The sequence below is a fragment of the Balaenoptera borealis genome (genome assembly GCF_965194805.1).
Source record: "Balaenoptera borealis genome assembly, contig: HAP1_SCAFFOLD_440, whole genome shotgun sequence".
Taxonomy (NCBI): Eukaryota; Metazoa; Chordata; class Mammalia; order Artiodactyla; family Balaenopteridae; genus Balaenoptera; species Balaenoptera borealis.
The window spans coordinates 511,137-583,072 of NW_028123757.1; the positions used below are offsets into that span (position 1 = coordinate 511,137).

General features: G+C 41.1%; 1 protein-coding gene, 1 long non-coding RNA gene and 2 pseudogenes across 5 annotated transcripts; 2 read left to right on the forward strand and 2 right to left on the reverse strand.

Annotated features, from left to right (window-relative positions):
• The first annotated feature begins 11,456 nt into the window (after positions 1 to 11,456).
• Positions 11,457 to 29,524, forward strand: LOC309621439 (cyclin-Y-like protein 1). Of its 2 annotated transcripts, XM_082408930.1 has the most exons (4): positions 11,457 to 11,985; positions 21,085 to 21,159; positions 23,046 to 23,080; positions 24,444 to 25,387. In XM_082408930.1, exons 1-4 carry the CDS (start codon positions 11,760 to 11,762, stop codon positions 24,489 to 24,491), a joined length of 384 nt encoding a protein of 127 aa, XP_082265056.1. In that variant the 5' UTR covers positions 11,457 to 11,759; the 3' UTR covers positions 24,492 to 25,387. The 2 variants fall into 2 exon arrangements, 1 of the variants encoding a protein (XP_082265056.1); XR_014240021.1 differs by lacking the exons at positions 11,457 to 11,985; positions 21,085 to 21,159; positions 24,444 to 25,387 and adding an exon at positions 29,130 to 29,524 and having other exon boundaries at positions 22,482 to 23,080.
• Positions 25,867 to 26,529, reverse strand: LOC309621440 (10 kDa heat shock protein, mitochondrial pseudogene; annotated as a pseudogene). The gene has a single exon. The product of its transcript is annotated as a 10 kDa heat shock protein, mitochondrial pseudogene (transcript).
• A 12,849-nt stretch (positions 29,525 to 42,373) lies between the features above and the next one.
• On the forward strand, positions 42,374 to 45,628 carry LOC309621441. Its single transcript, XR_014240022.1, has 2 exons — positions 42,374 to 43,589; positions 45,146 to 45,628. It is a non-coding gene; the product is annotated as an uncharacterized lncRNA (long non-coding RNA).
• Positions 45,629 to 57,565: 11,937 nt separating this feature from the next.
• On the reverse strand, positions 57,566 to 62,581 carry LOC309621438 (frizzled-5 pseudogene; annotated as a pseudogene). Its single transcript, XR_014249922.1, has 2 exons — positions 60,857 to 62,581; positions 57,566 to 60,574 (listed from the first exon to the last, which is right to left on the reverse strand). The product of XR_014249922.1 is annotated as a frizzled-5 pseudogene (transcript).
• Between the last annotated feature and the right edge of the window lie 9,355 nt (positions 62,582 to 71,936).

Genomic DNA, 71,936 nt, shown 5'->3' on the forward strand with positions numbered 1-71,936 from the left:
ACTATGACTATCCTATTTTCAGATGTGGAAACTGAAGCACAGAGAGGTGATATGACTTGCACAAGGTCACACAGCTAATAAGTGGCAGGGGCAGACTGTGGGACTTCAGAGCCAAAACACCTAACCATGGTTCAATATGATCTCTCTAGTCCTGGAATTGCCACTAGCTGCTTAACTTTGTTGGAGCCACAGTTTCCTAATGAGTTAAAGAGTTGATTAGAGATCTTTAAGAAAATTTCCAGCCCTAACACTTAAAATATCATGAAAACCATGACCTTACAGAATCTTCCTCTGCCAAATGCTTTATATTAAAGTTACATTTATCACACAACCAAACACCCATATCTGGACACTTACTTTCTAGCAACAACTGCAAGATAATCCAGAGGAAGAATTAACTTCAAAACCAATCATGGTATGTAAGTCACAGGAAAAATACATCTCCTTGGAGGAATAAGGTTGCAGTTTATCAGTCCTAAACTCACGAATTTCCCCAGACACTGATGTGAGACCTACCTAGAGGGCAGGTTACAGAACTGGGTTTCCTACAATATGGTTTCTGAACTAACTAAAGAGCTTCCAAAGCATGTACATTTCCTGACATTAGGCGGCGGAAAATTCTTCCCCCTTCAGAGCAAAAAGTCCCCCAGGACCTCCTAAAGGAGTTATAATTGATTTTAAAACATCTCACCAAACATAATTATAAGTACTTGTGTGCTCGCTTCGGCAGCACATACACTAAAATTGGAATGATACGGAGAAGATTAGCATGGTCCCTGTGCAAGGATGACATGCAAATTCGTGAAGCATTCCATATTTTTATGTATATGTATAGCGGATTCACGTTGCTATAAAGCAGAAACTAACATGCCATTATAAAGCAACTATACTCCAATAAAGATGTTAAAAAAAAAGTACTTGTAAGATTCCTCAAAATACCTCTTTGGAGTATCCATACAGAGACACAGAGTAGAGCTATACATTTGGAGAAGAATTCATATTAAATTTATTTCACCAAACACTGTGAACTACCCACTAGTGACCTACCATTCAGCTTACCTGAAGAGCAAAAATTTAAATTTAAACGATTGAAGTCTCAAATCTTATCTTAATAATACAAGCAGGATTGGACAGTATCTTCCTGCAGTGTGTGAAGTAGTTCATACTCGCTGTACTTTTTCACTGTGTGTAAAGAGGGACATCAAGTGGTTTAAGTTCTGGAAGATGGGCATTTTCTCAAAAATCTTTTAAGCTCTTATGGCCCCCTGGCAGGATAGATAGAAAAAAGGAGTGCAAAGGATAGAAAATTTCAAAACACTCATCTTTTTAAAAAATTACTTGAATAATTTCAGCCAATTTTTGTAAGGATCAATTTTCCTTAGTTAGAGACAGTTTTCTTTGGGATATTCAGTCATATCTCAATTATCCCTAGTAGGTAAGGGATATAATAATGTTTAGAATACATAAATAATTTATGTATCATAGTATGTGTGTATGTAGGTATTTTGTGATATAAGCTATTTTGCTTTCCTATTGCATTTTTTATGTTACATAATAAAGTTAATTTGTTATTCCTGAACAACAACAAGAAGACCTGAAAAAGCCCAAAGCATTGCAAATGCTAAGGTCAAGTTGTGAAAAATAAATTTGCTACAGTATGCAAGGACTAAACCATACAACTTTTTTTAAAAGATAGTTATAGCTTGTCTACATCTATGATTTGAAATGTATCCCAAATAAAAGTCCTGGGCACGTCTATTCCCATACATTTGTAATCCCTTTGTCCTGTTTATGGAACAGATAAGTGAAGAAGAGCTTTATAACAACTTTCAGCAAGAAAGAAAAGTTAGGCTGCTGGATAACTGCACAGAAAGCCACTACTGACAAGAACCACCTGCCTATTATTTAAATATTTCTCATACCAGAAAAGCATGAAGTTCTTTTGAGGTTGTTTCTCCCCTTAGTCCTTCAGGCCAGATTCTACAGATCAGGGGGGAAATGAGAGGCATTACTACTTGGTCTTGCCTGAGCTATTGAGTTTATAGTAAAATAAAATATAGTAAAATAAAAAGCTAATATGGACACTAAGCAACAATTTTATAGTAATTTTATTTCTCCTGCCAGTCAGTAAAATGATGTTTCTTGAATTACTAGCATCTCTAAACTTAACTTAAATGTTCCAAACTCTAGCATGTGGTCTTGATAAAAATAATAATGTGGAACCCTTGGAAGCATTATGAAGGAAAAAATATAATAATAGTTTCTTTGAGAACAAATTATCATGCCTGGTGAGCAGGGAATGTTAAAAACATGGTGTTTAATTTTTCAACACTATCCACGAAGAAATTGCAATATATGGGCTCAATGAAAACAGTCATGCAAATTCTAGAGTTTTAATAGTTGATGACGACTTGTGTGAAGGCATGTCTTTAAAAATATATCACAGAGCACATTATTTGTATTATCAGTATGTTGGAAAAACCTTAGAGGTAATGGTTATCACATTTTCCGATGACAAGATTCTAGAAGGGATGCAAACACAATAATTCAAATGATATCCAGAGATAGAAATGATGAGCTGAATCTATCCATACTGCATATAAAATAAATAAATATTTTTGATAAGGAGAATTTGAACTAACAGTGGGCCAAGTTTGAAATCTAATACAGCTAACACAGTAAAAATTAAACAAAACAAAATTTAATAATATAAAAGTAGTACAGGTACAGATAGAGAGGTTAACTTACTTTGACATTGAAAGGAATTAGAAAGTCCATTTCTTGTTATATTTTAATTTTGTTTATTCCACAACTACAAGAATCTATGAATTGGAGTACTTCATAAAGGAACATCAACTGAGAAACAACTAATAAAACCTATCTTGCTTTTCCTGAATATTTCATTAAATGTAATTTTTGTAGGTAATTTTATTTTATATTTCAGATGCAATAGAGAACTGATTGTGACAAGCCATCTCTCATTGTCATTCACAGCTCAAAATAAAAGTCTACACGACATTAAGATGAGAAAATTAAATGTTCCAGAGAAATAGTTGAGGATTTAATTTTAACATTATATAAAAATTTGTTTGTTTCTTACCACTCTATAAAAGAAAAATTCAGTTACAATTTATGGAAGATTTGTATCCTTCTTGAAATGATTGCACAACTATACCTTTTAAGCAGCAAGATCAAAGGGGAAGAGAGGAGTATGTGTTTTCTAGAATGGAAAATCCCAGCCTTCATATTTTTGTCAAAAATTGCAACACCTTTGACTTGAAAACTAAAGAATGATAGAAACCAGGATTTATCCATTTTTTTTGAAGACTATTCTACTATAATACCTCTGAATTATAGTTATAGTAAGAACTAATCTACTAGCCAAATGACATGCAAAACTGTACCTAAACCTTAAAAAAAAATACATGTTTCACTGAAATCAGAAATGTACATTTTAGCTGTTTCCATCACTGCTAGTTTTTGTGAAAAACATTTATGTACTGTCATTGTATTTTTCTTTCTTTTCATATTTCAATATCTAAACAGTTACTCTTTATTCTGTCAGACTCCTGCTACCATAAATTTTATGATCCCATACTAACCAAACAAAAAGAGAGTTATGAAGATAGTTTGTTTTGTATATTAATATATGGTAAAACTTTATAAATTATTTATATCTATTAATTTTAAATTATATTTTCTATGTAAAATATAATTTGAAATAATTTTATTTTACTGATTCTTTAGTGGAAAAACAGAAGTTTTAGAGTCTTTGCCCCTTACTTCATTTTTGAGCCTTCTAACTCAGTTATTTTGCACTTGATAAAATTGGAGTTCAGAGAGCTTTATATAATTTTTTTTCCCCCAGAATGTAGCATGGCAGCACTAAAAATGTGCTCACCTACAATTTAGGTAACTATGTAAAAATATTTCCTGAAGGTCCCATCAGAAGTATCAACCCCTATTCCCTGAGTCTGAGCATCCATATATGTGTTTTAGCAATATAAAGATCATATTAGTCAGGGTCCTCATGAGGAACAGAACAAATGTGATATACATTTAAATGGAGAAAGATTTATCTTATGGAATTGGCTTACATGATTGCATGGGCTGGCAGCTTCAAAATCCTCAGAACAAGCTGCTAGGCTGTAGACCCAAGGATAAGTTGATGGTGCAGTCTTGAGTCTGAAAAACAGCCTGGAGGCAGATTTCCTTCTTCCTCCAGGGACCTTAGTCTTTTCTCTTAAGGCCTTCAACTGATCTGATGAGACCCACCCACATTATGGAAGGAAATCTGCTATACTCAAAGTCTACCAATTTAAATGTTAATCATTTTTTTTTAATCAATTTTATACACATCAGTGTATACATATCAATCCCAATCGCCCAATTCAGCACACCACCATCCCCACCCCACCGCAGTTTTCCCCCCTTGGTGTCCATATGTCCATTCTCTACACCTGTGTCTCAAACTCTGCCCTGCAAAATGGCTCATCTGTACCATTTTTTAGGTCCCACATACATGCATTAATATACGATATTTGTTTTTCTCTTTCTGACTTACTTCACTCTGTATGACAGTCTCTAGATCCATCCACGTCTCAACAAATGACTCAATTTCGTTCCTTTTTATGGCTGAGTAATATTCCATTGTATATATGTACCACATCTTCTTTATCCATTCGTCTGTTGATGGGCATTTAGGTTGCTTCCATGACCTGGCTATTGTAAATAGTGCTGCAATGAACATTCGGGTGCATGTGTCTTTTTGAATTACGGTTTTCTCTGGGTATATGCCCAGTAGTGGGATTGCTGGGTCATATGGTAATTCTATTTTTAGTTTTTTAAGGAACCTCCATATTGTTCTCCATAGTGGCTGTATCAATTTACATTCCCACCAACAGTGCAAGAGGGTTCCCTTTTCTCCACACCCTCTCCAGCATTTGTTGTTTGTAGATTTTCTGATGATGCCCATTTGAACTGGTGTGAGGTGATACCTCATTGTAGTTTTGATTTGCATTTCTCTAATAATTAGTGATGTTGAGCATCTTTTCATGTGCTTCGTGGCTGTCTGTATGTCTTCTTTGGGGAAATGTCTATTTAGGTCTTCTGCCCATTTTTGGATTGGGGTGTTTGTTTCTTTAATATTGAGCTGAATGAGCTGTTTATATATTTTGGAGATTAATCCTTTGTCCGTTGATTCGTTTGCAAATGTTTTCTCCCATTCTGAGGGTTGTCTTTTCGTCTTGTTTATGGTTTCCTTTGCTGTGCAAAAGCTTTGAAGTTTCATTAGGTCCCACTTGTTTATTTTTATTTTTATTTCCGTTACTCTAGGAGGTGGATCAAAAAAGATCTTGCTGTGATTTATGTCAAAGAGAGTTCTTCCTATGTTTTCCTCTAAGAGTTTTATAGTGTCCAGTCTTATATTTAGGTCTCTAATCCATTTTGAGTTTATTTTTGTGTATGGTGTTAGGGAGTATTCTAATTTCATTCTTTTACATGTAGCTATCCAGTTTTCCCAGCACCACTTATTGAAGAGACTGTCTTTTCCCCATTGTATATCTTTGCCTCCTTTGTCATAGATTAGTTGACCATAGGTGCGTGGGTTAATCTCTGGGCTTTCTATCTTGTTCCATTGATCTATGTTTCTGTTTTTGTGCCAGTAGCATATTGTCTTGATTACTGTAGCTTTGTAGTATAGTCTGAAGTCAGGGAATCTGATTCCTCCAGCTCCATTTTTTTCCCTCAAGACTGCTTTGGCTATTCGGGGTCTTTTGTGTCTCCATACAAATTTTAAGATGATTTGTTCTAGCTCCGTAAAAAATGCCATTGGTAATTTGATAGGGATTGCATTGAATCTGTAGATTGCTTTGGGTAGTATACTCATTTTCACAATGTTGATTCTTCCAATCCAAGAACATGGTATATCTCTCCATCTGTTGGTATCATCTTTAATTTCTTTCATCAGTGTCTTATAGTTTTCTGCATACAGGTCTTTTGTCTCCCTAGGTAGGTTTATTCCTAGGTATTTTATTCTTTTTGTTGCAATGGTAAATGGGAGTGTTTCCTTAATTTCTCTTTCAGATTTTTCATCATTAGTGTATAGGAATGCAAGAGATTTCTGTGCATTCATTTTGTATCCTGCAACTTTACCAAATTCATTAATTAGCTCTAGTAGTTTTCTGGTGGCAGTTTTAGGATTCTCTATGTATAGTATCATGTCATCCGCAAACAGTGACAGTTTTACTTCTTCTTTTCCAATTTGTATTCCTTTTATTTCTTTTTCTTCTCTGATTGCCGTGGCTAGGACTTCCAGAACTATGCTGAATAATAGTGGTGAGAGTGGACATCCTTGTCTCGTTCCTGATCTTAGAGGAAATGCTTTCAGTTTTTCACCATTGAGGATGATGTTTGCTGTGGGTTTGTCATATATGGCCTTTATTATGTTGAGGTAGGTTCCCTCTATGCCCGCTTTCTGGAGAGTTTTTATCATAAATGGGTGTTGAATTTTGTCAAAAGCTTTTTCTGCATCTATTGAGATGATCATATGGTTTTTATTCTTCAATTTGTTAATATGGTGTATCACATTGATTGATTTGCATATATTGAAGAATCCTTGCATCCCTGGGATAAATCCCACTTGATCGTGGTGTATGATCCTTTTAATGTGTTGTTGGATTCTGTTTGCTAGTATTTTGTTGAGGATTGTTGCATCTATATTCATCGGTGATATTGGTCTGTAATTTTCTTTTTTTGTAGTGTCTTTGTCTGGTTTTGGTATCAGGGTGATGGTGGCCTCATAGAATGAGTTTGGGAGTGTTCCTTCCTCTGCAATTTTTTGGAAGAGTTTGAGAAGGATGGGTGTTAGCTCTTCTCTAAATGTTTGATAGAATTCACCTGTGAAGCCATCTGGTCCTGGACTTTTGTTTGTTGGAAGATTTTTAATCACAGTTTCAATTTCATTACTTGTGATTGGTCTGTTCATATTTTCTGTTTCTTCCTGGTTCAGTCTTGGAAGGTTATACCTTTCTAAGAATTTGTCCATTTCTTCCAGGTTGTCCATTTTATTGGCATAAAGTTGCTTGTAGTAGTCTCTTAGGATGCTTTGTATTTCTGCGGCATCTGTTGTAACTTCTCCTTTTTCATTTCTGATTTTATTGATTTGAGTCCTCTCCCTCTTTTTCTTGATGAGTCTGGCTAATGGCTTATCAATTTTGTTTATCTTCTCAAAGAACCAACTTCTAGTTTTATTGATCTTTGCTATCGTTTTCTTTGTTTCTATTTCATTTATTTCTGCTCTGATCTTTATGATTTCTTTCCTTCTGCTAACTTTGGGTTTTGTTTGTTCTTCTTTCTCTAGTTTCTTTAGGTGTAAGGTTAGATTGTTTACTTGAGATTTTTCTTGTTTCTTTAGGTAGGCTTGTATAGCTATAAACTTCCCTCTTAGAACTGCTTTTGCTGCATCCCATAGGTTTTGGGTCATCGTGTTTTTATTGTCATTTGTCTCTAGGTATGTTTTTTATTTCCTCTTTGATTTCTTCAGTGATCTCTTGGTTATTTAGTAACGTATTGTTTAGCCTCCTTGTGTTTGTGTTTATTACGTTTTTTCCCCTGTAATTCATTTCTAATCTCATAGCGTTGTGATCAGAAAAGATGCTTGATATGATTTCAATTTTCTTAAATTTACTGAGGCTTGATTTGTGACCCAAGATGTGATCTATCCTGGAGAATGTTCCGTGCGCACTTGAGAAGAACGTGTACTCTGCTGTTTTTGGATGGAATGTCCTATATGTATCAATTAAATCTATCTGGTCTATTGTGTCACTTAAAGCTTCTGTTTCCTTATTTATTTTCATTTTGGATGATCTGTCCATTGGTGTAAGTGAGGTGTTAAAGTCCCCCACTATGATTGTGTTACTGTCGATTTCCTCTTTTATAGCTGTTAGCAGTTGCCTTATGTATTGAGGTGCTCCTATGTTGGGTGCATATATATTTATAATTGTTATATCTTCTTCTTGGATTGATCCCTGGATCATTATGTAGTGTCCTTCCTTGTCTCTTGTAACATTCTTTATTTTAAAGTCTATTTTATCTGATATGAGTATAGCTACTCCAGCTTTCTTTTGATTTCCATTTGCATGGAATATCTTTTTCCATCCCCTCACTTTCAGTCTGTATGTGTCCCTAGGTCTAAAGTGGGTCTCTTGTAGACAGCATATATATGGGTCTTGTTTTTGTATCCATTCAGCCAGTCTATGTCTTTTGGTTGGGGCATTTAATCCATTCACGTTTAAGGTAATTATCGATATGGATGTTCCTCTGACCATTTTCTTAATTGTTTTGGGTTCATTTTTGTAGGTCCTTTTCTTCTCTTGTGTTTCCCACTTAGAGAAGTTCCTTTAGCATTTGTTGTAGAGCTGGTTTGGTGGTGCTGAATTCTCTTAGCTTTTGCTTGTCTCTAAAGCTTTTGATTTCTCCATCAAATCTAAATGAGATCCTTGCCGGGTAGAGTAATCTTGGTTGTAGGTTCTTCCCTTTCATCACTTTAAGTATATCATGCCACTCCCTTCTGGCTTGCAGAGTTTCTGCTGAGAAATCAGCTGTTAACCTTATGGGAGTTCCCTTGTATGTTATGTGTCGTTTTTCCCTTGCTGCTTTCAATAATTTTTCTTTGTCTTTAATTTTTGCCACTTTGATTACTATGTGTCTCGGCGTGTTTCTCCTTGGGTTTATCCTGTATGGGACTCTCTGCGCTTCCTGGACTTGGGTGGCTATTTCCTTTCCCATGTTAGGGAAGTTTTCGACTATAATCTCTTCAAATATTTTCTCTGGTCCTTTCTCTCTCTCTTCTCCTTCTGGGACCCCTATAATGCGAATGTTGTTGCGTTTAATGTTGTCCCAGAGGTCTCTTAGGCTGTCTTCATTTCTTTTCATTCTTTCTTCTTTAGTCTGTTCCGCAGCAGTGAATTCCACCATTCTGTCTTCCAGGTCACTTATCCATTCTTCTGCCTCAGTTATTCTGCTATTGATTCCTTCTAGTGTAGTTTTCATTTCAGTTATTGTGTTGGTCATCTCTGTTTGTTTGTTCTTTAATTCTTCTAGGTCTTTGTTAATCATTTCTTGCATCTTCTCAATCTTTGCCTCCATTCTTATTCCGAGGTCCTGGATCATCTTCACTCTCATTATTCTGAATTCTTTCTCTGGAAGGTTGCCTATCTCCACTTCATTTAGTTGTTTTTCTGGGGTTTTTTCTTGTTCCTTCATCTGGTACATAGCCCTCTGCCTTTTCATCTTCTCTATCTTTCTGTAACTGTGGTTTTTGGTCCACAGGCTGCAGGATTGTAGTTTTTCTTGCTTCTGCTGTCTGCCCTCTGGTGGTTGAGGCTATCTAAGAGGCTTGATGGGAGGCTCTGGTGGTGGGTAGAGCTCTCATTTACCAGTTTTATTTTACATAGGATGCCTCATTTACTAAAACCATAGATTCCAAGTTGCTCCATGAAAAATGTGATATTCTTAGCTGTCAACATTAGGGAATTTCCCCAATCCCATTTTTAAATTGATTTAATGTGTTATTTTTGAAAACATAAGTTGGGATATCACAAAATGGACTTAGCCTGCAGAGGCTTACTTTCAACCAGAGAGCTCCATTTCCATGTTCCGCTTAACAGAACCCAAAATGGTCTTCCTTCCCAAACCTCTTCCTTTTCCTGCACTATCTAAGAAAAAGTAACCACACTCTACATAGTTCCCTAAGCCAGAACCCTAGCAGCCATTTTTGCTTCTCTTTTCCACTTCCCGCTCCATATCTAGTCACTGAGCACTTCTAGTCTACCTCCCAAATGACCTCAGATCCTTTCCCTCCACTCCAATCTCTGCCACTGCCTTTAGTTTGAACCCTCACTCCTCGCTTAGATGAATCGAAAGTCTCTTAATGGGTTTTGTTGCTTCCATCAGTCCTACTTATTCTCAAGCGTGACCTCACTACAAACCACCTGATAGTGACTCCTTAACTTCACAACATTCAATGGCTCTCATGTTTCTGGGAAGAAAACCAAGCTCTTTACCCCAGCATCTACTTGGGGTTAATAGATCTAGGTTTGAATTTCAGGTTTAAGGACTTTGCAGCAGTGTGACCTCAGACTATTGGGCTCTCTAAGCCTTTGTTTTCTCACCGTGCCTGAGGTCACTGAGGGCAGGACTATTTTTCACACACGGGTGCCTGGCATGTAGGAGGGACTAATCAATGTTGAATGAAGGGAAAGTATTTTAAAATCCACATCAAAAAATTGTTCCTCCTTAAAAAAGGAAAATCCTGATACACTATGCCACTTCCAACCAAATTTGACTTCTACCTTTATTTTCTGATGATCACAATAAGGTGCCTTTGGGGATCCACACAATCAGGGATCAAATCCTGGCCACACCCCTGAGCAATCATGTGACCTTGGGAACGTTACTTAGCTTCTGTAAAATCTGTAAAATGAAGGTTTCTGAGGATTTTGTTCCCGAGGGTTAAATAAGTACCTCACTTGGAACGGGGGCGGGCGCATAGTGTTTGCCAAATGTTAACTATCGTTATCATCTTCATCAAATCAAGACCGTGGTACTTCACTTTGTGACTCTCAAGTTTGTATGAGAAAATCGTACTTTATGCGTTGTTGTTGGCTAAAGTAGGGAAACCTGGAAACTCCTGCCGTGGAAGAGAGAAACAGGCGAGAAAAGCGAGTTGCTGAATCCCAGCGCCTCAGAGGTGGGAGGGAGGAGTTCGGTAATTTACTGATGAGGAATTTACTGATGAGGAAGTGGAGGGGTGACGTGTCCTCGAGTCTCATTCAAGACACAGCCACAGCTCTTTATTGAGAGGAGGACCAGGGCCCCGGGGGTTGCTATGGTTAAACTGTAGGCGGAAACTAACACTCTTTGGAAGGCAAGACAGGAGGAGCATTCAGTTATAAAAAACGGTCAAAACTTGGGGTGAAACTAAGATCGTTGAGCAATACATCAAATGAGTCAACTGTCGACCCGGTGAAACCGAGTTGCTAACTGAACTGGCATTTTATGAACAGGGGCTTTCTACAGAGCCCACTGACTCAGGACGGCTTCCATTAACAAACTCCCGCGGCGCTTCCCGCAGGACCGGAAAGCTCGGAGCGCGAGAGATGAATGGAAACCAGAGTCTGGGGCGCGCCGCTCGGGGGGCGGGGCAGCCGCGGGCGGGGGCGGGGCATTGTGAGTTCCATGCCTGCGCTCTGAGGAGGGCGCGTGGAGGGAACTCTGGTCGTGATTGGTCCGTCGTAACCAGGTTACCGAAGGACACGTTCCGGTAGGCAAGGGCCGGCCGGGCTAGCTACTTTCAGTCAGGAGGCGGCGGCGGAAGGAGGAGGAGGTCCGGCTGCGCTCTCTCCCTGCAGTGGCTGCGCGTCTCAGCGCTTGTCTGGTTGTTCCCACCCCTTTTAACTAAGCCGGTCTGGTCACCGCCCTCACAGACTAGTTGGTTCCAGGGAGGCGGCGGCGGCGGCGGCGGGGGTGCGGCCGGGGCCGGGCCCCTGCCCGGGGCCCGGCGGCTGGGCGGACAGGAGAGCGGCGGGCGAAGTCGCGTCTGCATGTGCGGCACAGCCCCGGCATAGCCCGGGGCTGCCAGTGCCCGCCGCGCCATTGTTGGGGGAGGGGGCGGCTTCTGAGCTCGGCGGAGTCGGGGGACGAGCGGAGGCGGCGGCGGCGGCGGCGGCGGCGGCGGCGGCGAGGAGTGAAGGCGCCCCATGGGGAACTCGCTGTCTTGTTGCCTGTCCCGCAATGCCTGCCCCAAGTTGGGCCGGCGCAGGGGGTCAGCGGAGCCGGACTGCGAGTCTGAGGTCTACAAGGCGGCGGCCGGGAACGCGGTGGCAGTAGCTCCGGCGGCGGCTACCGTGGAACCCGCCGAGTTGGATTTCGCAGGTGGCGAAGGCCACCACCTGCAGCACAGCAGCGACCGGGAGATGCCCGAAGGTAAGAAGCGGCGGGCGCGCCTCGCCCCTCGCGGGGTCGGCGCCGTCTGCTCTCGGGCTTACCTCTGGCCTCCGCCGCCCCCAGGGTCCCCCGGGAGGGAGACGCCGCCTAGGGCTCCTTCTTGCCCGGAGTTGGCTCTCCCAGGGCTGGGCACCGGGGACGAAGGCTGGCTCTGCTTGGCGTCCCCACCCCTTATTCTTTACCAGTCGCGTCCGGCCAGTCTCCTTCCCTCTTCCCTACCCGAATGCCCAATTCTTTCCCCCGTTCCCATTTCCCAGCCCGGCCTGAGACCCTCCAATCCGCGGCCCTTCCTGTTCGTGGTTCTATTTAACATCTCGTGGGACTTAGCAGAGACTTTCTGGTGTATTCTCTCTTTTCTTAATGAAAACTTAAATACTCTAACTTCGGCGTATCCATCCCGTCTCCCTATCCAGATGGTACCTAAGCGAAGGAACTAGGTAAGGGCCTGATGATAGACTTCTATTCATTAAGGTAGTTGATACTCGAGACAATTAAGACAAACATTAGAGGATTTGTCATTTAAATTCAAAATAGAGATGGACAGAGTCAGTGTGGTGTTCTTAACTAAAATTCTTTGGATTTTAATGTTTTCAGTCGCCCTGATAGAAGCTACTTTATCCCTTCTAACTATAATTTGAACACGATAGGAAAGAAAATGGTGGGAGAGGGGCTTAAAATAACTGTGAACGGTGTGAAACGTTACTGCCACGGCTGCAGAGAATAGTTGTTGGGTTTTTTTTCTTTACCAAAGGAGACCCCATGGAGTTCTGATTACTTTTACATTCCCACTTTGACACAAGTATGTCTTCAGCTGCACGGCCTTAACCGACTTCTTTTGCACGTTGCCTGTTCTAAGGGAGGGGTGAGGTGGTTCCTGAGACTGCTGGACAGAAGTTTCAAAGGAGAAAAAACAAATTCAGATTGTAATTTGTAATATAAAGGTTTGGGAGTTAACATACCACATCCATCCTGCAGAAAAATGTCTCCATGGCTCCCTCCTCCGCCCCCCCCCCCCCAGTAGAATACTATTTAACTTTAAGAATGTTCAGGTAAAAGTTCTGAAGACTAAGTGGCTGGGGGTGGGTGTTGTCGGGGAGGAGAGGAGAGAGAGAAGAGAGGAAATGTTTGATTTTTGCCTCTAGAATTTTGGAAAGGGATGGCTCTAGGTTAAAAAAAAAAATTTCTGGGTAGCATAGTGGCACTTTAATAAAGACTGTTCTTTGAAGTATAAAACATTGTATCATAAAGATGTTAAAGCCCCACTGGCCCATTTGTTTCATTGAAATGCCAGAGATTATTTCATTATTTCATAGACGAAATGTCTTACAGCTCTTCTATTTAAATTTTAGTTGGGTTTATTTAATTTCTTTAAAAGTTAGAATAATTAAGCCTGTGGATTCACCCTTATGATGGACGTGGCTTTGTAAGTGGAAAGTACTCCCTTTTCAGAATAGTTAGATATTGTGAAAGAATGAACAAATTATGTGAATTAATTGTAGCTTTAAACACAAAGCATGTAAGTACTTGTGAAAACTGCTCTGCTTGTTGCTATAAGGTAAGCCTCTAAATGATTTTTCAAAACAGTTAGTAGTTGGCTAGTGTAGGATGAGAGACGAAAATTGGACCTTTATAGAATTCTTTTAAGATTTACAATGCATTTTCTTGTGTATTTCACTTGGCCCTTCCATCTACAAATAAGACCCGTATATGTTCTCCCTCTGTTGCCGATGAAGAAGCCAAGACTTAGAGATCTGAAATGACTGTGTAACACAGCTACTGAACAAAAGAGACAGACTTGGGAGGTGGTAGATATGCCAAATTCAGTTCTTGGGATGCTTAAGAAACTGTTTAGAGTGCACCTTATATTTGATAATTTATCCATAAGTTAGGCCTATCTCAGCATACTCCAGTTTTGATTATTGCCATTCCAGTTGATTGTACACAACTCAGAAGCAACATTTACCTCTCCATTCTCTGTCTGTACATACATTGCAATGGATATGAATAAAAGTAGAAGTCATGAAATAGCCTAAATTTATCAGTCAGGTAGACACGTTGATATAATTTAAAGAGTTTGTTCTGGTGAAATCCAATTGAAGCCGAGAATGCCCTGCACAGAGGGACACTGGGGGCAGCTGGTAAGCGGGCAGGTGAGGTACTAAGCATGTAGCACACGACTATGTATGCTAAGGAAGGAGTGCTCAATCAGGAACTGGAAAAATAGAGTTCATGAGTACAGGACTTACCTTTTTATGTTTAACAGGATTGTTAAAATTTCATTTCAATTTGTCTTTTTTGGGGGGGGCATTCAATAAAGTGATAAGAGAAACCTCAATTTCAGCATTTGCCTATTAATGAAGTTTCCATAGAAACAAGGTCAGAACACCAAATATAAAGCACAGGCACATTGGAAGTTTGCTCTTTATGTCTTTATTTCAGACAATTTTGTATCAGTTTCCCTGGAAACTGAGAAATACCTACTCAGATATAAAACATTTGGGCTTTTCTACAGTGAAGAATTATTTGGTTACTTAGAGAAAATCGTACATAAATGATGCTCTGTCTTGTTCTTCAGAAACATTGGAGAAGAACATGATTTCTTCAAGCCATCTCAAAAAAGTAACTCCTAAGAACGTAGTATAGATTTCAGATAGACTCAAAAGAATTTTTTACTACTTTGTCTTTAACAGTATATCTAATATAACTGATGGTAGTGTCATAATAGAAAATAAGATGCTACGGTCCTATTATCTGATTTTATTTTTATTCATCAACTTTTCATACAGCCTTTATGTTCTGACCTTAGGAGCTTTGCTAATTTTCTGGTGAAAGGTGCTCTCTCAAGTGACCCCTACCTCCCATCCCCCTGAAGAGTGGGTAGGGAAGGAATTGGCAATATGATGTGGAAAAACCTCTGAGCAACAGATCTTTCCTTTTTTTGGTGACAGTATTAATAAACATTTGATGTAAAAGATTTAGAAAACACAGAAAAGTCCTGCACTCACACTCAGAATATCCAGAATTTTTATGAATATTTTGGTGTTGATTCTTCCTGAACCTTTTGTATGCATATAAACATAACATTGTGTTTATTTTACAAAGATGGGACTGTTCTTTATGTGCCACTTTGTCACTTTTTGTTATAAAGAAAAGTAACGGCATGAAGCTCCTGGAACCGTGCTGGCACCTAGAGAGTGCTCCAGGGTGACGTATTTGCATGCAACTGCGCATGGCTCTACAGCCTGCCTTTTACCAGCTGTTTACTGTGCCATCGAATGGTTGGAGCATAATTCATTTACCCAGCCTTTATGGTTGAGCATCTTTTATAATCCCATTATAATGCTTTATTCAGGGGACACAGGTAAAAACTGATGCATTGTATTGATACTTCCCTATAGCATTCTGATTGTACACTCTGTCTTACGACTTCATTAAATTCATAGGGTGAGTCATTTTGTAGTAAAGGTATTTTAACATTAAATGTTCTTTTCCCAAATTAAAGTTACCATTGATTTTTCACTGAACATTAGATTTCCTCTTTTAGGTTTTCGTGGTTCTTGGTAACCTGTCTTGTGTCTTTGATTCTGAGTAACTAAACTACTACTCTAAGAGATCTGAAATTAACTCTGGTCTTAGGTGACAGACACATCAAAAGACAGCATTAGAAGAAATCTTAGATGATGTGGGAAAATTGGGAGAAACTTAACTGGTTTTGGGTACACTGAAACATGATTATTAGGCACCATTCCAGAGGCAGGACAAACAGTGGTTAGACAAGACAAAACCCGTAGCCTAACTCAGGTCCTTACTTTCTAGAGGTGCCTGGGGGCTGACGACACAAGAATAACATCAGGTAGTGAGAACACTAAGAAAGAAAATGAAGGTAATGGGCTGGGGAGGAGGACAGTTTTACAAGGGGTGGTTAAAGACAGCTTCTCTCCTTTAGCGACCCATGAGCAGTCCTAAGAGAGCCATGTGAGGCTGTGGGAGAAGAGGCTTCTGTGCAGTTCCTAAGAAGGGAATGTGCTTGATGCGTGCCAAGGACAGAAAGATGGGTGGCTGCAGCTGAGTGAATGAATGCCAGGAGGAATATGGGGGATTAAGACCTTGTATGCCTAGTGGGCCTTGACCAAAAAATATGAATTTTAGTCTAATTGTAATGGGAAACCATTGAAGGATTATATGCAGGGGAATGATGTTAATTCTTAGAAAAAGGGAAGGGGGGTAGAGAGGGTGGAGGGAGATCAGACCAGCTACTGTGTGAGAATAGACTGTAAGGGTGGAAGGAAGCAGAGAGGGAGACCAGTTAGGAGGCTGGTGCGGTAGCTCAGGTGAGAGCCAACAGTGGCTTGAACAAAAAAGCGATATTAATAAGGGTCTAAAATAGGCTGTAGTATATAGATTGCTCTTGCATTTCATTTGATTCTCACCATGTTCTGAGTTAGGTAGTGTAGGAATTCTTCTCTTAGGTATAAATTGAGCTGTCCAAGGTTTTAAAAATGAGTATTGATAGAGAGTAGGACTGTAAATTCCAAATGCATGGCATATAGGAACAGAATTTATTGTTGACATTATGTGAGCTTCTTTGGAATACTACCTTTTTTCTCACCCTTTTTTGTTGTTGTTGGTTTAGTGTATTAAAGTAATAAAACTTAAGAGTTAAAACAGTAACACTGCGTAATGTGAAATGAAATGAAGGCAACTTGCAACCCACAAAGGTTCTTAAAAGTCCAAGAAACTGAGTAAAGTACTCTTTAGAAATATATAAAGCCAGGTGTACTTACCTATGTGTCACCTCTCAGTCATGATCACTGTAACACTGATTGAGGATTAAAATAAGGCAAAACTGAGAACCAGGGTAGAGGCAGGTACAGAAGCAGTTGGAAACCAGAGCTGGGAAGTTGGGAAGCCAGGATGGTCAGAAGCTAGGGAAGCAGGGTCAAGGCGTGGGTGAGCCGTAGCCTGGCAGGTGCAGGAGCCTGCTGTGTCCCCGCTGGTGAGGCAGCCCAGCTCGGGGCCGGCTGGCGGGAACTCCCTGACTGCGGTGGCAAGTGTGGACTCAGAGAGATGAAGCCATCAGTTTCCGTGGTAATTGTAAGGACTGTAATGTTTGTCTTATGAGCCATAAAACTAATACACTGTGCAGTATAGGGGTGCTAGGGCAGTTCAGTAAATGCAGTGGTTACCGTTAAGTGAACTGGTGCTCAGCAGTTGGCCCAGAAACTGCTGACATCTCCTGTTTATTTGGAATATATTGAAATCAATATGTTGATATTAATCGCTTTCTGAAATATGCTGCTTCTGTCAGATGCTTTCTTGGTCACTTCCCTCTCCCTCTAATATTTTAACAAGGAAAAATCATTTATCGACAGTTTGATAGCATAGTTTTAACACTTTTAGCCTTCAGTAATGCATTTCATTTGTTCTAAGTTGCCTATGTTTTCACACTTTTAACAACTGCAGTCGAGATGGATCTTAACAACTGGTAGAATCTTAGATTGGAGGAAAAACAGTATTCAGTGTCGGTGGTGTTTTACAGGTTTCCTCTGAGGAATGTTTACATTAAGACCGAGTTGAATTTTTTTTTAATCATACTTTTTCTACATCGACCTATCGTGCTGTCAAATAAGTTGCAATTTAAATTGATAATACAAAAATGATGGGTCTTAAAATACAGTTTTAATCATAACCCCTAATCATGAGCTCAAGAATATTTCTCCTGGGTAAAACATTCTTAGAGGTTTCTAAAGAAATAACTTTCGGAAGAATCCATGTAATTTCCTGAATGCACAGTAATTTCCTGAAGTCTCTAAATTACTGTGTGTGCATGTGGTGGGGAGAGGGATGAGAGGGATGGTGGGTGGTAAAGCTTTGCTTAATAGTTGGCAGTCTTACCTTTGTGATAGTGAAGAGTGTGGTAGGTTTTATCATAGTCTCCTTAGGCTCTTGGGAAGATAGTTAATGGGAAGTGCAGAAATATTGTGTGTATGTATGAGTTTACTGTCTAATGGCTCACATGTCCATTCTATAAGATAGTGATGTGGTATTTTTCATTAGCAAAAAGTGCAAGTTATATAGAAAATTGTTAGTTATATAGACTATAAACAAAAGATTAATATTTTCTGAAAACCTCATGCAAACTGACAGCAGTAGGGCCCTGGTGTTTACAGTACATTCAAATGATAGGCCAACTCACCAAAGTGGAAATAACACTGATAACTGTGGGAAAATGGTCAAACTGTGTAATCAAAAGAAATACAAATTAGATCTACAGTGAGGTTCCTCATTCATATCAGTAGGAATTTTTTTTTTTTTTTCAAGTATCCAAAGCAAGGGTAGGAACTCAAAATGTCATGATTGGTAGCATTATACCCTAATGTGCCCCCCACCTTCTTTAGGAAGCAATTTAGCATTGTACATGGAGCCGTGAAAGTGATCTAACCTTTTGGCTTAGTCATTCCACTTCCGAAGATCTTTGCTAAGGAGATAAGACCATTATTTTAAAAACCTATGTACATGAAGATTTTCCTCATAATATTTTAAGAATAGAACTTTGTAAGCACCAATCCCCAGCAATAGGGGATTGGCTAAGTCCAGGATAGGAATAACACTTGATGGGCCAGTGTGTATTCATTAGACAATAAATATGCAACAGTGGGGTGGAGAGCGCTTGTTAGTAACAAGAAGACATAAATTGTACACTAATTAGAGCTTTTTTTAACGTATAAGAAAAGCAACTAAAAGTAACGGTTGTGAATCATTGTGTGTTAATGATTGTGAATGGTTGTGTGTAATTTTTAAACAGAGCATCGTTTTGTCTCATGCAGATTTTTGTTCATGATATTTGTTAAAGGAATGAGCAAGTGACTTTTACCTTTCCCCACCTTTAGTGTGATCATCAGTACTGCCGATTAACCAGGTCTCCTTCAGTTGCAAGTTAAAAGAACATCACAGCGTTAAGCACTACTTGACCCAGGAGTTAAATGATCTCCTCAGTTCTGCTCTCCTCTGTTGATGTCTCCTGAAAAGCCTTTCCCCTCATGATAGCAAGGGGAGTGTCCAGCAGCTCAAGACTAGCTAAGGATCCTAGAGTACAGTTCTGCCTTTCTCTTTTCTTGGGAAGTCCCAGGACAGCTGTGATTGATTGGCCGGTCCTGGGTCCTGTGCCTACCTTTGAACCCCCTAGGATAGAGTAGGGAGAGTGCCAGCTTTTTTCTGGTCACTTGGGCTAAGTTTACTTTTTTTTTTTTGCATGTTGTCATTTCTTTTATCCCGGCCTTCTTGATTTTTGTATTTAGATCTGTAGTAGCACATCTTGGTTTGGCGGGTGTGTGTGTGTGTGTGTGTGTGTGTGTTAAAGCTTGCTTCTCTTTGATTCTGGCACTTAATTTTCCTGGACTTCCATTGAAAATTGTTAAGTTTTACCATGCCATAGACACTGATAAATAATACAGCTACTTTGCAAACATTTCTGCTTATTTTTTAGATTCAAATGTAGTCTATTTACTTTCTTTTTGGTATAGGTAAGTAGTCATGAATTCTTTCGGAAGCTATAGGTTAGAGGCAGCTGTGAAAGTCTCTGCCTGCCATTTTGTGTACAGCTGAAATAATTTATTTTCCCATTGTCTTAGTTTTTCAAATATGTAGGAGAAAAAAACTTTAAAATAATTATATGGGTCTTTTACATAAAAATGTTGAATAGAATATTTTCTCCAAAAGCAGCTTGATAAACTTCAAATTCAGTGAAGGAATTTTCATGAAGAACAAAGCAGTTGGTTTAGCTCTGTAAATTACTAGTGCTGGCAATGACATTAAAATGGATGGCTCAGATTCCTGTTAAAACGGGAAGTCCAAAATTACTGTTCGTGCAAAATTCTTTCTGGGTGGGAAAAGGGGATTCTAGGTAGCTACATTTGTGGAATGCTGGGTTAGACAGAATTCACTACTAGACTAATTCGTTTTTAATATATCAATGTGTGTATTCTTTGGATTCTCTAAGAGGCAGGGATATATTTGTATTTCACTTTGACCATCAAAGCCATCTTTCAAAAACAGATCAGTTATTATGTGGTTTGGGAAATAATTGCCTTAACCATTACTCTTTATCTGAATCTTGGTCCAGTTTCTTAAAAGATTGGTTAAATGGTTTGAGATGGACTTTGCTGAGGAAGTGTCATAGGGCTTTTATGTTTGTTTGTTTGTTTTAAACAACAACCTTACTATCCTGTGTGGTAGCTTGTGCTTGTTTTGTATTTCTGCCTAAATAGAAGACGCTATCCCACCTTGGTGCAAGGTGGGCTACAGGCAGACCCACCTTTTCGTGTAGGTATGGCCAAAATTTTTTTCTAGTAGCCCTATGATCTGCTCCAGAAAGTACTCTTATTGAAGCCCCCAATTAATCATGCAGCATGGAATGAAGAAGAAGTGAGTTTAGCTTTGGAAATAGAGGGCAAAGTTAAAAATCACTATCATGGAAGTGTTCCTCTAGATTAGAACATTGAACTTTTATGTAGTCCTCTTAAATCTGCCATGATGAATAGCCCCCAGATAAACCACAGCCAATTAAATGAGTTCATTTGTTGAATGGAGTTAGAATTAGCCATTTGATTGTCTGAAGAACATTTGCCAAAAGCAACTCACTTCGTTTTGGCATATTTGATATATTGAGCTGGTATCTGACAGTAGTTGGCCACAGCATAACTTGCTTCTTGAGACTGTTCCTGGAATGTGCTAGTAATATCAGCTTTAAAAGAGGGTGACTGAATTTTTAATTGATAAATAGGAGGGGAGTCACATATATGATTCATCTAAAAATGGCATAGATTATTTAGGTGCAAGTTAAAGAAGTCTAAGACATAGCCATGGTTTTATTCCACATGTATGGAGAGTTTCTACAATTTTGCTGTTTCCCAATAGAATTTTTATATTGTGCCTTTACTAAAATTGCCTTTTTGTCATTACTAAAAGCTCTTCTCAAGACTATTAAAAGTGGTTTCAATCAATGTGTAGCTATCTTTAAAATCATGTATTTTTCTACTCAACTAAATCACCACACCTTTTTCTCTTCTTCCTATACAGACTTAGCTTTGGAACCAAACCCTTCTGACCACCCAAGGGCAAGCACAGTTTTTCTGAGCAAACCTCAAACAGATGGTAAGGCAATGCTTTTTTTTCCCTGAGAAAAAGAGTGAAAACTGTTTTTGTTTTGTGTATTATAGGAGGTATTTAGAAAAACTCTTACAGTGGTTTAAATGTTTCACTTTTTTTATGTATTCACTTGTCTTATTTTAATATGTTGATGATACAGTTTCCTTTAGTTGTCAGTGTTTTAGGGAGGAGAACACTTAGACTATCTGTTTATACATTTTGCCACCTCTTTATCAACATAGTCAACTGGCCACATGATTTAGATGTGGTCTATTTCTCCATGCTACTTTGTCCTTTTCCCCTTGCTCCGAAGAGCACATATGTTAAAGACAAATGATAGGGTTTAGGTCACAGTTAGGTTTTCATTTGATCAAATCAGAAAAATCAGTTGTTATATATGGGAATTGAGCCTTGTGATTTTGGCCCTGTTTTACACAGTGTTCAACCAGACGAGCCTATCTCACATCCAGATTTATGCTACTCAGAACTTTTAAGCTATTCAAAACTTTCTCATCCTAATGTAGTGCTGTGCCAGGGTAATAAGAGCAACATGCCATATGGGGTTTTCCAGAAGATTATCCTCAGCATGTGAAACTCATATAAATTTCCTGTGTCCTCCTTGTTTTAAGATGAGAATCAGAACCGTAGAATTTTTTGCACTCCTGCTTGCCTGCTTGTCTTCCTTAATGTTATGTTAAATCCTAGTTTATTTGCTAAAAAGCCATACGTGACCAAGTTTTTCAGTTGATTACGAGGGCAGGAATACAAGAAGTGAACATTCCATAATATTTAAAGTGAAGCAGCACAATAAAAAACGGAGGTTTGGTTTTTTGTTGTTGTTGTTTTGCTTTTTGTTTTTTTCCGTTAGATCACTGGTTTTTATAAAAGGATATAACTCAGGAACAGCCAGATGGAAGAGATGCATAGGGCCAGGCATGGGGACAGGGCACAGAGCTTTGATGCCCTCTGCAAGGGTACTACGTGTTCACCAACCTGGAAGCTCCTGGGGTTTCTAACTTGCATTTTTCTAGTGTGTGTACTTGAGCCACTCATTTCTGGTTAGGATTGCTCTATTTCTCAGTTTCTTCCAGAGCCATGAGCTGCTCACATGTAGAGGGGCTCTGGAGACAGTAAAAGAAAAGCTGTCCCATGCCTGTCTCTCTCTTCAGCCTTAAGGAATCCGTGCCTGTGATGCCTGTCTGGAGTTAAAGGAGGCAATGTGAGCAAGAGTGTGGCCTAAGACCCTCTTCAGGCTTTTATTCTTCTGGCCTTTGTTGGAGCAAAACAGTTTTGTGTGCTGTAGATATGTTCATTTAGGTCAGCACACTCATTTTACAATTTACGTTTAACGTAGGTTACTTTCCAGTTGTGTATTTTTTCAGTAAGGTATTTGAGTAGGTTACCATTAAGTGGTTCAGGATGCTTCCAGAGATACTGGTGCGTTCGGAGATGAGTGCCTGGCCAGAAACTGGTTCTTAGAGTTGTCATCTGTAGATTGTGGTAATTAAAGTAAGCTGTGTGTAAATGAAGAATTAGAAAATACTCCTGGCTAGTAGTTCAGCTATGCAGCAGGTAAATTTTTTTATTAGCTAAGTTTCTCACCTGGCCTAATTTGCTTTGTCCTTTTCTTTTGTAAATGGGGAGTCTTTCATTTGTACCTAATCCAGAATATCTATTAGGTCAAAAAAGTGAAACTAAGTTTTTAGATTTTATTTATAGGACTCATCTTGCTGGGTGATTTAAATGATATATTTTGTTGGAAATTATTTTAAAAAATAGAATGGAATTTTATCTCATTGTGTTATTGGTAATCCATCAAATAATTAGTGACTACTTTTATTTTTCTATGGCATTTGTATCAGAATTCATCAGTTAATTTTTTTTATTCTTAGTGCGGGAAAAGAGGAAGAGCAACCATTTAAACCATGTAAGTAAACAGTTGAAAAGTTAAGAAATTAATAGTTTGAATTAAAAATATGTCTGCCATGATTCCTAAAAATATGATGGATCCAATACTGTTAGCATGGACCTCTTTTTGGTAGATTTTCTAAATCTCTATTTTCCTAATTATCAAATGTATTCAGGAAAGTCTTTGACTTAGTAGTGCCCATTTTTTAAGGGTTCTGACATTTAAGTTAAATTTCACTAATATGGTTGTAGTATAAAGATCTGCCTTAAATTCTTTTGCCTTATTTTTTTGATCTCATTTTTTAACCAAAGTAATAAAAGTATAACAGGTAAGTTAATTTTTAGCACTGTCCATTGACTTCTTGTCATAGCAGGTGACAGCTTAGCTTCTTCGGTCCACCATGACGTTATTTCCCTCCCTGTGTTCCCTCAACATGTATCAGTTTTTATTAAATCAGAATCAATGTTTACATTACTACGACTCTGCAAATATTGTGCATTGCTGAGCCATATAGTTCTCTGACTGTGCCTCCTCCTTGTACACCCTTCATTCTTCTTCTTAAATATTAATGAAATTGGAGCACTTCTGCACTTCTCTAGGATAACCCAACCCCCCTTTTCCTAGCCAACGTGATCTCACACAGCCAAATGCAGTAAGTAGCTCCCTGCCCGGTCTCCCTGCTTTCACATTCTTCATTTTTTCTGTGGAATTAATTTCCTGACTCTATTCACTTGCCTGTTTTCTAACAGCTATTTTTTTCCCCAAATGTTTTAACATTTGTCACATGCCTATCAAAAATATTTTCCGTCTACTAAGCCACATCTGTTCCATTTTTTTCTTGGAGACACTTTTCCCCAATCTTTTGTCTTCCTACTCCCATATAGACTAGTGTTCCCCTAGGCCTGCTCTATGCCTCTTTTCCTGGGATATCTGTGTGAAGTCATCTGGGATCTCACATAACTCTGCTCTCTTATGTTGGATCCCCTATGTCCTAGATTCTGTTTCCCTCTTGTCTTGTTATACTTCCTTGTTTTACTGGAGCACATTTTCCTGGGAAAAGGGCACATGGGCAGAAAGTTTATAGAGATCTAGCCTCTCTGAAACTCCTTCTATTTGATAAAGTATAGAATTCTCAGCTGAAACTAATTTTTGCCATTCTAAAGACACTTCCCTCTCATCTTCTCATTTACACTGTTGCTCTTAAACCTGTTGACATTGTATGGTACATTGTACATTACCGATTTTAGTCATTTCCCCCCATCCCTTCCTTCTCGGGAACCTTTTAGTACCTTCCCTCTCCCTGGGATTTTGAAATTTCATAATTTGGTTTGGTATAGACCTTTTTTGTGTGTTTCTTTGATATTCTGTTTTTTTCTTCCAGGTTCCTATTATTCGGATGTTGGAAGTCTTAGACTTACCAGATGGCTAACTTTTTTCCCCTCCTGCTTTGCATTTTGTCGTTTTGTCCTGCTTCCTGGAGGTTTCCTTGACTGTGCTCTAATCCTTCTATTGAATATATTGTTTTGTCTACCTTATTTTCAATTTATAGAGTTCTCTTATATCCTGTCATTCTTTTTTTCACTGATGCAATTTCAAGTTTTCATTTGCTCCTGAGTTTTTATCACTCCCATCAATTCCTTCTTCCTGTTTGGTTTTGTTTTTTTTTAAAGCATCCTTATATTTTATTTTATTTATTTATTCTTTGGCTGCATTGGGTCTTGGTTTCTGCACGTGGGCTTTCTCTGGTTGCGGTGAGCTGGGCCTACTCTTTGTTGGGTGCGTGGGCTTCTCATTGCAGTGGCTTCTCTTGTTGCGGAGCACAGGCTCTAGGGCGTGTGGGCTTCAGTAGTTGTGGCTCATGGGCTCTAGAGCGCAGGCTCAGTAGTTGTGGCGCATGGGCTCAGTTGCTCTGTGGTATGTGGGATCTTTCTGGGCCAGGGCTCGAACCCGTGTCCCCTGCATTGGCAGGCGGATTCTTAACCACTGCGCCACCAGGGAAGTCCCATTCCTTCTTCCTGTTTTGATCTCTTACTTGTTGGGGGCTTCCCTCAAACGTGTGATGGTCCTTGGCTGTCTGTTAAGATCTAATTGGAAGCATCACTTGGACAACTCGTTAACTGATGGGCCTCACTGCAAGGATTTGGGGACCACGCCTCTGAACTCTGAGCCTGCCTTGGGTTCTGTAAGACAAACTGGTTTTCTTGTTCCTGTCCTAGTCACTCTCTGTAGGTACCAAGGTTGTGCTTCCTCTGTTCTGCCATGTCAGTTACCACTCCTTTATCTAGTCTTTTCACCTTTCAAACATTAAAAATCATCTGCTGTTTATCCTGTCTTATGTATAGCTTTTTTAAAAAATGCCTTTAATTCGAATGAGATGATATCTGAAAGAAGGGGGAGAGGAAATAGGTTTGTGGTCAGTCTACTCAAACTTAGATTTATTCTTTGAATATAGGTTCTGAGTTTGAAGTTTAATTCAATATAATTAACGATATTAATTCAGACAATATTTTTGATTATACCTATAATTAGAATATTATACTTTTCTACTAAGGCCTGGAGTATGAATTCTATTCAAACCACTCACCCTACCATATTGTCCATTAGTGTGCAACATAGATGGAGTATTACAGACTTTTCAGTTAAAGTCATTGATTCTTAATAAACGTATCCAAAACTTGTGAAAAGGGGGAAGAAAAAAGTGAACTTCAGCTTTATTCTCTTTTTTTTTTTTTTTCATTTATATACTTTTATTTGGGAATGTTTAAATCAATACAGAGAAAACTAAATTTCAGAGACACTGAATATCATTAGTTTGGATATCATTACTTTATTATAAAAGAAACACGGAAATTATTTACAGGATGAAAGATTTCAGAACTTCAGTGGCAGCTTCACGTGATGCCATTGGGGGAACGGGCAGCTTCACGTGATGCCATTTCAATAGTGACTTATTTTAGTCGACATATTTTCCAAGAATGTCACCATCTCTAAATAAGAAATAATCCTTGTCATCTAGAACTACTTTGGTGCCTCCATATTCTGGGAGAAGAACTTTATCTCCAACTTTCACACTAACTGGTTGAATCTCTCCACCCTTTCCTTTAGAGCCTGATCCAACAGCTACTACCATTGCTTGCAATACTTTTCCTTGCGATTTTTCTGGAAGCATAATGCCTCCTTTGGTTACAACTTCGGGTGCACTTCTTTCAACTAATACTCGGTCAAAGAGGGGAAGAAACTTTCTAAATGCCTGTCCTGCCATGACTCGGGTTGCCGCACTTCGTACTCTCGCTCTCTCCAGCTTTATTCTTTTAATGGGTTAAAATCAGAGGCAGTAGGCACAATGGGAAGAGTCATTGGGTGGGGGCAGGATTTCAACAGGTACTTGACCTTTAATGATAAGCTTTGAGGGTTGTTACTTACTAGCCTCCTAGGTATGATTATTTTCTAGTCTTCACCATTAAACCTGAAGTCTACTTTAAGCAACCTTTCCCCTTATAAAGATTGTAAAAGTCCATGTATTTTGTCCTTAGTGCTGAATGAAGATAAATACTCTTCTTCAGTGACCAATTGAAATAATACCTATGAACATTAAACTGTCAGTAGTGTTTTTTGCTACTTGTTTTTTTTTTTTTTGTATTTGCATTTTATACCCTTATGTGTGTCAGTGCAGTTTATTGAGGTTGTGAGCCAGCAATGGTAAGGCTTTAATCATAAAGGACAGTTATCTTAAATTTTCAAGCAAGATGAGAGGAAAGTAATCTGCTGGCAGCTAACATATCTAGGCTTTGCTCAGAGGCTTCAATTCTGCCATCCTTTAGTGAACCCTAGATGCTGGAAAGTTTGAATAGTTTCAGGAGTAGGCCTGTGGAAGTGTTTCTTTTGTAGGATCGAGCCAGTAGACTGTAAGTTGCTGATACATTAAATGAGCCCCCATAGGACTATAGACCACATCTAATTAAAAATTTTAAATGTTTTAGCAGTAATATTTCCAAAGACAAATCAATATACATTCATAATAGAAAAAAAAGTTTTTAATAGAGGAAAACAGGATAAATAGCACCCAAAGCTCTACCAACTAGTCTATATTTTGGTACATTTCCTTACTATTTTTATTCCCCTCATATATATAGATTTTTGGTCAGAATTGACTTTTATTACGTGTAGTGTATGTCATATTATACCCTAATAGTAGTGACCTTAAAAGATAACCTGCTTCGTTTAGAATCAAAGTATTTGAATGAGTGAATTTTCATTTTTCATGCTGTATCTGTTTTTTGAGATTCTAAAATTACACATTAACCAAATAGCTTAAGGACCATATCAGAGTTTTAGTTTAAAACATTTCTAGCTTGAAGGAGAAATTAGTCTTCCAAATAGTGATACTTTTCAAATATGTTACATCTAGAACTTTTTGTTAATAAGGAATAAGTGGCTTTGCATAAAGCATCTGAAACAAGCAAAATGGTGTTTTATATATGCCATTTGGATATTTCTGATTATTGGATACTGGCAATTTTTATTTAAATGCTCTGTATTTTAAAAAGCATCAACTAGATTTTCTCCCTGCCTCACCTTTCATGTATTTGTGGAGGACATTGATGGGAGAGTGTGACAGCATGGTGAAAACTATTTTATATTAATAGGAGGAAGGAAGGCTCATCTGAATTAGTAAACAAACAAAAACCAAAAACAAAACCCAGCTTTAAAATTGTTTGTATTCTGTGGTATTAAAGAATGCTACTCTTCCTTCCAGTGGCTTTCAGTGATTGGGATTTGGTTATTGGCCTTACTTTAAGGAAGAGAGTTGTCCTAACATAGTTTAGGCCATTTTAGTATTTGACTATTGCCATGTTCATGGGCTCTTCACAAATAAATGGATACTTCTAAAGTGTTTTAAAGATAGTTCATTCTCTAGAGGGTCTCAAAAAGTTCTTTGTCACCTATCCAACACCACTGTAGATAAAGTCTCACGAATTTGTATCTTTAGTAAGATTTACCTCCAGTTGTAACTGATCTTAAATAATTTCTCAAACACTTGTTGAATCCTAATTTGTCCCAGATTCTGTGCTCAGTAGCTGGAGGTAGGAGAAGAATCTTCCTAACCTGGAGAAGCTTGTTTACTTAAGAGGGTGGTACTATGCAAGCAGCTGAGACCATGGAACAGTTGGTAAATTAGATGTGTGAGTGTGCAGGAAGTGAGAAGTTTTGTGGTGTGCCTGCTGGCAAAGGGATCCTAGAGGAAGATGGGGTCAAGCTTGCTGGGACAGGAGGAAGAAAAAGGCACTGCAGGCAGAGAGCAGCATGGGTGAGGCAGGAGTGTCAAATAACACGTAGAACAGAAGTAGTACAATTTTGAAATGAATGGCAAGTATTCTCTGAGGTTCTCACTTGAGTAATGTAATGGCAGTCTTACTTAAACATGAAGTGAGAAGTTAAATTCTCAGAGTTGTTTTATCCGTTTTTTTTGGATGCGAGAGAATCTTTAAGCAGTACCTATTTGTCCTCCAGATAAGGAAGTTGAGGCCCAGAGAGACTTACGGCCCCCAGCTTTTTAGTGATAGAGCAGCCCTGGCATGCCCAGCCTCTGATTCGAAAACGCTTGTCTCGTCACACTGTCTCCTGAACGAGTACATTTGTTATCGGCGTGCATTGACTGCAGTGAAATGCTCCGACATCGGTATTACAGAAAGCATGACGTTTTATTGTAGTAAATGAATAGAAATGGGAAATCTCAGCTGCATTTCATTGCTTAAGGAAAAAACCCTGAAATCTTATTCTAAACTTTTTACATTATTATAAAGGTAATTTATAATAGGCGCTTGCCAGGTTTGATTATAGGTACTATATCAAGGCAGCATTTTATAACCCATTTCTCAAAGCTCGTCTGTGGAAGTCAGAGTATAGAGGTTTCCCATAGAGCTGCACATGATATCACACTCAGGCAGTTCATGGAGTGTAAGAAAAATCTTAATGCTTTATCGTTTGACATTTTAACCAAGGAAAAAAACACACTTTATAGGTTTAACTTACTGTGACATTTTCTTCTATTTCCCTTCCCCTTCAGGTATCTCCAGGGCAGCTTACTAAAAAGTATAGCTCATGCTCAACGATATTTCTAGATGACAGCACAATCAGCCGTCCTAATCTTAGAACCACAGTAAAATGGTGAGTACAAGTAGGTTGCCAAGGGCTGAGTGACAGACCCCCTTATCGCTAAAAGCATCCTAGCCATACATAATTTCATTCATTTGAATTGTCCTTTTCAGTGATCAGGTTAAAAAACTGGTGTCAACTATACATTGATTTCAAGGACCTAAATATGAATTTTCAGTTTCCATTTTAATCTTAGAGCGCATGATAGAAGGGAAAGCCAGTTAGCAAATAAGAAATCCCAGAAAAAGTATAAATCTTTATTTGACGCATTTCTGTTGTTAAGCCATTGTTGAACATAATGAGAAAGAGAGGTACTTTTTATTGGCTATTTCTAGAAAAAATTATTTCTTTATGAGTTGTAGTCCTCAAACAATGTATACTACTTTGGAAGCTACTCTTAGAAGAAGGAACAGCTTGTCCCCTACTGGCACCAAAGCGAATCTGCATTTAAATTTAATTGGATTTTGTCAGATTTATCCCACTGTGCATTTTTTTTTTTCCTGCACTATTTCTGTATGAAATTTTACTTCTCCTTCCTGTCCCCCAAAGAGGGGGAGAATATATCAAACCAGTCTTAAGAAATACACACTCAAGCTTAATTTCTGTGTAGACGAAATTTGTTCAACTGAGGTTTTAACTTAATAGACACATTTAATTTTTGTTTACATATATAAATATATCTCCAACACACTGTATCAATCACAGCAGAGAACAATAAAAGAGGTGAGGTTTCGGAAACATGGCTGTCGTCAGGCTTATACTTAAGGAGACACGAACAGTGTCATGATGATGGAAACTATTCTTTAATTTCTGGGAGCACCTCATAGTCCACAATTGGAGATGCACTTTCAAAACACCCTAATGATGAACCTTTCAAGCTTATTTAAGAGAGAAAAACCAAACGGGATGCAGAGCTTCTTGCCTCCTCCCTCGCGGTTGTCCACGAAACATTAACATCTCCTTAGGATATGAATGTTGATTTTCCAGAACACAGTTTGGGAAATGCTATTTGAAAATATTAATGTCCTTATCCTTAATTTTATTTGTTGTCTTAATTTTAAAAGCTAATTATATTTTTAATTGGTTTTTAATGTGCCAGCTTTTTTTTTAGCTATTTAAATTATCAGTAACTTCTACTTTAATTAAAGACAGCAAGTTCACAGTCATAATAATGTAACTTTCCTCTCTTGCTTACAATAATAGTTGAAGTCAAATCATGTTTCAGCAAAAACTGAGCCCCATCTCTAAAGTCCTGAGTTTGGGCACTTATCACATCATCACTGAATGTTTTTATTCAGCCAAGACACTGAATCTGTGGGTACAAAAACCACTCTACTTTGGCTAGAGTCGCAGCTTCTTTTGAATTCAAAAGAGTCTGATGTCCAGTATATAATTCAAAAGTACCTTTGAAGGTTAACCTTGCTCAGGGACTTCCCTGGTGGTGTAGTGGTTAAGAATCTGCCTGCCAACGCAGGGGACACAGGTTCGAGCCCTGGTCTGGGAAGATCCCACATGCCGCAGAGCAATTAAACCCGTGCGCCACAACTACTGAGCCTGTGCCGTAGAGCCCGCGAGCCACAGCTCCTGAGCCCGTGTGCCACAACTACTGAAGCCCACGCACCTAGAGCCCGTGCTGTGCAACAAGAGAAGCCACCACAGTGAGAAGGCCGCGCACCACGACAAAGAGCAGCCCCCGCTCTTGGCAACTAGAGAAAGCCCGCGCGCAGTAACAAAGACCCCATGCAGCCAAAAATAAGTAAAATTAAATAAAATTAAAAAAAAAAAAAAAAGATTAACCTTGCTCAGACAAGTAGGTGTCATCCTTTTTTTTTCCCGACCTAGTCTAATTTTTGGAAGTACAGTAAATTTTAATTTGCTCTCATGAAGTTTTAAAAATGATCATTCATCACATTCATTATTGGTGAAATAAAGGTTTACTGAGAAAATTAATAGGGCCAATTGGCTTTTAGGAATGATTTTGAAAATGTTTATCATGGGGTTAGTTTTCAGTGGGGTAGTTGTTCTCAGTGGGGTAGGTGAGCCTTATTAGAATCACTTATGCAACTTTTCAAGATATATGTTTCTGGATGCACAAAGTCCACCCGCCTGCCCCCGCCTCCAAGACACAGTGTCTGTGTGTCTGTCTGTCTGTCTGTCTGTCTCTCTCTCACCCACGCACACACACCTTTTGACAAGATGGGGAATGATGTGAAGCATGATTATATGGACAAAAGCATCCCGAGTGATTCTCCGATCTTAACCCTAACTCATTCATCCCTAAACTTTGCTGCACGCTGCAGTCATCTGGGAATCTTTAAAAACAGTCCTGATGCCCAAGTCATACCCAGTGCCGGTTAAATCAGAACATCTTGAAGCAGAAGCCAGGCAGTTTTTAAAGCTTCTCAGATGATCCCAGTGTGCAGCTGAGCTTGGGAGCCACTATTTGGTTAGAGGGCAGGAGAAAGAGAACTGCTTCTGATAATTAGTGGGACCTTAGGTAAGTCAGTTTTAAGCCTTGGTTCCCTTCTCTGTAAAATGGGTTGTTTAATTAAATGTCATCTACGGTTCAGTGGTCCTTTCCATCATAAAACTTCTAATGCTGTGATTTTAAAATCAATTTGAAGATGAAACTTTGAAGCACTATAGAAGTGTCCATCTTTGATGCTAACGGTGTTACAGGCCTTTATACAAGTGCTAAGATTCTATAGACCTATTATAAAATTCAGATTTGCCTTCCCTCAATTATTTTGAGTTTCATTTTAGACACTGAGAACAAAGGGGAGCATATAACTTAACCAGAGAACCCCTTTGTTGCCTAATATACAACAGCTGTGAATAACTTAGGAATATAGTAACTTAAAAAAGACTACCTAAGGACTTGTATCTATCTGTTCGTTAATACTTTATTTGAAATAATTTGGAAATACCTGTCATTAATAGTATACTGTGTAGTATTATGCTGTATTATTAGCACTGCTTATTTCAGGATAGCTAGACCTATCATCAGTTTTGTGGCTATAAAATTTTGCTATTAAATTTTCTAATAATTATGTAAAAGTGATTTTAAATCATTTTGGTATAGAGCACTTTTATTATTTACTTTTAGGGAAATAATGGAAAACGGATGGGTAGGTGGATAGCGAACTAAATCAACTGAAATTCAGGGGCTAACAGAAAAACCACACACACACACACACCCCCACACACACAAACTACTATATGGCTTAAATTTAAGCATGTGTATAGATAGATAGAACTTGTACAGGACAGAAGGTTTTGTGGGTAGAAGGACAAATGACAGGGGAAATATGTAATAATTTATATATTATAATAATCAACCAAAACATGCCTTCTAACAGCATATCTAGCATTTTGGGTCTCCTAATTTTGCTAAAAGCTGAAGAACCTAAAACAAGGGGGAAAGCACCCATGTGGTACTGTTCTGAATTCGAGGATTTCGGGGCCACTGGGCCTCTGGAAGGTCTTCCCTCCTTGCTAACCCCTTTTTAAAAATGTCTTCAGGCCTGATATGATAAAAATCAGTTATTACAATGTATTTTTTTTTCCTCCACAGTATGACCTTAGCAATATATAACCACATAAAGAACAGGTGAGCTCTTTTAAAACCTATCTTGTTATTCCAGCTAATTAATTTACAAGGTATCAAGTTTAGTGTTAGGTAATAACTATAGGTGTTACTGGCATAAGCTTTTATTATTCGAGTGCTTTTATTACAATATAGAAGTGAATCATTTATTTTTATCTTAGGACCCTTAATTCTTAGGTTACTGAGCATCCCAAAGAGTATTTGTTTATATGGGTTATACTGATAATTTACTGTATTAGAAATTGAAATTGAGAATTTAAAAAATTAAATCCATTGTATGTTCAAACAGGGTTTGCCTTAGCACTATTGAAATTTTGAGCTAGATAATGCTTTGTTGTGGGGTGTCGTCCTGTGTGTTATAGGATATATAGCAGCACCCTTGGCCTCTACTCACTAGATGCCAGTAGCACCTTCTTCCCTCCACATTACGACAACCAAAACTGTCTCCAGCCATGGCCAGAAGTCCCCTGGGGGACGAAATCACCCCTGATTGGGAACCCCAGTGTTTAACATAAGTCATTTTTTTTTTAATGAAAAATAACTATTTTCCACAACAAAAAATATTGAGAGAAAAGTATCTCCTTAATAGAAGACAGCTGATTCTCATATCTATTCTGTCTTCAGTCATTTGTTTTGAAGAAACAATATGAAGAAGATCCAGCTGCTTGCAGATATATAGTTGGAAAAAGATGTATTTTTAAAGCCTTCAGATAATTTGGTATATTCTTTGATACTCTACCAAAAGTCTGCATGTGCTAGTTTCTTAAATTAGTTAAAATGGAATTCTAAGTCATATCAATGAACTTGTAATAAATACTATGTTAAATTAATACCCATTGATCTGTCATGCATACTGAGTAGATCTTTTTACCTGTACCTGACTTTATAATATTATACATTGGTCATTTGGAAAGTATTGGTTCACATTTCTTTAGACAGTGTCAAAAACTCACTTTTGTTAGTATCACCACCAGTCTTACCAGAAAAGTCTTTTAAGTGTTGAGAAGTTGTCAAGTTCACAATAGAAGGTAGAAGTTTTCCAAAAATCCTGATATTTTTAGCTTGATGGCTTGAATTTTGTCATTGGCAACAAATAACTTTAGAGTTATTTTCCTTGAAGTGACAGGCTCACTTTGTTCATTTGTGAAAGAATGACTGTGTCAGTTGTACATTCAAATAACGATGGTGTTCGATGAAAAAAGTGTTTCAAATAAAGATGGTGTTCTATGAAAAAAATGACTTACCGCCAAGTCACAAGTGCTTTTCCTTAACACAGCCATATTTCAGTATGTAAAAGTGCTTAATGCATACTTTCCACTTATTCAGAATATTAAAAAGAAGGACCAAGGTTTAAGAACACTATTAATTTTTACTCTTTTATCAAGGATGTTCTTAAAGCAGATTTTTAACTGCAAGTGGCAGTGAATAATTGAATGACTTCTAATTCAGTTTGGTACCACTGCCTTGATTCATGCTCAGAAACCAGCAGTTTTACCCACTTTTGCTTTTATACATCCATAGCAAATGTCACACAATGTGAAGGGCAGGTAGTGTCTTAGTATTCTTATAAAAGCAGTTTTGACCTCTTGGGCCTCCTGAAGGAGGGGATAGGGGAGAATCCCAGAGGCCTGCAGACCACATTTAGAGAACCGCTGTTCAAATGAGCGCAGTGTATTAGTGTGGTGAAATTTTAAATTAAAAAGCCTGGTTTCTTTTAAAATAAAAAGACAATTACATTTTTAACTCAAACTATTTAAAAGAGACAAGAAGAAATACACAATCAGAATATAAAGAACTAAAGAGAAAAAAACGGGAAAAAACCATGAATCTCATATTCACATTGATTGAAGTTAGAAGAATTTATTGCCCACCACCACTGCTTTATAAAATGTTCTTGCATATTCCAGTGTGAGGTTAGAGGAGTGAAAATATATTGGTTTACTAGCATTGCCTGTTAGGGAGGGTCAGTGCTTATAGAGGCAACTCTGGCTGGTTGTTGTAGAAAAGATTTCACGGAACTTGATGTGCTGAGTAAAAATAGGTCAGGAAACCTTTCTAAGGGTGGAATCCAGGAGAAGAATTTATAAAACTGTTTGCTTTGTTGAAGGTTAAGCTTCCTCTACCCCTCTCTCTACTCCTAGCAGATATTTTACTAAGATAGTAACTCCTGAATTAATTTTTTAAATGCACATTCTTATTTTATAGAGATGCAGATAGATCCTTGGATATTTTTGATGAGAGATTACATCCACTCACAGTGAGTGTCAGTTTTATTGAAGTGGTATTTTTCTCTTATACAGTTGTGTTTATTTCATGCTGATTTGCTTTGAAATTAATTACTAGAAGAAAATTACTTCCTCCAGCTCGAAGTCAAATTCATCTTCCTTTAAGTCTTCTTCCCCACGCCATGTTGTGTCTAGTCATTTTCCCGAAGGCGTGTTGTATAAGGGGTTGATGGATATGAACCGAGTTGCACTTTGTATGAATAGTGAGCAGGTAAGTAAACATACCCAAGTAACAGAAAATGTATCTTTTTAAAGGATGATTTTCCATAGCATCAAACAATATAAATATTTGTAAATAAACCTAATATGATAAGGCCTCTAAGAAGAAAATTAGAAAACTGTTTAAATTTTAAACGAATTAAAATGACAAAGTTTTAAAATTCACTTCTTCGGGTGCTCTGTAGCCACACGTGGCTGGCGACTGCTGTACAGGACAGCACATTCTTAGAGCCTTATGGTTACAGGACACTGGGAATGTGTTTTCAAAGTTGATTACAGAAAAGTATGACATATGGTGATCAGCAAGACTTTTGAGCCTAAAAATATTGGGTTGGCCAAAAAGTTTGTTTGGTTAGTGAATATATTGTTCAATAAAATGCTTGGTGAAAATGAAAACTGTGTCGTTTATTTTTACTTAAAACCAAATGAACTTTTTGGCCAACCCAATAGTTTACATTTGGTTAGAATTCTGTGGGGAGGAACGTGGAAATACATAAATTTTCTGCGGTTGTGCCTGTATTTTTCTTTAATGAATGGTGGTGAGTACTGGATCACTGTGGTATTTTAGGATCCCATTGTTTATATTTAAAAGACTACAAGACATGTCACCCAACCAAAATTATTTTAAGGGGCACGTGGGCCCAAGTGTGAAGACTGCTATCTTAAGGGTACTTTTAAGTATTTTTCTTCCATGGATACTTAAATTGCATTTTTTCTCCTTTCAGCGAGAAAAGCTTCCAGAGGAATACTTCGAGCACGATCCTGAACACGAAGTCATTTACAGATTTGTTCATACTCTTTGTAGTGCCGCACTGCTAACTGCTGACTGTGCAATAGTAACTTGGGTAAGATATTTTTTCTTTCATAAAGCATCTGTAGAAATTTCTGTCTTGTACACATGGTATGGTCCTGTTTTTCCCAAATGAAAGTAGGTTCCTGAAATGATCATTAGAACTTTATTAAGAGAAACCTATCAAAAGAAAGTAAAGTATACACATTTGAGCTTTAATAATCATTATGATTTACAATGTTGCCATTGCTTTTCTCATCACAAAACAATTGCTATTAAAGGCAGCAGGAGAGATTTCTGGTTTCTCCTTCCACACCTGAGGGGACACATGCACGCACAGTGCACACACGCACACACAGACGGCGCATGTTGTGGCGCTAGGGCGGGGCCATAACTGAACGCTCTGGTCCACAGGCAGAAACAGGTGCCGGGTAGTTTGAAGCTGAGTCCCAGACTGTACTGCCTAGGCAGTTCTGATGTGTGTCCTGATTGAGAACTACTGCCCTCAGTTCTCTGTTCCTTGGGTAATGGATAATGGTGTTAACCATCCCTGCTGTCCTCTTATTGCCTGCATGTGAAGTTGCCCAGGACTAGGGTGCCAGTAGGACTTCAGAAGGCTTTCCTCTAGTTAGCCTGCTAAGCTACAGCTGTGTAAGGACCTTTTTGTCATCCATTCCTAATTCCTATGGTAAGATCTTATCATTTGAATACTAAATCATATTCAAGTGAGAGGTAGCTGGGATTGTTTTACTCCTCCCTATAGCAAACCTGTAGGGGGGAAGTCAGCTGCGTGGTCTGCAGGGAAGGAATACTTAGGCCCCTCACTGCCGGCGCCTGTCAAGGCAGAACTGAGGACGGGAGGCTTGTCCTTTTGAAGAGAGACCCCTCAGCGGGTACTGGATCAGACACAGGCCTTTTCTTGGAGCTACAGGCCACTTGGAGTGCTTAGCACATGCTTGAGAGAGGCAGGAATGGTGCTTGCATATGGAGAGCTAGGAACTGCAGGAAGGAGAGTATTTGGGTTGGAAGAGGGGCATTTCTTTGTAGACAAGTTAAGCTTGATGTACCTGCGAGACAGCAGAATGGCAGTGTCTAGTAATCATTTGAATATATGGGATTGGAGCATGAATCTGAGCTAGAGGGAGGGAATTAAGTGTAGCTGTTCAAATGCAGAGAAAGTATGTAAAATAAAAAGTGGGTAGAAGATAGATCTGTAGGGACTGTCAGCACTTAAGGGACAGACCCCCAGAGGAGTGGCTACAGTGGTAGGAAACCCAGCAGAGAACCCTAAGAGACACCAGGAGAGGTTCAAGAAGGAGAGTACGCTAAATGCTACCAAGAAGTTGCTCATGTCATAAATACCATGTCACTGAATACCTACTCTGTGTCACTTTTCTACATGTGGGGGGTGGAGGAGAGAACAAGTTGGATAAATAAAGTTCTTGCCTTTATGGAGCAAGTGTGGAAGACGTAAATTTTTTTTTTTTTTTTTTTTTTTATCGGAGTACAGTTGATTTACAGTGTCGTGTTAGTTTCAGGTGTATAGCAAAGTATAAGTGTTTTTTTTTAATGAGTGTTTTTTAAAAGATGACTATTTCAAGTAGTGGTAAAAACCATGAAGAGAAAGCAAGGTAAAGGGATAAAGTGATTAGAGGGGCTTACTAGAAAGCTCAGGAAGAGCCTCTTTAAAGAGGTAATGTTTGAACCCAGGACCTGGCTGAACTGAGGAAGATCAGGTACGCTGGCATTACGGGCAGAGGGGACAAGTGCAAGGCTCTGAGACAGGAACTTGTTCTGTGTGTTCAAGGGAAAGCAAGGTGGCCATTGTGATCCGAGCGGGGAATGAGGGAAAGAGCATAGGTGATGAGGTCACGGAAGGACAAGGCCGTACCGCACAGGGCCTCGTAACTTGCAGGCCACGGGAAGAAGGTACTTGTTTGATGGGAAACCTCTGGCAGATCTGGAGCAGGCGCATAAAGTACTCTTAATTTAAGAGGCTCTCCTGGCTGCTTTGGGGAGAACAGACTGTAGTCTGTTGGGAGGCAGAGAAGTTAGGCAGTGGCAGCGATACAAGTCAGAAGTGACAGACAGAAAAGCGGTCAGGGTACCAGTGAAGGTAGAGATAACAAGAAGTTCTAACAGATTGGAGCAGGATACACTCAAGTGCAGGTGTTTGGTCTCAGCGACTGGGCGTGTGGCAGTGCTCTTTCATTTATGAGGGAAGGCCTGGGGAGTGGAGCTCTGGGACGAAGAGCTCTGGGTGGTTTGTGTGAAGGCACCGGTGACCACGGCAAGGGTAGTCTCTGTAGAGTGGTAGCAGCAGGAGGCTGACTGAAGTGGGTTAAGGAGAGGATGGGAGATGAGGAGCTGGCCTCAGCCCTGAGGACGCCGTCGAGGGGCAGTGGGGGACAGGCTGGGGACATGGAAGCATTCACACGGGAGGAAGCCTCTGACAGAGAGGGAGAAGCTGTTCCAAAAGAGACTAACTGTGGGCACAGTGCTCTGCAGAAGCGAGGTGGGATCAACGTCACTCGCAGGAGAGCGAGCTTCAGTGAAAAGAAAGACGTCTCGCTTCCTCCGAGACAGGAGGGCAAGTGGGGTAAATGAATGTCGGCACGTGTACCAAGTTTGCCAGTACAAAGGTGAGAGGAAGTTGAGAGATTGCCAGTGTCGTTTCAGTGCCTCTGATTAGTCCCATAAAGTAGAGAGTTGAACCTTGCGGGGAGAGTCGTTCTTAGGGTACTAGAGAGTGCTGAGTTCTTTGGGGAATGGGAGCCGAATTTCACTAAGGACATATAATCTCAATACCCGTGTTTGAAAACACAGTAGAGTTTGGAGGGCATGGGCGAATCTGAGCTGTCAATCTGATAACCCTTCAGAGAGTAAACAGACTCTTTAAAACTGGACATTTTTCTTTTTGTCAAATGGCATATACACTCTTCTACAGAGGTAACAACAAATCACAGCTTACCTCTCAAATCTTTGCTCAGCTGTTAACTCCATCCAGTTCTTTGTAGGGTAGACATTTGATACATGTAAAAGAAACCATGAAATCATCTCACAAACCGGCAGGTTTAGAGGAGCCCCAGGGATACAGACACAGGCAGGTCTTCCCACCTTAAAACCAAAAGAATTGACTAAGCTGCAGATTATGTAAGACAGAAATGAATAATGAAATGATAATGGAGATGTGAAAAATTGGGGATATGAAAAGGACTACCCTTTGTATGCATGTGTGTCCCTGAAAAAGGCACTCAAATATGGGAATACTTGACAGCTGCAAAGCCCCTCTGTACTGCCTGTCCTGCTGTGCCACGCAGCAGCCACTGGGAGGCTCTCTTGACCACCAGTTTTTATCTTCAAGTTCATGCCACAAAAGGACTGGTGACTCTGAAGAGAAGGTAAAGATGTGCTCAGTCTTACCAGAATTTTACACACTCAAGCGTTATGTAAAATCGCCATGCAACCACCACCAGTCTTGTAGTTAACATTGCACGTGATAGGCACTCAAGCATTTACTGAACAGTTGAAGTCGACACTGGGCTGTGTGTGCTGCCCTTGACAAGTGGGAAGGTAATAATACAATGCGTGTCTTTAGAATGCCCTTTGCTGAGAGGTCCTTTCATTCCTGTGACCAAAATTGGGTTGGAAATTCACACGGGCAGAGTAGAAATATCAGACTAACAGAAATATCTGACTTACAACTGTGACCTGGCCTCTGGCCTTGGCTTGGCTGAGCAAAGTCTTTGTAGAACCTAGGAATAAAAGGGGTGTCAAAAAGAGATGAAATCTGTCATTCCTAACAATTCTTATCACAGCACTTAAACTGAACTAAAATCAAAGATCAGTGCTCTACTTTTGCAGATTTACTTAGAAAGGCTTTTAACTTATGCTGAGATCGACATTTGCCCCACTAACTGGAAAAGAATTGTTTTGGGAGCCATTCTTCTTGCCTCGGAGCTTTGGGGCGATGACACTGTACAGAATGTGGACTACAGACAGATCCTCAAGGACGTTACAGTTGAGGACATGTGAGTTTGTAAGGTTACCGTGAACTTTCTAACCATTTTCCGATACCTCATTTGCTCTCATAAAGTTTGCATTTTTAAGAAATGTTACATTTTAAGAAAGGTTACCTTGTGCAGAGAGCTGAAATAGACATAAAATGACAGACTTCTTTCTATCTAGCTGTAGTATAACAATTTGTATTTCCCCTCATTAATTGGTAGGTCTTGATGTGTTATTGTTGTAATATTCTGCTTGATAAATTGAAATTATTTTTCTGGTGGTTTTTGCCAAACATTTTACAAGCTCACTACCAGAACAACATGGTACAGTCAGTAACTTGACAGCTTTCTTAAAGCTGTCTACCAGGTCCAGTCCATTTTTAAGGGGCACATGCCTGGTCTTTGAAGCAAGTGGCCACTGTTAAGGTCTTAGGGCCTCTAGACTACTGACAGGTTATAATTTCAACCTGAGTCACACATTGTGTATTTGCTTTTGCTGGTCTTTTTCTCCTTTTTATCTGAGGTTCTGTTGTTACAGAAACTATGATGTACAGGTAGCCACATATAAAGGTTTCAGATCCCTGTGTTCCTGTCTCCTCCCCTAAAGTCTGCTGAGTTAGGAAACACCTACCTCTCAGGTAGTCCGGGAAGCAACCCTGGGGCCTCCCCCAGGGCACTCAGCAAACACAGCGGCACTTTGTGGGGCCTTGAGTTAACCAGGCAGGTTCTCCTCACAGATGGCACGCTCACATTGGCATGAAACGCCAGGCTTCCAGTCTGGCTCTGGTGAAGGGCCCCAAGGGTGGGAAGCAGGATGAGCCAGAGAGGTAATTCCAGCAGACTCTCGAAGTGCCCGCTTGACAGTGAACCTGTCTTTGTGGGTGGCATTCAGGAAAATGGGAAAGGACACCTCTTGATTATATTGGACAGCAGAGGCCGATCAAGATGGCAGGCAGGGGCAAGAGTTGGTTTTTGTTACCTTTGCCCCTTACTCTAGATAATTCACAATTACCAAAGTGCATATTTACAGCTGAAGCGAGGAAAGTTGTGACTAAGAGAAGGGACCAGTGACTGTCAGTAGCTGTCAAAGTGGCTTTTGGTGAAAATGCCCAGTTTGGTGATCATGTAAACCAGGTGGTCATCGTGATATTGCTGGTAGCAATCTTAGCAAACAGTGTAACAGCAGATAAGGAATTTGAAATGAATAGAAGTACTTTTGGAAGTTGCAGAAACTAAAGTGACGTTGACCAACACTATCATCAGTCTTTAAACTGGTCCCTTGAAGGAAGGAAAATTTGTAATCGTGAACACCATCCCTGCCATGATGGCAGCTGAAATTTTCTCAGAATCTGCAACTGAGCTGACTGGGGCTCTGGTTCCAGGTACAACATCCGAGAACATGCAGGGAAACGTGTGGGTGTTCATAGACATTGAGCCCAGGAGCATTGGCGGCACTGTCCAGCTATGAAGAAACTAATTCTAAACGCTTTTCTGTGTAGAACGGAGAATCACCAGGAGTTATGTTTATAATAGGCTGCTTTTGTTTATGATCTTTGGGAGTTGGAAAGCATTACAACAAAGTGTTTAATACACATTTGTTTCATCCCTCTGCTGTTGACTACTATTTGTAATGGTCTCATTTTGAGTCTGAATTGAAAAATTGCTGTCTATCAGCTTTTCCTTAAAACTTTCTAACATCTCTGTGTCTTGTTAAATATATATTTCCCTTCAAAAGAGTAAGTTAAACTGAGCAGCTGCTGTTCAGACAGTTTGCTGCGCCTGTAAGTGGTAGGCTCTTCAGCCACCTAGCCATTTAAAAACAGCAAAAAACACAGAAGATGCATATTCTGTAGGCATAATGCTTTTCTTCAGTGATTAAAGCTCTATGAATAGACATGTTAATCCTATGAAGTACTGTATTTCCACACAATTAAAATGTATTAGTGGAGAAAATATAAAAGGGATAGTGAAGTGCATTTATTCCTGTAGTAAATTAAGTCCTGATTAGCTGATTATCAAAACATTATCTGGTTTACATTTCTATAGACTTCTGGCCGTATGAACAGGAAATGAATTTTGGAAGTAGGTTCAGTTAGGTTTAAAGTTCAACAAATGAGAAACCTCATTTCTGCTCATACTCTGCTCTCCATACAGGAGAACATGGAGCATTTGTTGATTTATCCAATGGATAAAATGTTAACACTTTAAAACCAGGAAACCAAATGTATTGTCAAATAAGCCACTTGCATGTTTGTTTGGGTATTTATCATTATTATATAATCAACTCTCTAAAGTGATTGCTGTGGAAAGTGGTAAGATTTACTCTAATTTTATATTTATTTACTTAAACATTTGGCAAGCAAATGGCTGGATGTGGTCATAGAGCAGAAGCCTGCTCCCAGCACTCTACTTTCCCACTTCATTGAATTCGCCCTCTGTGGGCGTGTGCAGTCTGTCCTGGCAAGGGGCGGTAGGTCTGAACATTCTGGGCTGCTCTCCTAACACCGGGGGAAACAACTGCTCTATCAGAGGTCGTATCGTAAAGTGGGTTTAGTCTAGCTGAGACATAATCTTACTGCCTTCCTAAGCTTAAAAAGTGCATCCTGTCCTGTCATGGTGACGACAACTCACCCTAGTAAGGTTTTAAGGTGAACAAAAACTTGCATTATGCCCTTTGACACAGCCCCATGCACGGGGTGGGGGTGGGGGGATTCCCTTTCCCATCGAATGTAGCTTATTTATTTATTTACTTGAGATGAATCCTTGTTGCCTCAAGAGTTTTCCCCCCTCAGAGATAATAGCAGTGGCTCTCGATGGATCCATTTTGTTGCCGTGGTGATGTGCCCACTCCTTTTGTTGGCTCGTCTCTACTTCAGTAAGCCCCTTCCTGTCATCAGCCCGGTGAAAATGTCTGCAAGTTCTTCAGAGCTAATAAACAGCATACATCATTCCTTTCATCTGATCACTATAGCGGGGCCTTGTGAGTGAGTGTGGAGCATGAATCGTACAGCTGCACTAATGGAACTCTGAAGAATGAGCCCCTGAGTCAGCAGCATGAGTGCATAAGAGGGCCATAACCTCTTCCCCCTTGTCCCAGACTCAAAGTGCTGGGACGCAGAAAGGACCACAAATAGCTGTACCTTGTTTGAACATTAGGGTATTAATCCAGCTGGGTAGCCATTATTTGTTTCAAAACAGTATTTAGAGCCATCCTAGTAGCTCAGAATGGTATTTTTGAAGATAGCCCAGTTGACTAAAATTGTCCTGTGTTGGTTTTGTCTTCTCCTCCTCCCCCAGGAATGAGATGGAAAGGCACTTCCTGGAGCTACTTCAGTTGAATAATATTCATGTTCCTTTCAGAGTGTATGCCAAATACTACTTTGACCTTCGCTCCTTAGCAGATGACAACAACCTGAATGTTCTATTCACTCCTCTTAGCAAAGAAAGAGCACAGAACTTACAGGTAAGGCTGTGAAATCACTAACTGGGGTTTTCTGTCAGCCACCGAAGCCACATCTGTAGCTAAATTATATTAAGCAGTGATTAGGAAAATGGAAAGCTGTTAACAGTTTGAAGAGCTTATTGACCCGTTGGCATCATATTTCCTGTGTCTTTTATGGTTTATACAGGGATCCCACATTATAAAAAAAAAAATTGTCTCTTCTGTAACCATAATTCAGAATACTTTAAATCATATTTAATCTGTTCTTAATGGTTTTCCATTTGAACCTCTACACTTACATATAACCATACATGAATAATTTCTTAAAATTGTATCCCTAATCATATGTACCTACATAATCTACTTACCACTCTTAACTGTCTTTTTTTTTTTTTAATAATTGATGTTTTGGACTATTTCTACTGTCTTGATATTTTTAATAAATAAAGAAATGTATTTATTTATTTATGGCTGCATTGGGTCTTCGCTGCTGCACGCGGGCTTTCTCTAGCTGCGGCGGGCGGGGGCTGCTCTTCATTGCGGTGCGCAGGCTTCTCATTGCAGTGGCTGCCCTTGTTGCAGAGCACGGGCTCTAGAGCGCAGGGTCAGTAGTTGTGGCGCACGGGCTTAGTTGCTCCTCGGCATGTGGGATCTTCCCGGACCAGGGCTCAAACCCGTGTCCCCTGCATTGGCAGGCGGATTCTTAACCACTGCGCCACCAGGGAATTCCCTCTTAACTGTTTTTTACTCAGCTTGCAGTTCATGTGTGTGTGTGTGTGTGTGTGTGTGTGTGTGTGTGTGTGTATGTGTATCACAGTTCAGTCCCATGAGTTTATTAGACAAAGCATCCGTGGCTAACCTGAGAGACCTATACTTGGAAGGTATAATGTGGATTCAGATACTGGCTGTAGAAAGTACATGAGTTTTTAATATAAATGGTAACGTACATGGAACAAAGTAATACTTATGGCTTATGATTTTTGGTGGGTATACAGCAAAATTCACAACTGAAATGAACACATTTAAAATTGATACTTTCTGTGGTACCTTGGTGGTACTTTAGAATAAGATGTTTTTCTACCATAATTTATGTGCAAGTGAAATAGCACCTTTCAGAGCTTGTCATTAGACCTCTCCTACCTTCAGCACATACCTACCTGATTAAAATTTTCTTAGAGTATGTAATAACTAATGAAAACTGAATAGAAGTTGAATAGCTGAGTAAACACTGATTTTGCCCAAGTGTATGTCCATTACGTTTAAGGATCACGCGTGTAGGTAACAGATGATATTGCTATTAGGAGCCTATCATTAGGAACCCAATTTTTAAGTAACTCTAAGTTATTAGGGCAAGTTACCCCTTGCCCCAGCAATCTAATCATAGCCCTTAAAGGTTATTACCTTAGGGAATTGTCAGTTAGTGTAGATATCAGCTATCCAAAGTAGCAGTAACTATGAACTATCTAAACGAATGTAGATGTGTGGCTTATCAATGATGCTTTTTTTGTTTTTTTAAGGTCCGAACATTTTTTTTTCCCCCTAATTATACCTATGTTCTACCTGATTGACTCTCCTAGGCCATTTCCAGATTGTGTGACGACGAATACAAAGACGTGTGTAGAGCTGCTATGAGAAGGTCTTTCAGCGCTGATCATTTCATTGGTATTCGGCGCTCCAATGCCATCCTCTCTTAAGGGAGAAGTGAGGGGTTGTAACATCATAAACCCCTCGAAACAAGGACTGGAGAAGTATCACCTCTCCTGCTCAGAAACCAGCAAAGTTAGTATTTTCACCTTAAAGAAAGACATTGAATTCAAGAGACTCATGGACAAGCGAAGATTATGCTCATAGGAAAGAACGGGACCTCGTCAATGTAACACGCTCTTCTGTCCTTTTTATTGTAAACAGAGTTACAAAAACCACTCCAAAGCTAAAAGCTCCCAATCCATGCACAGATATCTGCTCCCAATCCACACACAGATATCTGATAGCTGTAAACTATGTGAGGTTTTTTAATTAATAGCTTAAATTTTTAGACTTTAAAGACACTAACTATATAACTTCTATGTTTTTCTTGACTCACTGTCCCATAATGCTGCATATTCCTTTAGAATCAGTGCAGTATTACCATCAAAAAATGGGACTCCAAAAAAAAAAGAAAAAAACAAAAAAAAAACAAAAAAACAAAAAAAAACAAAAAAAGAAAAAAAAACAAAAAAAAACAAAAAAAACAAAAAAAACAAAAAAAGAAAAAAAAACAAAAAAAACAAAAAAAAAGAAAAAAAAACAAAAAAAAAAGAAAAAAAAAAAACAAAAAAAAAAGAAAAAAAAAAAAAAAAATCATAGGACTCCTAACAACTCATAAAGCCAAACTTCGGAACAGACTGTCGTAGCATCGTTAGGTTTTGCAGGGTTCTTCCTCCCTACTATATCATTGAAGCTGCTAGTCATTATTGGCAATCAATTTAAACCAAAAAGCTGCTGAATAACACGTCATCCAAATTCTTTGCAGGCAGTACTTATTAGCATATTAGCATGTTTGCGATCATAAACAGAGAAAGAAAAAAAAAACAAAAAAAAACAAAAAAAAAAAAACAAAAAAAAAAAAACAAAAAAAAACAAAAAACAAAAAAAAAGAAAAAAAAACAAAAAAAAAACATGGGACTCCTAACAACTCATAAAGCCAAACTTCGGAACAGACTGTCGCAGCATCGTTAGGTTTTGCAGGGTTCTTCCTCCCTACTATATCATTGAAGCTGCTAGTCATTATTGGCAATCAATTTAAACCAAAAAGCTGCTGAATAACACATGTCATCCAAATTCTTTGCAGGCAGTACTTATTAGCGTATTAGCATGTTTGCGATCATAAACAGAGAAAGAAAAAAAAAACAAAAAAAAAACATGGGACTCCTAACAACTCATAAAGCCAAACTTCGGAACAGACTGTCGTAGCATCGTTAGGTTTTGCAGGGTTCTTCCTCCCTACTATATCATTGAAGCTGCTAGTCATTATTGGCAATCAATTTAAACCAAAAAGCTGCTGAATAACACATGTCATCCAAATTCTTTGCAGGCAGTACTTATTAGCGTATTAGCATGTTTGCGATCATAAACAGAGAAAGAAAAAAAAAACAAAAAAAAAAACATGGGACTCCTAACAACTCATAAAGCCAAACTTCGGAACAGACTGTCGTAGCATCGTTAGGTTTTGCAGGGTTCTTCCTCCCTACTATATCATTGAAGCTGCTAGTCATTATTGGCAATCAATTTAAACCAAAAAGCTGCTGAATAACACATGTCATCCAAATTCTTTGCAGGCAGTACTTATTAGCATATTAGCATGTTTGCGATCATAAACAGAGAAAGAAAAAAAAAACAAAAAAAAAACATGGGACTCCTAACAACTCATAAAGCCAAACTTCGGAACAGACTGTCGCAGCATCGTTAGGTTTTGCAGGGTTCTTCCTCCCTACTATATCATTGAAGCTGCTAGTCATTATTGGCAATCAATTTAAACCAAAAAGCTGCTGAATAACACATGTCATCCAAATTCTTTGCAGGCAGTACTTATTAGCGTATTAGCATGTTTGCGATCATAAACAGAGAAAGAAAAAAAAAACAAAAAAAAAACATGGGACTCCTAACAACTCATAAAGCCAAACTTCGGAACAGACTGTCGTAGCATCGTTAGGTTTTGCAGGGTTCTTCCTCCCTACTTTATCATTGAAGCTGCTAGTCATTATTGGCAATCAATTTAAACCAAAAAGCTGCTGAATAACACATGTCATCCAAATTCTTTGCAGGCAGTACTTATTAGCGTATTAGCATGTTTGCGATCATAAACAGAGAAAGAAAAAAAAACAAAAAAAAAACATGGGACTCCTAACAACTCATAAAGCCAAACTTCGGAACAGACTGTCGTAGCATCGTTAGGTTTTGCAGGGTTCTTCCTCCCTACTATATCATTGAAGCTGCTAGTCATTATTGGCAATCAATTTAAACCAAAAAGCTGCTGAATAACACATGTCATCCAAATTCTTTGCAGGCAGTACTTATTAGCGTATTAGCATGTTTGCGATCATAAACAGAGAAAGTAGGTTATTTCCTTCTGTTGGGTCTGTGCTGCATTTCTTGTTAACTATAATGGTGCTTCTGATTTTGTGATGATTTTCCTCTTTGTTATATACTTGTATTAAAGGATATTTTCATAATTCCAGCCAACATGGTGGTCCAGTAATTAACAAGCCGGTGATGAAATAGAAGGTGTCCGAAAAGTCTTACAACAATTTTAAGCTTTAATATAGTGTGCTTAGATACTCCAGAACACTGTCGCAGAAGTATAAATGCTAGACTGGCAAAACATCACTTGAAACTTTAATCGAATTTCTTCTAAACTCATTTACTTTTGTACATTTTAAACATTAAGCTTTTATTTTTTTATTTTTTATTTTTTTAAATTAATTAATTTATTTAATGGCGTGTTGGGTCGTTTCTGTGTGAGGGCTTTCTCTAGTTGTGGCAAGCGGGGGCCACTCTTCATCGCGGTGCGCGGGCCTCTCACTGTCGCAGGCTCTCTTGTTGGGGACACAGGTTCGAGCCCTGGCTTGGGAAGGCCCGTGAGCCACAATTACTGAGCCTGCGCGTCTGGAGCCTGTGCTCCGCAACAAGAGAGGCCGCGATAATGAGAGGCCCGCACACCGCGATGAAGAGTGGCCCCCACTTGCCACAACTAGGGAAAGCCCTCGCACAGAAACGAAGACCCAACACAGCCATAAATAAATAAATACATAAATTTTAAAAAATAAAAAGTAAAACAATAAACGCTTAACGTTTAAAATTTACAAAACTAAATGAGTTTAGAAGAAATTCGATTAAACTTTCAAATGATGTTTTGTAAGTTTGTGGCATTTATACTTCTACAAGTATCAAAGCTTAAAATTGCACTAAGACTTGAGGGGATACCTCCCCTCCTCTTTTTAAAATAGTCCTTTGCAAGGCTGGGCTGCTTACCTGCTTGATCACTTAAGTTTCTTTTTTCTAGATTTGGTAAAGGAATTATGAACAACAGTGTTAATTCACATGTAATAAATTGAAAGGAACTGGACCCTAATAGTAGGGACAGGAGAGCAAGTGATACGAAACAGCTTTTCTATCCTGTGTGTTAACCTGGCTGTAGGTGTCTCACTTCAAGTTCTATTTAAGAGGAAGCATATAAACCTTAGGAACCCTTACCTCAGGCTTTAAAAGGCAGGGAGGTCCAGTAATCAGTCTTTTTGGAGATTGGTAACGATGTCACCTAAACTCGAAATATTAAAAAAAAAAAAAAAAAAGTGTTCTCAACTATGTGAAATCTTTCTCCTCCTACCTTCTCAAATGTAATCCTAGGAATTTTGCCTGTAAACAAAGCATTTCTGGGCCAGAAGTACTTTCTCTCTTTATAGCAAGGCTTCACATTATACTGAGTGCTGCAGGTTCCATCATTTTTAAGGGACAGAGACATAAATGATACATTATGGTATATAAAATACTACAATCTACCACCTCAAAAAATATTGTTTATGGAGTTTGGAGCTTGGAAATTCAAGTACTGATTGCAGTTTTATTTTGAAAAGAATGCTACAACTTATGTGGTTTTTCTTCCTCATGTTTATATTAAAAGAAAAGCTAATAAACTCTGTTTTAATGAAAATATATGGCTACTGTGTTTGTAACACTTCTCACTATTCACATAACATTACAACTCTGCCTAACTCAAATGTTTTCAGTCAGCTCTGATAGTCGGGCCTTAAAGCATTTTCAAACTAACCATTCATAAGTTGTTTTGCCTTTAGTTAAGATGTAGACATTTATTTCTTCAGCTTACGCTCTTTTCAACCTGAAGATAATCTAGTACACTTAAAATCACTGGCTACAGTGCTCAGTGGCATAATGCATTAGATGGCATTTTTGAATTGTTTGTTATGGTGCCAAGATGGAAATGCACATTGAAAGATAAAAGTAGGTAAATACACAGAGAAAGGAATTACAGGAATACTGCAGAATCAGAACTTGTTGTTTGAGGGTTTCAAGCAATTGAACAGGAAAGAAAATGGAAGAACAGGAAGCAGTAGAATTGTGGTTGCTGTTAAGAGGGTGACTTTTAAACAAGCCACGTAATTTGACTTTAACATGCTATTTCACTTAACATTCAGTTGGAAATATACCAGATCTCTAAAGTTTCTTTTAGACCCTAGCCACTGCACTTGAGCAATATTCCATCAGTCCTGATAGTATTGCCGTAGTATTTCATCCACCTTAGTTACCTTCCTGAGGTCACATCTTTAACTTTGTTCTTGTTAAGTTGCTGATGAGGAGAAATGATCTGATTTAGTACAGAAGGGAAAAGAAATCTATCACAAGTCACTGTTTATATCAATAGTTTGCACCGCGTAGTAATATGCCAGTTACTAAGCAGAAATGCTGACATATCTCGAGTGGTCGAAGGTTTAAAAAAAAAAAATTGGGGGTAGGAACATTGGGCATGACTGTAGCTTCAAGAACAAGTTGGTAGAATAAGGGGAATCGCTAAAAATTGCTTTTCCCCTTCAGCTTTCATTCTAGAGGCAATACAGCCATTTTAATAAATGGGAAGTTGAGGCAACTTAAGGTAAAAATTTAAACATCACAAAGTAGGTTCTCCAACAAATATGGGGCATGGAAACTAGTTATTAAGAGGGTGGCAACTATGGCATTTTTTTCCAGATTTTTATACCGAGGAAGGGTTGGTTCCCTAAAGTAGTAAGACTATAAAAGGATATCTGACTACCTGAACTCAAATTTTACTTTTTCGCTTTTTAAAAAAAATTATTTTTCTCTATTGGAATACTGACATCTGTGCAATTTTAACTCTGGTATACCGTGAACTGAACTTTATTCTTTACAAGGAAAAGACAAAAGTTTGAAATGTATGTTTGAACCAAATTAAATTGCCATTTTTGTATGTTAAATTCATGTGGTTGACCCTAAGACAACTTCTTAGGGCCCAGTGTTTCTGGTTAAGAGAAATTTTTTCCACCCTGTATCAGATTCCATCATGACCCTATTCTTTCACATTTACTCCTAATGTACCCTGTATGCCCATTATTGAAATTCAACAGCACTAAATCCTAGTTTTACAACAGGTCAAATTTCATTTCTTAGTTTTCCCATTCTATAAAATATACCATTCCTTGATTTTTGAAAAATGCTGAAGCCAGTATTTACTGGAAAACAATTCACTCTGTATTCAGGTTATGCAATGTTTTTGGAAATGTTTACCTATAGCGTGTAGGTTAGCTAAAATCTTTCATCACCCAAGACTTCTCTCTAACCACATGTAAAATGACTACGACTGTTCCCTCACCCAGAAGCCGCATTCTTGAGTATAGAGCTATTTGGTAAAGCACTTGACAGCTGGTAGGGGCTCTCCCAGGGGTAAGTGCTAATTTCTATGCAGAATCTGTAGATTACACCCAGCAGCTATCAAGTTAAGGATTAGATCACCTAAAATCTTAACTGTTAGCCACTCACCAGCCTGGCCAGCCTGACACCGTGCCAGCAAGAATACAAAAGATCTAGGAGCCCTTCAGAGACACCTGGTCCCTTGTACACAGGTGCAATCTGTTTGGCTTCTGAGGCAATTTCCACTAGTCCATTTTAAATGGGTTTGGCAGATGAGATAACATGTACTTCATGTGAAAGAAATGTTATGAATACCGGTTTATGGTTTAGGATCTCTAACATGCAGAAAGAACCAGGAAAGTGAAGTAGTATAGAAATTAAGAGAAATCCAGAGTCAAATGAAGAGGTTAATGTTCTTAAAAAAAAAAAAAAAAAGGAACAGGTTAGGTGATTACTTAACTGCTGTGAGGGCAGCTAAATAATTTGAATGTGATTAGAGAAAGTCAGTGACAGCCTCAGGACCTAAGGTCCTCAAGAATATGTCGATCTCTACTTCAAGACCTCAAATTACTCTGCTAGCTTTTTCTTACAACATCTATTCCTTCATCTTACCGTTCTCAATTCTACTGACCTTTACTTCTAGCTCCCCAGATGGTGGCCCTTTATCTCCTCACTGTGGGAACCGACTCTTCCAAACGCAGGGCATCAGTGTTTTGTCCACCTCCCACTGCCCTCTCTCAACAAGGTCATCTCAGCTTCACCCTTTGACTCTCTGCTCGTGTCCAATGTGGCAGTGCTTGATGTTGGTTACTACTATGAGCCATTTCTAAAACACTATCACCAGGTTCCAGGAAATACAGGATTTATATGGCTCACGGGCTAACTGGCCCCTTGTAATCCCCTTTAATCAACTACTTGAGCCCTCCTGTGTTCCCACAAAGTAGGTGTTCCCAATTTGCTGCACTCACTCCCCTGATCTGCCCACAACCCTAGATGTATCTCCTCAGGCTAGGCAGCAACCCCACCTTCCAAACTCCAAAACTCATTTCATCTGGCATTAGGAATAGATGCCTCACTTCTTAAGGTAACCCCTCTCATCTAAGGGAGAGGATTCCATCCCAACTCTTCAAATCAAATTTCTATATCCAACACCCCCACCACCAGGATGGTGGTGAGGATGGGGCAATTTGACCTTCCTCAGCCCTTGACATGTCCTAGTGTTTCTCAAGATGTGGTCTCCAGACCACCTGCCTCTCATGGGCTGAAAGTCCCTGTAAGAAATGAAGCTTCTCTAAATGCAATGTGGAATCCTAGAACAGATAAAGAACATCAGTGGAAAATCTGGTGAAATCCAAATGAAGTCTGGAGTTAACAGTAGTGCGTTAATGTTGACTTCTTAGTTTAACAAATGTGCTATGATAATATGTTAGTATTAGGGCAAAATGGATATATCTTTGCAACTTTTCTGTAAACCTAAAATAATTCTAAAAGTTTACTAAAACAGAACAAAAAGACCTAATTCTGGGATCCCAAATTAATCTCAATTCCTGGAGCTGAAGCCTGGGAATCTACATTTCTAATAGGAACCCCAAATGATTCTTATGCAGACACAAATTTGAAAACTAGTCTTTCAATTCCCTTTCCATTCCATGCCTGAATGGCTGCTTCCTCCTTGTTTTACTTACCTTAACCTGATTGAATCTTTTAGATCCTCTCAACCCTAAAATATAAGTACTATCATTATCCCCCTTTCACAGATGAGAAAGTACTCAGATGCAGGACACAAGTGAAGTACTAAGAGCTTAAGTAATTTGTTCAGGATCAACAGCCCATGAATGATGGAGCTGGGAGTTGAATCCCTAATCAGTCTAGCTCCCAAATCTATGCACAGAACCATTCTACTTCCTCTCATTCTGTTGCACGTAAGAGCTCTGTAACTAAATCACTAAAAGAAGCATTATTACCTATTTCTCCAACTTCCTAAGTCCAACAGTGCCCCCCTTTTCCACTGGGGGGAATGAACAATGAGAAAGCATTGGGAAGATGTGCCAACTAGAGACCTGTACGGGTAAGGCACAGTGGCTCTTGCACCAGGATCCAGCTCAACTGCTGTATTTTCTCTTCTCCCAAATGCCCTAACATGTACCAATCTAATAATGCTCATAGTACTCACTTTGATGCTAAATTAATTATCTCAGGTTTACTAAGCATCTGTCCAGATTGTCAGGGAAGTGCCAACTCTAAATCAATTTACAGTTGGCCCTCCGTATCCACAGGTTCTGCATCAGTGGATTCAACCAACCATGGACTGAAAATATTTAGGGAAAAAAATTTCAGAAAGTTACAGAAAGCAAAACTTGAATTTGCTGCACACCACCAACCATTTGCATTATATTTACAACTACTTACTTAGGATTTGTACTTGGTGTTATAAGTAATCTAGACATGACTTAAAGTATAAAGGAGGGTGCGGGGGAAGATGGGAGGATTGTGCGTAGGTTATATGTAAATACTGCACCGTTTTCTATAAGGGACTTGAGCATCCATGGATTTTGGTATGGGGTGGCACGGGGGGGGGAGGGAGACGACTGGAACCAATTACCCACAAATACAGAGGGAGAACCATATATCCTCTTATCTTATCTGGGTTCCCTGACTTGTATTTAGACCTTAATACAAAGTTGTGGATCTAACTGCTGAATGATGAAGTTTTGGGAGTTTCTGACTGCAAACCAGACACACACAACAACAGCAGCACTTCTAGCCAAATTGCTTCAGTACAGAGTATAGATGGAGGGTTGATAAAATAGAACACAATCTCAGGTAATGTCTCTGTTCTTATGTGTATTTTCCTTCATTTCTTCAAGTGAATCATGAAACAATCACAGGATCAGCAGGAGAAACCTAGGAAGTATATTCAGGTAAAACATGTTTTCATTAGTTCTCCTTCTGGTGATTGGAATTTCTTTGATTTTATTATCAATAAAAACGTTGCCACTTATATTCAAAGTACATCCGAGAAATCTGATCATGAAGTTAGAATGCACATACCTCCTTCAGATACTCTTAGAAAACAGTGTCTCTCCATGAAAGCATGAGAAAAATACTTGTACAGCATCTTATTTGCTTTACCATTGCTTTAATGCACTTTAAAATTTATCTACAGTAATTGGGAACAAAGAAACAAAAATAGACATTTCTTTGTTTTTCATAAATAACTACTCTCCAGAGTTGATAAAAATCTCAAAGCATTATTTTAACTTCCCACAAATATAATACATACAATTTTTTTTTTCTGAAATAATAAGGTCAGCAAATTAAGTATCTTGACACTAATATAACCACATACAACTGCTATTCTACTGACTTCCAGGAACAAAACAAAAACAGAAAACTTCTTATCAAGGTGCTCTGGGTTTCCTTTTGCTAGTGTTAGGGATCTGGAATTATAATCACCTGCCAGTAATAATTTTATAGATTCTAGTTGATTGTCTACAAAGAAAATATCGCTGGCTCTGCTTTGAGAGTTCTGGGTTTGACGTGACACTGACAATACCGCGTGGGACAGGCACTACACACACGTGGAAGTCAGAAAAAGCGCTGAACGCCCTGGACTCGCACTACTGACGCAGGATGTGCCTCGCTTGGCTCAGTAATAAAGTCACCTGCACCAGACCCGAATCAACAGTCACTAAATCTCTCGTATAGATAATAGATGTTATTTAGATACACACCCACAACACATACACACTATACATACAGTTTGGAACAACATGAAGTAATATTGTCTTCAAATGATGTACCACAGACTGAAATAAATCCTGTAACTGTCATCAAGCTGCTAGAAGCTTTTGAGAGTTCTGAGCCAGGTTACTTAGTTACTTTCATCCTGCCTACCCTTCATTCACCCTGCTTTAATGTCTTGGTAGCTTTTTCTTTCAAAACCACCCTCCTCAACCCAGGCGTATTTCTTTCCCAGGATCACTTGATCGGACTTTGGAGGCAAGAAAGGGCATGCAGGGGGAGCAGGAAATCCTCAGCCACTGTACCTCACACCTGCCTAGATTTGTGATGTTCTCTGTCCTGTTGGCCACATTCGGTGTTAGAAAGCAGTTATTCAAAGCTTTGTCCCTCCTACCCCCCTTGGTCTTTCTGTAGAGCACAAAAGTGAAAGAAGCCTCTTTAGCAGGGGTAGCAGTTCATTAAAATATACAACTACATTTCCTAGCTCTGGGGTTCCCATTCTGTACTTGAGACTGCAGGTCACGGATGCTGTTATTAAGGTGCGGTGTGGGATCCATGAGGTTTTCTCCTGGCAGCCGGTGTCAGGATTAGTGCAGCCCTAGCCCAGGAGGAAACGGCCTAATGAATACCAACTTGGAAACAGTGGTGTCAGCACGTTATTTAAGCTTGTACATTGCTCACAATTACACACAACACACACACAGGCTTATCACTGGAAACGACTACGAGAAAACATGACAAAGGTTTGCAAGGATAAACCAATAAGGCACCAAGAATACTTATTTTCAGCCAATTTAGACAACTTCAAAGTGTGAGGTTAATAATAGAAATTAAAATGACTTCCTAAGTCTTATCAACTGATTTACTGAGAGGTTACATATTAGTTCCTTCTAAATCTTTACCCCCTCATCTGTGATGGGAGACGTTGCTTACAATTGAACCACGAAAGGGACAGCCCAAAAGCTGTACATGTGAAACTAAACTGGGCCTTAAATCCTCACTAAAATCACAGAGCTGGCTGTGAAGAAGCTGCTAAACCACCCCACAACCTTCCATTTTATAATTGTTTTCACGAGTATGGATTGTTTGCCTAATAAAAATAAAAATCAGAAGAAAACAGCATATGAGATGGAAATAGGGGGCGACCATAAATAGATGGGCTTCTCTGCCCTGGGTAGCGGGAGGGGTGGCTGAGGTAAGACTTGAGGGAAGCAGGTGGGCTTCATCTTTGAGGGAAGGGAGGGGGAGAGCAGCGGTGAGAACAGAGGCTGAAAACAGAGGCAGCTCTGAGAGTTGGCCTGGACCTAGACCTCCAAATGCATTACCTGTATTGCCTCTCCTTGGCTTAGCATCCTTTGTCTTAACTGTCTTTTTTTTTTTTTTTTTTTAAAGTAAATGGGTTGTTCTTTTTAGGTTTGGTATGTTGCCAAAATGAAAAATAGTTGTTTTAACAGGAAGAATTAAATCACTTCAACCACATCATCCCACAACTTTTAGATACATTCTGCATCATCTTTACACTCCTCCACAAAAAAAAAAAAAAAAAAGGAAGAGGAAAAACCCAAATTAGGCACAATGACCTAAGGCAGCAGAATAATCTATGTACTTTCTGGGAAGACATGTTAACTGAGGGAAGAGGTCAAGGTGATCAGAAAAGTTCCTCATTTGAAAAGCAAGAGAGGAACTGGCCCTCAGGCAGGGGATCTATTTCAAGGTTCTAAGAAGCTTCTGAACAAGTAGAGGAATTAGATGTGCAAAAAGTTCTGTAGCTCTGTGTACAAGGTTTTGTCGAATATACTGAAATTTTGATTCAGAGGATGAGTGTGTAAGAGCAGTGCATTTTTATAAACGTGAATAGCTTCTGAAAGTCCATGAAAACTATAACACCAGGCTTCTTTCCACCAGCAAAGTGCTTAAATACACTATGGAAACTATACAGTTGTTTACTTAATATCCATAATGTAAAAACTGACCTGGGCTTAAATCTGACTTTTCCAACTTTGGTATAAATGAAGCGCAAATCCCTACACTTGTTGTTTTTCTAGGGAGACATCCTCAAATTTTAATTGTTTTTGCCATTTTAGCTTCTTAAATTTAGTCCCCACTCAGTCCTGGTCACTGGTATTCTGCTGGCCAATGCACTGTCACCCCCTTCCCCAGTAATGGCCTCACACTCTTCTTGAATGAATGGTTAAATAGATTAGGAAAGCAAACAGAATTTTTAACAGTAAAGTATGTATGCGTGGTGTGTGTACGTGTGTATTCATCAATACATAGGCTTTCATATATAAATGAGGGAATGGTTCAACAGATTAGAAAAGCAAACAGAATTCTCTAACAGTGAAGTGTGTGCTCATCACTATATAGGCTTTCTCAGAAGAGGAGGAAGAGAAAAATATATTGAGGTGAGGGGGCGGGGGGGAACAGCTTTCCTTTTGCTACACTGATCCATGTTTTAAAAGCTTATGCAAGGGTGTTATGGGTCTCATTTGTTTTCAGAGGCCGCAGAGAGCAGTGTCTCGATGCTTTTGGAATATCTGACTGTAATCTAGTCCAAAGTCCAGGGACACTTATTTTCCCCCATCGCTGCCAGTGTTTGTTCACAGGTAGCCAGCCTCCCTCCCCCCGGGTCAAGCACCTCCTTCAAGGGTGGGTGTGGTTTCTAATCACAGCTCTCCAGGAGAGGAGGAATAAGAAAAGCAAAAAGACTGTTTAACATGATAAAGGAGGTGGGTTGGGGGTGGAGCAGATAAGAGAGGTGTTGGAAATTTACTTAATTACAGGAGGTATATCCATTTTAGTCCTTAAATGTAAAAAGGAGCCCTCTTCAGCACTATCGCTAAGTCCTTCCAGAAGAAGGAAGTGGGTTTATTTTTACCAAAATTTTAACACAAGTTTAAAAAAGTGGGATCACCGAAGCCTATTAAGAACCACCCACTCCTCCGGCACAAAGCCGCCATCTTAACAGTCTAGAATTCAAGTTCAACCAATCACCATCCCTTAGGTTCGCACTCTTCCAAATATTTATTCCGGACACTGCAATGCTACCTCTAACTTATTCAAGCAAAGCTGGCACTGTTAAGAATGAGAATGATTACAAGTACTACAGAGAAGAAACCGAAGCTTGCTAAACGAAGCTAGGACGGACACATTAGAATCTCTAAACATTGCCTAACCTTGTCACTTTCCGGAGGCCCTAACCACATTATGCTCCCCTGCTCCTTGGTGTGACTTAGGGTGTCCCCTAACTTAGGAACTATAAACAGGGACAAGCAGCTCACCTTAAAGCATCTTGGACACTTTAAGCAGTGGAAGGAGAAACAACCTGGAAAAGCACACGGAACAACTTCCCAGTCACAGCAACTTTCACTGTTCACATTATGTTTAAAGACACAAGTATAGGAAATATATTTTCCCAATTTAGACCACACAGTTCAAAGACACCTGAACCAAGTGGAACTTCATTATAATGCCAACTTTAGGATTGTAAAGCCCCCAAAGCAAAGGTAAATTTTGTTGCCAAAATGCAACAAAGTTAAAAATTAAGAAAACTACATATAAATTAAAAACAGGGTTCCTCTTGAAAAGGCAGTAAGATAGAACAGACGTGAGCTGAGCCCCTTTGAGAAGTCCTGGACAGGTACTCGCCTTGAAACGGTCCCTTTCCCCTCTCTCCAAGTTGCCCCGGGAGGGGGCATCAGCACCAAGAAGGTAAACGGAAGTGACCTTGGCAAAGCTACCAAACAAAACAACCTCCCTCCCTCAACTCCCGGCCCCGGTCCCGGTCCCTCGGCCTCGGCCTCCTCCTACACGTGCGACAAGGACACCTGCTTGTGGTAGGCGGCGGCGGCGGCGGCGGCGGCGGCGGCGGGGCCCGGCGGCGCGGTCCTGCCCGTGAGCGCTGCGCTCGCCTCGGCGTAGTCCCCGGCGGCCGTGGCGCCGCCGCTCTTGTGGCCCCGCCGCGGGCGGCAGCAGCAGCGGCTGGTGAAGCGCCGCCACGACTCCACAGTCTTGCCGGACCAAATCCAAACGCCCGACGTGATGCCCACCACAAGGCACATGAAGTACTTGAGCATGAGCACCCAGTACTCGGGCTTGGCGCGCGGCTGGCCGGAGTCCGGGCCGGGGCACGCGCAGGTGAGCGCAGCCTCCCAGCTCTCGCGATAGTGCTGTTCGTACAGGTAGCAGGCCACCACGATGCTGGCTGGCACAGTGTAGAGCAGCGTGAAGATGCCGATGCGGATCATGAGCTTCTCCAGCTTGTCCGTCTTGGTGCCGCCCTCCTTGATGACGCTGCGGATGCGGAAGAGCGACACGAAGCCCGCCAGGAGGAAGAGCGTGCCCACCAGCAGGTAGAGCACCAGCGGGCCCAGCACGAAGCCGCGCAGCGAGTTCAGGTTCTGGTTCCCCACGTAGCAGATGCCGGCCACCGGGTCCCCGTCCACGGAGCTCAGTGCCAGCGCAGTGATGGACTTGACACTGGGGATGAGCCACGCGGCCAGGTGGAAGTACTGCGCATAGCCCGCAGTGGCCTCGTTGCCCCACTTCATGCCAGCCGCCAAGAACCAGGTGAGCGACAGGATGACCCACCAGATGGAGCTGGCCATGCCAAAGAAGTAGACCAAGCAGGAAGACGACAGTGCACAGCGCAGGGCCCGTTGTCTCGTAGTGGATGTGGCTGTGCTCGCGGCTGCAGGCGACGCTGGCATGGCCCACGACCAGGCGCACCAGGAAGCCCAGAGACACGCACAGGTAGCAGGCTGACAGGAAGATGATGGGGCGCTCAGAGTAGCGGAAGCGTTCCATGTCTATTAAGAAGGTGGCCACCGTGGTGGAGGTGGAGATGAAGCACAGTACAGACCACAGGCCGATCCAGAAGGTGGCGAACGTGCGCTCGTCGGGGCTGAAGGACGGCTGGTAGCAGGGCACCGCGCAGTTGGGTACCTGGCCCGTCCTCACCTTGTTGTAAAGCGGGTGCGACTCCTTGAGAATGGGCACGAAGGGCTCGCGGCACTTGCACACCGACGGGCCCCTGGCGGCGCAGCCGCTCCCCGAGGTCGGCGACCCCGGCAGGCCTGAGAGGGTGGGCTTGGCCGGGAAGGGCCTGGGGGGCGCCGTGGTGGCCTCGCTGCGGTTGTAATCCATGCACAGGACCTCGGCGTCGCGGCCCAACACCGGGAGGCGGTCGCAGCTCATGCGATCCGGCCAGGCAAAGCCATACTGGCGCATGAGCGGCGAGCAGCCGGCCTTGGCGCGCTCGCACACCGAGCGGCAGGGCGGCAGCGGCTTGTGGTAGTCGGGCAGGCAGATGGGCGTGTACATGGAGCACAGGAAGAAACGCAGGTCCGGCGAGCAGTGGATCTCCACCAGCGGCCAGAACTGGTGCACCTCCAGACCCGCCTCGTCCTGCGTGTCGTGGTTGAACTGGTTGGGCATGTGCGTCAGGTTGTAGCCGATGCCGCGGCACATGGGCACTGTGATTTCCTGGCACACCGGGGCCTTGGAGGCGGCCGCCGCCCGGCCCGCCAGCTGCGCTAGGAGCAGCAGCAGCAGCAGCGAAGGCGGCGCGGACGGGTCAGGCTGAGCCATAGCCCCCTCCCTCCCCTCGTCTCCCGCAGCCCGCGCGGGGCCAGCTCAGGCAGGGGAAACCGGGATCCGGGCTTCCCTCTCCGCCGACTTGTGTGGCGCCGGGACTGGCAACCTGTTGGTTTCTTTTTCTTCTAAAGAAATCCGTCCAAAGATAAACTGTTTCGGGAGGGCACTGCCTCCGCAGGGAGCGCTCAGCTCTTCGCTGGATAGGGCTGGGGAGGGACGGTTAGGGCTCCGATTCCAAGGAAAGGACTCTTTAAAAAAGAAGGTGGGGGAGAAGAATTGCAACCACTCCCAATTAGAGGGGCGTCAACGGCACAATCCCCGCAAGCGGTCTCCAAAACTCTTAAGTTAACCTCTCTCCCTCCCCTCCCCTCCACCTCCAGGAACCAAACTACAGACTCCCCGCCCCTCACCCCGCCTCCCTTCTCGCAGGGCCTGCCAGCCTGCACCCCAAGGTCAGAGCGCTCAGCCCCCCGGAAAAGGGCAGAGGACCGGGAAAAGAACGGGGAGAAGGGGAAGGCGCGGGCTCTCACCTCTGAGGATCCTGAGAGAAGCAGATAGTCCGTAGGCAGCCTGGGCCCTCCGTCTCTGGGACACTTCGCTCAGAAACGCGACTCAGAGACAGGCTGGCATCGGGAAAGTTTGGCGACAGGCTGGGTACCCGAGGAGGCAGCACATGGCAGCAGGTGGGGGCGTCTCAGAGAGGGGGTCGCCCCCTGAACGAGGTCGCCGCAGACCGGTCATTCGCCCTCACCTCCTCCGGGGCCCCCCGCATGATCCGGGCGGGGCAGGACGGGGGGCAGGCCGTGCGTTCCACCAGGGTCCGGGAGCCGGACGAAGGGCGAGCGCGCCTGGCAGCACCTGGGCAAGAGGAAGGCGGTGTGCGGCGACCGGGGGATCCCGCCGCCTCACAGCACGGCGAGCAGCCAGCGCTGGCCCCGCCGGGACTGCATGGTGCGCGCACGCCGCCGCGTCCCGCCCGCCGCTCTTCTCCTCCCCTGCAGGGGGATCCGCGCTCCAGCGGACTCCTGGGGGCGGTGGCGGTTCTCCCGGGACGCGCCGGGCTCCGCTCCTCCCCCGCGCTCTAGCACCCTTTGGCCCACCTCCGGCGGGTATTGAACTGCGCGCGGCGGCGGCGGCGGCGGCGGCGGTGGCGGCGGCGCTGGCCGCAGTGGAGTCACGGCCTCGGGCTGACTGGCCTCTCCCGCCCAGCCTGGGTCACCGGTTTCTAATGCCCGCCGGGAGGCTCCGCCCCGGCCCCGCCCCTTCGCGCTGGGGCTCGGTTGGTGGGCCGCCCCGCCACGCTCTCCGCGCGTCCCCGCCCACTGCCCCGCGGGCTCAGCCTCTCCCCAGGCGCCCTCCGGCCCCGCCTGGAGCTGGCAGCCGAGGAGCGTGGGCCAATCGCCGGCCGGGAAGCTATGGGGGGCGGGGCGAATGCTAATCACGCCTTCTTGAGACCCGGAGCGGGAAACCCTAGCTAGAAGTCCCTCCTGAGTTCTCTGCTGGCGTCCACTGGTGCGGGGCTCACTTTCCCGTAATGTTCTAGCTTATGAACCCTAGCTTCCAGGGCACCTACCGGGTCTCCTATCTGCAGCTAAGCATCCTTAGAGTCCAGCGCTTGTTTAAAAGAACTGCTCAAAGAATCATTCTTAACCGTGGCACCTGTCTCCTCTCTGCGCTGCCCTCACCAGGTGAGCTCAAATTGAGAGAAGTACAAATGCTTACTGAGCCCCTACTGTGTGTCAGACGGCGCGTTAATCGTTCTCATCTTAATACAGGATGTCTCAGATCCTTACAACAATTCTTATAGGTGAAGAAACAGAGTTTAGAAGCATACCAAGGGAACCGAGCTAATGATAGTTCCCCCCAAGAAAGCCACAACCTAGATAATCTTGTTCAGCGCGGTATTCCGACCGCCTAGCACAGAGTAGGCTCTCAAATGGCAAACCCGGGATTCGAACCGAGATAGTTGGGACGCGACAGCCACAGTTTTTACCACCTCCTCCCCCCTCCCCCCATATGCGACCGGTTATCTCCCAGGCTTTAACCTTTACTTTTGCAGTTCGTAACAAAATCTTACTGTTGCGACAAGAAAGTGATTTTCTTTCTGTCTTTGGAAGACTCCAGACATGTTAGTCCTTTATCAGTTTATCGGGTTAAAAATCCAGGCAGTTCGAAGTCGCCCGCAGAGAAAAGCAACACTGGCTCCGGGCTCTGTGATGGGCAGGGGCCGGCCCCCCCCCCCACCGCCGGGGGCTACCCGCTGCTTAGCTGCGCACCCGCGCGCCGCCGGGGATCCGGAGCGCACGGAGCTGCGGGAGCCCGCGCGAAGACCTGCTGGGCGCCTCGACCACTGGGACGCACTGTGGCGCTCTCCAGATGGGTTATTACGCTGCAAGTTTTAAATGTCCTAAAGATGCCTCTTTTCTACATGTTCTAATTAGGTTGGAAGACTGAGGTGTTTAACATTCTTGAAATTCATTCACACGCTTACAAAGAGGGTTTGAATTGTTTCCCGCTCCCCCCACCCCTTCCTTCTACTGGAAGAAGGCGGGAAAAAGGCAGGAGGGCCTGAGTTCTTGAGGGACTCAGGACTGCACTTTAGGGCTGAGTCGTTCTTGTGTCCTGGATCCCACTTCCACAGACTGGGAGACAAAATTGCAGAATAGCCCTCTTCCTCCTGCTTATCAACAAGACTTTGTGAGAAATAATGAGGAATACGTGTATTAATCCCAGCCTCAAAGTTAAAAGAAATAAATATAAATCTCTTCACAAACATTAAAACCGTTAATAAATATGTTTAAAATGTACTTTACCTCTTTCATTCCCTGGGATTCTACAGGTGCTTATATTGTTTTGGTGTTTTTGGAACTACTTGGCACTCAGTGTCGGCAAACATCCCAGGGTTGAAAGTAGTGGGAGTTGAAAAGCTATGGAATAGCAATCAAAAAGAAAGGGAAACCCTCAGTGGAAAGTATGCACAGATTGTGAACATGCCAAGAGAGGCTGCCTCATTCTGTGGCCTGTATGCAACATGTGTATTATTGGGGATGGACAAGTGTTGGCTAATAATAAAAATTATTTGAAGTTGGAGAATGTTAATCACTCATGCTGGAATTTAACCAGAATACATGTGTTATTTCACTTGGTTCTGACTCAAAGGATGTTATCTCCTAGTCTGTAAACCTCTCCCTTCTTAATCAACAGGGAGATGTTATTTTTGCTTGGAGATCTCTAATAATAGTAGTAATAATAGCGGGAAAACTTGGCCAAAAGAAACGTATTTTGCATTGTATAGCTTTTTGTATCATTTGAATTTTTGCTTTTCTGCATATAGTATTTCACTTTAAAGGCAGTTTAAAATATGCTGTTTAACATGTATTAGGCAGGGTGCTACATAATTCATTTCAGTTAGCTCATTTGATCCTCACAACAATCAGATGGGACTGGCATCATAATGGCTTCCTTGAAGTTACATATTTAGTCCATGGAAAGGACAGAAATCACAATTTTCTTCTGAGTCATAGTTATTGTTTAACAAACTGGAAAACACTGAATTATTTTTAAAGATGCAATTTTTAAGCAACCAGAACATTGCCAGGCATTCTTAGCTATTAATTCACTCATCTATCCTTCCATCTAGCCATCCATCCATCCATCCATCCATCCATCCATCCAAAAACACCAAATTTCTGACTTGAAGACACTACTGTTATATTAAACGTGTTGCTACAAAGTGGAATTCATGAGGTTCAACTTAAATTACTGTCCAAGGTGTACTTATTAATTGATGAAAATACGGAGGATCGTGCCAAACATTCCATCTAGTAAGACTGTGACATTTTGAAAGTTTTGAAGTATTGGTTTTGGATTTTGTAATCAGAGAATAGTTATTGCATTTCTAATCTTACTATACTTGTATTGATTATACATATTGAGACACTTGAGAGTTCAATGCTATAGGAATGACTGGACAGGTAGCCTCTGTATACTCTTCAGTATCTTGATAATCAAGCCTGGAACAGTGTGCTGCCCATAGATGCCTTTGGTAAATATTTGTGAAATAAATGGATGAATAAATGGCAACTGAGATTAACTTTTTAAACTTTAGCAAGTGGCATTGAATCCTTGGATAAAGCTTACCTTATGAGCTATATATATCTCTGAGGTTGACCCTACCCTGTTAAATGCAGCATGAGTCCAAACCTTGGCTCTTCCTTTACTAGCTGCCACTTTGGACAAGTCACACAACAGCTCCAGGTCCTCTTTCCTCATCTGTAAAGTGGAGTTACCCCTCATAGAGTTGTAGTGAGGGGTAAATGAATTTATATGGTGAAGAGCTTAAAACCATGTCTAGCACCTCGTAACTCTATGTAAGTCTGTTATTAGTTTCTACTGGGTTCATGCTATTTTTCTGTTTTCTCACTCTATTTTCTTTTGTGTATCACTTTAATAATGGGAAAAAAGTTACATTTTTTAGATGTACAGGCATACCTCAGAGATATTGTGGGTTTGCTTCCAGACCACTGCAATAAAGGAAATATCACAATAAAGTGAGTCACATGGATTTTTTGGTTTTCCAGTAATGTCTATAAAACTTATGTTTACACTATTCTTCAGTCTATTAAGTGTGCAAGAGCATTCTGTCTTTAAAAAAAGTACATATTTTAATTTAAAAATACTTTATTTCTAAAAAATGCTAACCATCATCTGACAACTCAGGGTTGTCACAAACCTTCAATTTGTGAAAAAGCAAAGTCTGCAAAGCGCAATCAAATGAGGTATGCCTGTACTTTATGTCTGAGCACACTCCCAGCTGTCACCAGCTATCTCTAGCATTTAGATATTAGCTAGATTTTATGCCAAAGCAGGGATCATTTCACTTGCCCTGGATCAAAGTGCGTACACCTGACATCAGCAACCAGCCCGCAAGTGTGCGAGTGTGCACAGGGCTGGCACAGGACAGACACCCACAAGCCAACTTGAAATCCCTCACAGGTATTTCCAGGCTAGCTTTTTGCATGTCCTAGAGCATTTCTGATAACTCCTCTTCTCATCAGATCAGACACCTCTAGATGAGAAACCCAGACACTAATCAGAGGATTAACATGATGAGTCATTTATCCAGGTTCATAATAAGAATGCCTTGTTCACATTATAAGTGGAATCATTCAACTGTAATCTTTAGTCCTCTCCCCTCCTCCACTGTGGTGGCGATTATAGAAAAGTAAGAGCTTCTTTCTTCTTTCCCAGAGGCGATGGAAGCGCTAATCTTTCCCACTCTCAGCCATGGCTCTCAGCTGCACATTACAATCACCTGGGGAGCCTTAAGATCTACTGATGCTTGGGCCCTACTGAATCAGAATCTCTGGTTGACGGACCCAGACATTGTTTCTTGGTTTCGTTTTATTTGTTTATTTTTGTTGCCGTTTTGTTTTTAGCTCTCCAGGTGATCCTGATTTTCAGCTAGGGTCGAGAGCCACTGACATAGATGGTTTTGTTATTTCCTCAGCACAGCCCCAAACTTGGGCCTAGCTGGATCTTCTGCAGAAAAGGGTTAATCACATCATGATGTAAAATGGAACACCTCGGGAGAAAGTATAGAGAAGTACGTTCTAGTCTAACTGCATGTGAGTCTGTTTGGGCTGAAGGAAAGTATATGTATATGAAGTAAAAAATATGTAACAGAATTGTGGTACAGTGATGGCACAGTCAACAACAATGGTGGCCGTAACAGTAACTGATGGGTATTGGGCATTTCCCATGTGCGTGCACTGTGCTAAGCATTTTACATATATAATCTCTTTTACCCCCAAGAATCCTGTGAGGTTGATATTATCAACCCCATTTTATAGATTAAGAATCTGAGGTTCAGAAAGTAACTTGCTACACAACGGCACACACCTTCCAACTTGGGTTTTCCTCGCTCCAAAGACTATGCTGCCATTGATTGCAGGCCTCGTTGTAGGCCCAGCAGTAGAGGGTCCTGAAAACCACCAGATGGTAACTCTTGAGATAAGCAACTTCCCTTGTTCCTTATCATCCTTTTCCTGGGGACCAGGTCAAATTTTCAATTCTGGTGTGGCCTCTTGTGTGGGGGACTAAAGTACGGAAAAGCTGAGGGCTCTGGATTCATCTAGAATCCAGTGTAAGTCTAGAGCCACTTGTTCTTTGGGCTTTGCAGACCAGGCATGAGGTGGGGCACCCTTTAGACTAGATTTCAGGACCTGTCTGGTATCTTGGCAGAGGGAGCTTCAGTTCGGTAAATATTGATTGCTGCACATGCTGTGAGCCAAACACTGGTGCCAGGGGTGCAAAGATGAAGAGGCATGGGCTTACCAGGCAGGACGTGGTGGGAGCACAGAGGAAGCACCTGGCCCAACCTGGTGGCTCAGGGGAGACCCAGGCTGTGCCTGGAAGGCTGAATATGAATTAGGTGATCTATGAGTCAGGGTTTAGTACAGGAAGAAACCACTCTAGGTGTTTCAAACAGAGAAATATTTAATACTGAGAACCAAACAGAGGCTTACAAAATTGATGAGCTGGAGGGGCAGAAGTCAGGGGGGTACCCCTGGGCTATTGAGTTCACGGGCCTACCACAGTAGCTATGTTCCAGAAGTTGGGATGGTGCTGCAGCAAGGGCTCTTCACACCCATGAAACTGGTGACTAGACACTGAAACAGGACATTGAGTCCAACAGCATTAAATGCCTCTTAACATTATTGCTCAAACCTTGCTGGCCAACAGCAACAGCAACAGAATGATGCCTTCTCCTTGCATCTGCCTCCAAATCTTACACAAGTGCACCTGATTGACTGAACTTATTTCAGATCAAGACCCTAGCTGCAAGGGAGTCTGAAAAAAGTAGCTTGGCAGTTCGCCATCTCTTCAAGCAAATTACTAGAAGGATAGAATGGACGCTGGAGAGGCAATCACTAGTATCCACTATAGGTAAGGAAACTGAGAAGGACTTCCTAGACAGAGGAATCAGCACAAGTAACGGGCACAAGGCCATGAAAGAGCACGATTCAAGTGGTGAACAGCTGGGCATGGCTATGCTATCAGAAGCATCTGAATCAAGGTTTTTACCTGAAAGTGCACTCACGTCTAATCAACATATTTTTGATTAATTAGATTCGTATGTACACTGTACACATGACACTCTTTCCTGTTGATACAGCGCTTGATTTATTCAACTGACTACTAGCGCAGAGGAGAAAGGAAAGGAGCAAAAAGCATGAAAAAGAATAAATAAAATTGTTAGGTAATAGTCATCCACAAAGAAAACAGAACATTAACCTTCCCCAAGCCTAATGTTGCAAACACTGTTGATTATGTGCCGAGGAGTCATCTCCCCTTTTTCCTTCCTAACAAAACCCCCGTTATTTGTTTTGTTCTGTTTTGTTGGGGAATCCACCCTTTTCTGCATAGCCCTGTGCTTCAGGAGAGGCAGGAGCTTCAGGTCAAGCCCCAAGGAGTAACACGTGATTAGTCTAACCGCTCGTGTTTCTCCCCTTCTTCTTATCAGCGTTTAGGTTACCTACATGCATGGGACACAGTCCTAGCCAATAAGGCGTGGTGTGGGGGCCAGTGTGAGCTAAGTCTGTCAGGGGCTTACGGGAAAGATCTTACTCCAAAGGAGAAGTAGTCCTCTCCCCTGCTGGGTATTGTTTTGTCTGCCTGTGATGCCTACCACTGTGGGCACCATCTTGCAACCACAAAGGAGCTAAGTGGACCCAGTGAAGAAGGATGGCATTGAGGCTGCCTGAACTGTTGGCCTCCAGACTTGTTGTTATGTGATACGATACGCTGCTTATTTTTTAATACATTTGAGTCCCTCTTTTCTTTCACTTGCAACCAAGAACATTGTAACTACTACATGCAGTCTGTACACTTAGGATGAGATCTGCCCACTTAAACTTGGCTAATGAAGTCTCTGGAGGAGATTTACGGAGAAAAATTTATTCCCTTTTTTTTCCACCAGAAAAATTGCTGTTTATCCTTCAAGAGCATTCAAGACCCACTCAAATGTCATTTCTGTCAAGCTGAGTGCTTTGTTATTGCCTGTACTCCCACAGCCCTCCCACTACTTCTCTATTACAGCACTTTACTCATATACTCTTTCAGCAAATATTTATTGAGTGCCTATTTTGGGCTTGGTAGTGTTTTAGGCACAGGGGTTACAGTAGGAAACTAAATGCATGGAGATTCCAATCTAGTAGAAGACAGACAATGAATGTAAAAATTTTAATGTGATGACTCTTATCAAAGGGAAAAAAAAAGAATTCTTGTAAAAGAGGGGGAAATAACTACCTTGAAATTTATTTTATTGTACTGTGATTCTCTGTTCATATGTCAGTTTTTTCCACTAGATTGTGTGTTCTTGTAACCTCACATCACCCACCACTTCCCTGGGGGATTGCATTTTCCAAAGATGGCTGCGAAAACCTCTCCCATCCCACAGGTTTTTCTGCAATGTGATCTTGCCATTCCCCATAGGGGAGGGATGTAGGAGGTCCTAAGTCTCCTCCTCTTGAATCTCAGTGGGCTTGTGACGGTTTTGACCCATGGACTGTGTTGGAAGTGATGCTCTAAAACTTCCATGGATAGGTCATAAAAGGCCGTGTAGTTTCTACCTGGGTCTCTTGGGACACTTGTTTTTTGGAAGTGCTTTTTCTTGGGACACTCCCTCTTGACACCTACATATAGACGCTCCACTTGACAGTCCCAGCTGAGTGAGCCTTCAAGTCATCCCAGGTTAGGTGAAGAAGCTTCCAGATGATTCCAGCCCCCAACCTCAAGTCATTCCTAGTTGTTCAAGTCTTCCCAACTGAGGCCCCAGATGTCATGAGTCAGAGACAAGCCATCCCTGCTGTGCCCTCTCCAAATTCCTGACCCACCGTATCCATGTGCATAATAAAATGCCTGTTGGTTCACACCACTACTTTGGAGTGGTTTGTTACACAGCAGCAATGACTGGAACCCCCCAGATCTGCCTTTCTGTGAAATTTTAATCCAGTCGACAACTTGTTTTCTTTTCACCTGACCCAGTTGGTGATCAGCTTACGCACTGAAGCTTGAGAACTTTCATCCATCTTACTTTCATCCCATTGAGTGTCGCTGTTGATGATATGCATGTGAAATGTCTAATCTTTTAAAACACAAATCTTCACCATTGATCTTAATATCCTGCTGCAGTGAGTTCCCCAGTTCAATTGTGTGTAGTGGGAAAAAAGTGCCTCCTTCTATCCATTTTAAACATGCTTCCTTTTCATCTCATCTTGTCCTCTTGCTCTTCCCCAAGTAAAGTGATTTCCATTTTGTGGGTACCTAGACACAGAGAACTGAGTTGAGACAATAATCTTTCTTTGGTTACCCAGAAGGCCTCGGGCGTGCTGCGACGGGGAGCAGTGGATTTTAGCTGGTGACTTAAAGGTGGTGGCACACGGTATTCTAATTAGTCACAAGTTTAGTTCCAAGCTTTCAAAAAATAGTCTAGATTCTGCAAGACACAGTAGGTGTCCTCTTGTGGTGCTGGGAAGTAGAGCACAGTAGAAAGGGAAGAGCATTGGCCAGTACATAGGCAATCCGGATTCAAGTCTCATCTTGTGAGCCAGCTGTGTGCCCTTGGGCATAACACTTAGCCTCTCTGGACCTCATTCTCCTCAACTGTAGAGTGAAGAGATTCAACCAGAGGGTTCTGGAGCACCCTTTTGCCTCTAACTTTGTATGAATTCTATGTATTTGCCAGTCATTTTGAAACATCTACTACATAAATCCACGGGAAGAAAAAGTTTGTATTCTAAACAGTTTGCCATTTTAGCTTCAAAGTGGAGTTGGAGAGAACCACCACTCGCCCCTAAAAAATTTTCTAGTTTTTAGAAAACTAATGTTATCATTTTCCAAAAACACAATCCAAATTAGGCTTCAATTACCAAAAATATATCCTGCTGTGACTGTTAAGTGACAGGTCTTGCAACCTGAGTCCTTTTAGTTTGGGGGTGCACCCCAGGACTCCCATCAGCCTTGCTTTCATGAGCCTATCAATTCTCACGGTGCCATTGCTCGATGTTTGCATGGGGACAACTCCATTCTAAGTGATGAGAGTGAATGGATGGGGTGAACTGCTGCTGCATATGGCCACCTTGGGGAGGAGAAAGAATATTGTCCCAGTGAGCAGTGCAGTAGGAACTATTCAAGTGAATCTCTAGAAATCTGAAATCTCTTCCCAATTCTTTCTCTCCCTACAGAAGAAAAAAGGCAGTTACCACGTGGGACTTGGGGAAAGCATTCAGTCTCACTCAACCTGGACTCATTTCACTAATTTTCTGGTCTGCTTAATATTTCTTCAACAGTTGTGATTCTTAGAACGTCGTGGGCTCTAACCCACTTCTTAAGCTCTGCATCCTGTTTTGTCTTACTGAATTTTCTCTTTCCAATCCCAGGTGGGTGGGGGAAATGCTTCTCATCTCTGATTTTAAAATTCATTACAGAATCTCCAGTATTGAAGTGCTACCATGCATTGAGAGGACAGATTGCTTTCACTGTTGGCTTAACAAACTCTATCAACAGCAACAAGTAGCATGACGAGGTTCTACTCAACAGAAACTTACTTGTAAGGTTAAGAAAACCCCTGCGGTCCTTAGACAAAACTTCAGGTAACAAGTAGGAGAATAACAGCAGTAAAAGTAATAAAAAATATATCTAGTGTTTAGAAGAGCTTTTTGAAAATATTCTAAAGAAGAACCCTCCCACACTTTCCTTAATAAGATATCTCATATGTGATCACACATATCCACTTCCTTATCATCAGTATCATATGCGAGGATGTTTTGACGTTTTTGTTAAGGCTTTCAAGGAAGGCTTGAAAACAACACAGCAGCATCTATAATGCATAATACTGTCAGTTGTATCAATGGGAAAACTGAAGATCATGTAGGATGAATCACTTGGTTATTATCTGCTTGTTTAAGTTATTTGGGTAAAACAAGTCAGAAGTGTCGCTTGTTTCTTAGAGCGGTGCTGCCCCTGCGAGGCTGCCTTCATGTGCTCAGTGACTCCTTGATTGTAGCTAAAAGGGGGACCCAGGGTTCCACACACCACATTCTGTTCCCCCTTCTGTCATTCCTGCTCACACTCTAGTGGGGGGATGAGTTTGAAGGCTTGTTGTCTTCAAAACCCTTCTGTCTATGTGGGCTATGCTGCATCATTGCTTGTTGCCCAAAGGCGCTCTGCAAAGATAACTTACTGCCTAAGAAAGTGGTATATACAGAACTGGTCAAGCCATGGGTTGCACTTTTTACAAAATTAATAAACAATTTTTTAAAGCAGTTTTAGGTTTACAGAAAATTGAGCAGATAGGGCTTCCCTGGTGGTGCAGTGGTTAACAATCCTCCTGCCAATGCAGGGGACACGGGTTTGATCCCTGGTCTGGGAAGATCCCACATGCTACAGAGCAACTAAGCCCATGTGCCACAACTACTGAGCTTGCGCTCTAGAGCCCGTGAGCCACAACTACTGAGCCCGCATGCCACAACTACTGAAGCCTGTGCGCCTAGAGCCTGTGCTCCACAACAAGAGAAGCCACCACAATGAGAAGCCTGTGCACCATAA

Coding starts and splice junctions, on each gene's coding strand:
- LOC309621439 (XM_082408930.1), top strand. CDS start 11,760: ATGGGGAACTCGCTGTCTTGTTGCCTGTCCCGCAATGCCTGCCCCAAG. Junction 11,986..21,084: donor CGACCGGGAGATGCCCGAAG/GTAAGAAGCGGC, acceptor CTTCCTATACAG/ACTTAGCTTTGGAACCAAAC. Junction 23,081..24,443: donor AGAGCAACCATTTAAACCAT/GTAAGTAAACAG, acceptor TTTTTCTTCCAG/GTTCCTATTATTCGGATGTT.